This window comes from Suncus etruscus, chromosome 14 (genome assembly GCF_024139225.1).
Source record: "Suncus etruscus isolate mSunEtr1 chromosome 14, mSunEtr1.pri.cur, whole genome shotgun sequence".
NCBI lineage: Eukaryota > Metazoa > Chordata > Mammalia > Eulipotyphla > Soricidae > Suncus > Suncus etruscus.
Window position 1 is genome coordinate 86198476 of NC_064861.1, and position 69308 is coordinate 86267783.

The 69308-nt window shown below is 49.4% G+C and overlaps 4 protein-coding genes across 4 annotated transcripts; 3 read left to right on the top strand and 1 right to left on the bottom strand.

Annotated features, from left to right (window-relative positions):
• Positions 1–2084: 2084 nt before the first annotated feature.
• On the top strand, positions 2085–5754 carry ERICH4 (glutamate rich 4). Its single transcript, XM_049787234.1, has 2 exons — positions 2085–2274; positions 5515–5754. Exons 1-2 carry the CDS (start codon positions 2098–2100, stop codon positions 5734–5736), a joined length of 399 nt encoding a protein of 132 aa, XP_049643191.1. The 5' UTR covers positions 2085–2097; the 3' UTR covers positions 5737–5754.
• Positions 5755–10168: 4414 nt separating this feature from the next.
• Positions 10169–23017, bottom strand: LYPD4 (LY6/PLAUR domain containing 4). The gene is made up of 6 exons (XM_049787502.1): positions 22912–23017; positions 21884–22210; positions 21430–21634; positions 11958–12050; positions 11447–11507; positions 10169–10315 (listed from the first exon to the last, which is right to left on the bottom strand). The coding sequence occupies exons 1-6, from the start codon at positions 23015–23017 to the stop codon at positions 10169–10171; spliced, it is 939 nt and encodes a 312-aa protein (XP_049643459.1).
• Positions 23018–28387: 5370 nt separating this feature from the next.
• DMRTC2 (DMRT like family C2) lies at positions 28388–32839 on the top strand. Its single transcript, XM_049787202.1, has 8 exons — positions 28388–28611; positions 28690–28847; positions 29083–29159; positions 29429–29609; positions 30025–30151; positions 31836–31896; positions 32044–32218; positions 32727–32839. Exons 1-8 carry the CDS (start codon positions 28388–28390, stop codon positions 32837–32839), a joined length of 1116 nt encoding a protein of 371 aa, XP_049643159.1.
• A 26750-nt stretch (positions 32840–59589) lies between these two features.
• On the top strand, positions 59590–65096 carry RPS19 (ribosomal protein S19). The gene is made up of 6 exons (XM_049787222.1): positions 59590–59639; positions 60065–60135; positions 60384–60484; positions 64093–64276; positions 64616–64670; positions 65026–65096. The coding sequence occupies exons 2-6, from the start codon at positions 60065–60067 to the stop codon at positions 65050–65052; spliced, it is 438 nt and encodes a 145-aa protein (XP_049643179.1). The 5' UTR covers positions 59590–59639; the 3' UTR covers positions 65053–65096.
• The last annotated feature ends 4212 nt before the right edge of the window (positions 65097–69308 follow it).

The window sequence follows — 69308 nt, forward strand, 5'->3', positions numbered from 1 at the left end:
CTTCACTAGAAGTTATCTCTGAGCCCAGAACCAGGGGTAGAGATCAGATTCCTCAGTACTACTGGAGTGGGTAGGGAGTGGGGGGAGGGAGGGAGAGAGTGAGTGAGAGAGAGAGAGAGAGAAAGAGAGAGAGAGAGAAGAGAGAGAAAGAGGAGTGAGAGGAGAGAGAGAGGAGAGAAGAGAGAGAGAGAAAGAGAGAGAGAGAGAGAGAGAGAGAGAGAGAGAGAGAGAGAGGAGAGAGGAGAGAGAGAGACTGATGTGGGCAGAGATTTCACTGTGTTCATTCCCAAAGGAATCCCATAATCTGGATTCTATTTTCTGCAGTTGGTGTCAAAGTTCAGAGTGTGGTGGGCTAAATATTCTCACTGGGGTCAATGACAGACACGAATCTACAGTCCCAGCAGGCAGCACTATGCACATAGTTGAGCAGTATGATTTGTGTGATTGCACAGGAACAAAATTCCCAAGTGACGGACACCTGTCCCCTTTGTTAAGCAACACAGGACAGTAGACTGTCCCCCTGAGAAAAGGGGGATATTCATATCCTGATTCTGGAAATCTATGAATATATTACTTTTGCTTTATGACTATGTCATTTCTTAATATTTTTGTTTTAGGGGAACACCTGACAGTTTAGGGCTGACTCCTGGCTCTGCACTCAGAAATTACTCCTGAAGGGGTTGGGAGACCCTATGGGATGTTGGAAATCGAACCCGGGTTGGCTACATGCAAGGTAAATGCCCTACATACTGTGCTATCTTTCCGAACCATGAATATGTTAGTTTAGTTTGGGGGCCACTCCCAGCTTATTCCTGACTGTGTTGGAAGATCACTCCTGGAGGTGCTCGAGGGACCATCTGCAGTGTTGGGGATCATGAGCATGTAAAGCAAACACCTTACCCACTGTACTATTTCCCCACCCCAAGTTAAGGATCTTGAGGTGCAGGAGGTTATCTTGGATCACCTGTATCCCAAGGGATCTGCCAGATGGAGGCTGGAGTTGATGTGATGATGGTGCTGGCCTGGGGTAGTGACACACGACGAAGCCATGAGCCCAGAATGCCAGTGCCTTCTAGAAGTTAGACTGTCCTGGAAGGGAAGTTTCCCCTCTGAGTGCCTGGGAGGAGCCCAGCCCAGTGCACTCCCACAGACTTTAACCTCTGGAGCTCTAAGACTTGACTTCGCCTGGCCGGAGAGATAGCATGGAGGTAAGGTGTTTGCCTTGCATGCAGAAGGATGGTGGTTTTAATCCCAGCATCCCATATGGTCCCCCGAGCCTGCCAGGAGCAATTTCTGAGCATAGAGCCAGGAGTAACCCCTGAGCGCTGCCAGGTGTGACCCAAAAACCAAACTAATAATAATAATAATAATAATAATAATAATATTTGGAACTTGGGACCAGGGTCAGAGACTTAGGGAGCATTGGGAACTATGGGATTGGAACACTCTGGACCTGAAAGAGGAGGTGCATCAAGGAGGGCCCACAGTGCCCCCAGCCTGTGGCTGACCCCCCAGAGCACCAAAAGGGATGATATGTATAGTCAGTTGAGGGTGGCCAGCAAAGTCATGATCACCAGATACTCATGATGGCTCAGGCACCTTTGGTGATGCAGGATTCAAGGGGTGGAAGAAGGCAGCATAGGAGGAGCAAGGGAAGGACTCAGAAAAGGGCTGGAGATAAGACCATATAGATAGGAACTGGGGAATTAGGCTCTGCCATGGGGAATGGAAGCTGTGGGTGGACTTGTAAATAAAATCTTTTTCTTTTGGGGGGAATTAGATCTGGCAGTGTCCAGGGCTTTCTGCTGGCTCTGCACTCAGAGACCACTCCTGGTGGTGCGTAAGGAACCATATGTGGTGCTGGGGATTGAATCCAGATCAGCGCAGTATGCAAGGCTGTGCTATTGCTCTGCGCCTGAACAAAGTCTTAAAAAGGAGAAGAAACTGACTCATGCCAGACAGCTGGTTCCTTTCGCACAATGGACTTTGGGATGCCATCCTGACCCCCACCCTTCCACTGCCCTTTACCCACTGTGGCTTGCAGGATTCACTCACTCTGGACCTTGCCACTTCCTGATCCTGCAGCCACTTGGAGACATGGAGCTGTGGCAGCAGCTGCAGCAGGCAGAAATGGTCCCCCCAGAGCTCGGCCAACCACCCAGGGCCCTGCTGGGGGTTCCTTCACCAGCTGAGATGGCTAGCTCCACCCTCTCATCTCCCGGGGAAGATGCCTTGGGTGCCAGCAAGAGTCTGCAATGGATCTGGGAGGAGCTGGTGAGTGTGGGGGGGGGGGGAGAGGCACTATTAGGAAAGGTCATACAGGGAGACACTGCAACAGAGACAGGGATGAAACCTAGGGACAGAGATTGACACGAACAGGGCCATTGGGGAGAGAGGGAAGGAGGGAGGGAGGGAGAGAGAGAGAGAGAGAGAGAGAGAGAGAGAGAGAGAGAGAGAGAGAGAGAGAGAGCAGAGAGAGAACAGAGAGAACAGAGAGAGAGAGAGAGAGAGAGAGAGAGAGAGAGAGAGAGAGAGAGCAGAGGCCATGTAATTGATGCCTGAGACGGGAGGGGGCACACATGGAGTTGCAGGAAGCTGGGACTAACCAAGGGAGGAAAGAAGGTACATAGGGATGGGGAAGAGCTCCAAGGTCTGGAATTGCATGTGGGAACCTGGGTTTAACCCCTGGCTCTGCATGGTTCTCTGAATGGTTCTCTGCATGTTTTGTTGGGTTTGATCCCCCCAATTAGTTGCACAAAGGAAAGGTCATTATAGGCAGAAAGAAGGCAAGATAAAGGGGGAAGGCAGGGACTCAAACTGGGGTGTCTCCTTAGCCTGTAATCCTTCCCTCTCCCTTATAAATATGACCTTAGTCATTGGGGGAGACAGAAAAGATGACTCTTTATTGGTGCTGACCAGAAATTTCCATGCTGACTAGCTGGGTACCTCACTCCAGTGGGAAGTTGATACCATAGAGCTTGCCATGCAGTCAGAGTAGCTAGGAGATATTGGTGGGCATAGCACAAGTGCCTTAACTTTGGATCTGTCAAAAAGGATAAGTTAAAAATATTTATTTTGGGGCCCGGAGAGATAGCACAGCGATGTTTGCCTTGCAAGCAGCCGATCCAGGACCAAAGGTGGTTGGTTCGAATCCCGGTGTCCCATATGGTCCCCCATGCCTGCCAGGAGCTATTTCTGAGCAGACATCCAGGAGTAACCCCTGAGCACCACCGGGTGTGGCCCAAAAACCAAAACCAAAACCAAACCAAAACAAAACAAAACAAAAATATTTATTTTGGGGGACCGGAGAGATAGCATGGAGGTAGGGCGTTTGCCTTGCATACAGAAGGATGATGGTTCCAATCCTGGCATCCCATATGGTTTCCCGAGCCTGCCAGGAGCAATTTCTGAACATAAAGCCAGGAGTAACCCCTGAGCACAGTTGGGTGTGACCCAAAATCCAAAAAAAAAAAAAAAAAAAAAAAAAAAAAATAAATCTAAAAAAAATATTTCTGTGGGCCCGGGGAGATAGCACAGAGGTGTTTGCCTTGCAACAGCCGATCCAGGACCTAAGGTGGTTGGTTCAAATCCCGGTGTCCCATATGGTCCCCCGTGCCTGCCAGGAGCTATTTCTGAGCAGACAGCCAGGAGTAACCCCTGAGCACCGCCGGGTGTAGCCCAAAAACCAAAATATATATATATATATATATATATATATATATATATATATATATATATATATATATATATATATATATATATATATGTTGGGGCTGGAGCAATAGCACAGTGGGTAGGGCATTTGCCTTGAGCACAGTTGACATCCCATATGGTCCCCTGAGCCTGCTAGGAATAATTTCTTTTTTTTTTTTTTTTTTGGTTTTTGGGCCACACCCGGTAATGCACAGGGGTTACTCCTGGCTATGTGCTCAGAAGTTGCTCCTGGCTTGGGGGACCATATGGGACGCCGGGGGATCGAACCGCAGTCCGTCCAAGGCTAGCGCAGGCAAGGCAGGCACCTTACCTTTACCGCCACCGCCCGGACCCGGAATAATTTCTAAGTGCAGAGCCAGCAGTAACCTGACAGCTGCCAGGTGTGGCCCCCAAAACAAAAACAAACTTTTTATTTTTTATTTTCGGACCACATCTGATGAACCTTAGGGGTTATTCCTGACTCTTTGTTTTTGCTTTTTTCATTTTGGGTCACACCCAGCAGTGCTCAGGAGTTACTCCTGGCTCTGTGCTCAGAAATCGCCCCCGGCAGGCTCAGGGGACCATATGGGATGCCGGGATTCGAACCACCGTCCTTCTGCATGCAAGGCAAACACCTTACCGCTGTGCTATTTCTCCAGCCCCCTATTCCTGACTCTTCATTCAAGAATTACTCCTTGGGCCGGAGTGATAATACAAAGGGTAGGGTGTTTGCTTTATGCCACACTGCTGATGACCCAAGTTCAACCACCAGCATTCCATATGGTCCCCTGAGCCTGCCAGGAGTGATTTCTGAGTGCAGAGCCAAAAGTGACCTCTGAGTGCCACCAGGTGTGGCCCAAAAAACAAACGAAAAATAATTATTCCTGATAGTGCTTGAGAAACCATATGGATAGGGGTTAAACACAAAAACAGTTGTGGTAAGGCAAGAGCCTGATTACTCACTGTACTATCTCTGACCCTATTTTATTATTATTATTATTATTATTATTATTATTATTATTATTATTATTATTTTAATGATTTCAAGTGTGGGGCCAGAGTATAGATCAATGAGTTGGACCCCATGCTTTGCCTATAGGAGGATCAGATTTGCTCCCTGGCACCACCTAGGAGTCACCCTCCCCTCCAAAATACGATTTCATAAATAAAGATATTAAAAAATATATAATTCCAAGAAGTGGCCATCTATTTTTATTTTTGATCATACTCAGCTGTGCTCAGGACTTACTCCTGGTTCTGCACTCAGGAAGCACTCCCGTGGAGTTCAGGGGACAATCGGGGATACCAGGGATTGAACTTGAGTCAGTTGTTGTAAGCAAGTAACGTACTATCTTTCTGACCCCGAACTGGATTCTACGCAGGGGGTGGGTTGGAGTGGCACATCTAGTAGCACTCAATGCTCCCCCTGGTGCATTGTTTAGGGTTTATTCGTGGAAGCGTTCAGGAGACTAGCCAAGTGCCAGGGATGGAACCCAGGTCTCCCGCAGGTAAAGCACTCTCTCAGACCCTTTGAGATACCTTCTTGATCCAAGAAACATTTTTGTTTGTTTGTTTGTTTGGTGCTGTTAAGTGTCAAACTCAGCAGCTCATGCATGCAAGTGAGAGGCTCTTGTACCTCCCCGACCCCAAACTGGATTTAACAAGTGCACAGATGGGTCTAATAGAAGGCTTGGGAACTGAACTTAAATTCAAGCCTTGAGCTGGGACCTGCTTCCACATGACATTTTAATTGGGCGGAGGGAGATGATGATCCTTGACCTCTGAAGTGGGGTGCCCTTGACTCTTCCTTCCCGCTGGCAGGGGAATCTCCGCAAGGTGGATGCCCAGCTGCTGAAAGAGCTGTGCCACCTGGGGCTGGAGTTGAAGATGCTGAGAGAGGAACTCGCTTATTTGGAAGAGGAGGAGGAGACCATTGAGGAGGAAGAAGAGGAGGAAGAGCCAGAGAAGCAGGAGGAAGTACCACAGAATGTCTCCTTCTTTGTGCCAGGCTATCGGCTCCCTGACTTTGAGATGACTATCTGAGGCCCTGCTTCCAGTGGACACGGGAATGAGATGCAAATATATGAGTACGCATGCAGGAGGGATTTGCTGGTCAAATCCACTTGCAAACTCAGGAGAATCAGCACAAGTTCCCTGAACAAGTGGGGATGGTGATGCGGCTGAGCCTGTGGGGCGATTGCCCATGAACTGTGGATACAGTCCAGGGGTGATGTGGGTCTCCACAGACATGGATGAGACGCTTGAGGTGGTTTTAATTGAGATCAAAGTCACCAGTATGGGAGTCTTAAGGCACCCTGGTTAATAAGCACTTAGAACAAGTGCAAGATGGGGCTGGAGCTATAGGACAGCAGGGAAGGCGTTTACCTTGCATGTGGCCAACCCAAATTTAATCCTCAATCTTCGGCATCCAGTATGACCCCCAAATACCACCAGGCGTGATCTTTTTTTTTTTTTTGGCCACACCCAGCAGTGCTCAGGGGTTACTCCTGGCTGTCTGCTCAGAAATAGCTCCTGGGGGCCAGGAAGGTGGCGCTAGAGGTATGGTGTCTGCCTTGCAAGCGCTAGCATAGGACGGACCGCAGTTCGATCCCCCAGTGTCCCATATGGTTCCCCCAAGCCAGGGGCGATTTCTGAGCACATAGCCAGGAGTAACCCCTGATCATCAAACGGATGTGGCCCAAAAACCAAAAATAAATAAATAAATAAATAAATAAATAAATAAATAAATAAATAGCTCCTGGCAGGCATGGGGGACCATATGGGACACTGGGATTCAAACCAACCACCTTTGGTCCTGGATCAGCTGCTTGCAAGGCAAACGCCGCTGTGCTATCTCTCCAACAGGTGTGATCCTTGAGCACAGAGCCAGTAATGTCTTGTGAATGTGTGGTTCTGTTATATTATCTGCAGGAACATTACCTGAAATAACTGGAACTTGGTAAATCATGGTGTTATAATAAATATTTTTTTAAAAAAAGAATGCAGATGAGCCAACTGTGCTATCTCTCCAGGCCCACGCGGCATCTCTTATGTGTCTTTGCTTTTGTTCCCAGTGAGTTTGAGGTAAATTTATTTGCTGTGTAGCCTGAGGAGGACTCACTCAGAAGGGCATAGAAATGTTTTCTCTGAACCCAATATGGATATACAAAAACAAGAACTTCAGGAGTTGTATGATAATTCTAGGCTTAATTGCAGATCATCCCCAATAGTGCTCCATATGCATATTTAAATATAATGTTGTTTTGTTTGCTTTAGGGTCACACCCAAAATTGCTCTGGGGTTACTTTCTTAAAAAAAATTTTTTTTTGTTTTTGTTTTTGAGTCACTACACCCACTGGCGCTCAGGATTACTCTTGGCTCTGTGCTCAGAAATTGCTCCTGGCAGACACAGGGGACCATATGGGATGTTGGAATTCGAACCATCATCCATCCTGGATTGGCTGCATGCAAGGCAAATGCCCTACTGCTGTGCTATCTCTCCAGCCCTTGGGTTACTCCTTGCTCTGCATTCAGGAATTACTCCTGGTGGTTATTGGGGAACCATATGGGATACCAGGGATCAAACATGGGTTTGGTGTATGCAAAGCAAGCACTTTACCTGCTACACTATCTCTCTACCCCCTAAATGTGATTGTTTTATTTATTTTTTGGTTTTGGGGAAATCACCCCTGGCTTGGGGGACCATATGGGATGCCAGGGGATCGAACCGAGGTCCGTCCTAGGTTAGTGTGTGCAAGGAAAATGCCCTACCACCTGAGCCACTGCTCCAGCCCCAATGTGATGGTTTTAAATGACAATCTTAAAAGGCACACATGGAACCAAAGAAATCACTCAAAGGGCTGATTTGTGGGCAAGAATTCCTCATTGGCACTCCCAGCTCCTAAGCAGTACTGACCCCAAAACAAAACAAAAGAGGCCCATAGAAATCCTCTTGTCTTTCTCACACATGGCCCTCTACAGATGTTTATGGCCCACAATTTCCTGGTCAACTACTTTTAGGAGTGACTGACATCCCCCACCTAAGCTCCTTGGGATGCCCGCAGAAGAAATTTAAGAGCCCAGAAATCTATAGGAAAGCAGTCCCTGAAGCTCCATCACAGACCACTGTCCAGGAACCAAGAGAGGTTTCTGGTTCCTCTACCTCCTCCAGGGGTGGTCAGGAGGGTGAGAAAACAGATTCATGGGTTCTCTGGGGAGTCCTGGCTTTGAGAAGAGTCGAGAGGCTTCTTTTCGAGTGTGATGAGAAAGGAGGGGAACAAGGGGGAGAATGGAGGTAGAAGGGGAGGGGCCCAGTCATGGCACAGCAGCTAGTGAAAGAGCTAAGGAAATTCTCAGAGCCTCTCTGGTTGTTTTGGCTCTGCACTCAGGAACCATCACTCTTGGCAGTCAGTGCTCAGGGAACCATATGAGATGCTGAGATCTAACCGAGCTCGACCTACCTGCTGTGCTCTCTCTCTCTGTCTCTCTGTCTCTCTCCTCTCTTCTCTCTCCTCTCTCTCTCCTCTCCTCTCTTTCTCCTCTCTCTTCTCTTTCTCTCTCTCTCCTCTCTCTCTCTCTCTCTCTCTCTCTCTCTCTCTCTCTCTCTCTCTCTCTCTCTCTCTCTCTCCCTCCCTCCCTCCCTGCAATACCAGGTGTAGTCCTGGTGACTCCTGAGTAGTCACCAGGGACTCTTATGGTCCCTGGGGATTGTGACACTGAGCATTACTTCTGGATCTGTGTACAGGGTGGGACTCAGGGGACCATATGGGCCCTGAAAGTAGTTGACAGGGATTGAATCTGAGTTGGTTCAATCAGTGGGCCAACCTGAGTTGACCACATGCAAGGCAAACATCTCTCCACTGTCCTATCTCCAGCCCTTGGATTTTATCTTTTTTTTTTTTTTTTCCTGGTTCAGGGAAAACATTTAGAAGCTCCTTAGGGGACCATCAGCGGGGTCATGACTGGCAACCTTATCAGGGTTGGAGCTGGGCAGCTGGGACCAGGATCCTCGATGCTGATCCTTCAATCGGAAACAGGAAGTCACCTGTCCAAGGCTACTCCTACCAGGGCCTTGTGAGCACCTGTGCAGAGGACAAGGGCCTCGAGGTCAACTTCAGCCTCTAGGGGGCGACATTAGAACATGCAGACCCAGCATAGTGACAGTGGCCTGATCTTTCCCTCTGGAGCCTTAAGATCCTCTGGGACACCTACACCAAGGCCTGCCTTCCTACCATTCCTTCCAGAACTTCTAGGACATCCTCCCCCATGTCCCTGCTGGAACAGCCCATAGTGAAGGAGGAGTGACATGGGGAGTTACAAGCAGAAAACAAAAGTCCCACAGGATGGTCAGCAAGCACAAGAACAGTCTCTGAGTCCCAGGAGGTACAAAAGTTGGTTTTTCTGGAAGCATTGAGAACCATAGAGCCAGGCCCTGTGACTTCAGTGCTGCTCCAGCCCCCAGGACATGCAGGAAAAGTCCTCACAGAGAATCAGACTTAGATACACACCTACAGGTCTGTACCTGCACAAGACCATCGAGAATCCTACAGGTGGAAGGAGTAGCCTTATGGTTACTCAGCTCCCCTGTGCAACTAAGAGCAGCTCTGACCCCTTCCTGCTTGGGGGGACCCACCTCCTAAGCATGTGGGGCCCAGGAGGACAAGTGACACCATATTAATTGTTTACACAGGGAAACAATCATTTGAACTGGGTCTAGGTCTAGGTCTCTGTGAGGTCCTAATAGAGCCCAAGTCTGGGGCTGCCTCCTGGGAATACAGTCTCCTCAACACTGCATGGAAAGTGGATACCAAGACCAAGCTGAACAAATACTCTGAGAATCTGGTGGCTGCTCACTCTCGGGGGTGGGTGGGGAGGGGATCCCCTCCTAGAGGCCAGAACCCCAGTTTTCAGAGTCTCAAGAACCCTGATGCAGGACAGGCTACCCCCATGTCCTGGTCACCTGATGGGGTTCCTGTGACCTGCAGCTGTGGCAGCATTTTCAGCCTCCCCAGGGCACTGGCACCTTATAAAGTGCCAGAGGAAGCTCCTGGGCATCAAAGGTTTTAGCCCCAGGAGATTAATTTCTGAGGGACCCACGGCTCCTGTTTATGAGGTAAGTCAGAGAGAGGGACAGCAGCGAGGGAAGACCAGAGCACCCCATCTGGAGCTCTGAGGGAGCCGTGGGCAAAATTGTCTGTCTTACCTCAAATAAGGGCAAAAGTGTTTGTATGCATATGTGGTTTTGTACACGTATGTGTGTGCTGCATGCGCAATTGCAGCTAAAGTAGTCCTTAGCTTTGCACAAGATACAAAGTTTAGATAGGACAGAGGGAAGGGGAGGAGCTCAGCTCAAGAAGAGGAAGCTCAGGAGCTCATATTGTCTGTCAAGACAGTCAGAGGGGCTTGGGAGCTTTCTTGGGGTTCCAGCTTTTTCTCAGCTGGAGAGACCCAGCAGTAGCGGCACATGGAGTCCCACTCAGTCCCTGACCACAGAGAGGCCATTCCCTGGTGGGAGCTCCTGTTCACAGGTAAAGGGCTCCTGGAGGTGGGGGATGAAGAACAGAGACTGGCTGGGGTCTCCTGAGGGACAGGGCTCTAGAGGGGATACAATGATCGCCTGGCACTAGGGGGTGGGGTGGGGAAGCACAGTGGAGCAGGGTGAGATTGTGGGAGTCAGGACAGTGGAAAGATGCCTGCTTTACATGCACCCAGCTCAGGTTAGATCCCCAAAACTCTACAGGGTCAATGAATCCCTTAAAGGGTCATTTCTGAAGACAGAGTCAGGAGTATAGCTGAGTACTCTAGCTTATAGCTGGAATAGTCCAAAGCAAACAAAGACATGGGGGTATTCTGGGGAGACAGCTCAAAGGGTTAGAGTTCAGGTTTTGCATCTCAAAAGCTTGATTTAATCCATAGAACCTGATGGTCCCCCAAGAAAGGCCAAGAAGGACTACCAAGATCAGATCCAGGAGTAAACCCTAAACAGCAATATATATTGCTCCAAAAGAAACAGAAGATTGGGGTGTGGGCTCAGATAAAATAGTGTCATCATATGGACATATTATATTGTGAGGAAGAAAATCTCAGTTCCTGTGTTTATTGAAAATTAGATAGCTTTTATTCACAAGACATAAAACTAGGGCACTGAATATGCCCTAAACAATCTTAGGACACAAAAACACATAAAACCACGTTGTAAAAATCTGGATGACTCAATTCTCAGCATGGGGCTGGCAGTTAATCCAGAACAGTGGGGACAAAATGTCACACAGGCCCTGTTCTCATGGGCTCACGACCTAGGGACCAAAAGACAAATCACAAAGCATCTGGAAGTTAATGGCAAACAAGTGTCAAGAGGGACTAAAGGGGGGGGGGCAGAGTGATAGCATATGCCTTGCATGTGGTCAACCTGGAACGGACACAAGTTCAATTCCCAGCATTCCATATGGCCCCCCGAGCCTTCCAGGATTTCTGAGCATAGAGCCAAGAGTAACCCCTGAGTACTGCCAGGTGTGCCCCCCAAAAAACAAACAAAAACATGTAAAGGGGGGGACTCAGGACAGGACAAGTGGGAGGACCGTGGCGTACCCTGCAGCCAATTCTGGTGGGTCACGAGCACCATCAGGAGGGGCCATGAGCAAACTCAGGAGAATTCCTTAGAATCCCATAGAAAACCAAAGCCAAACCCCCAAAATAAAGACTTCACAGTGAAGGGGAAGTTGAGAGCAGGTCAGGAAGCATCGCCCAAGTGCACCTGAGTAGAGTAAAATGTGCAGGCAGGGAGGAAGGGAGGCAGCACACTAGGGAAGAAGGGGCTAGAGACAAGGGCAGGGGCTGAGGTGAGGGTGATCCTGCTGCTATTCCTGACCTGTGGACACAAACACACACAGACACAGACACACACAGACACACACACACAGAGATACACACAGACACACACACACCACCACCACTACCACCACTACCACCAAATCTAAGGTACTTAGATTTGATCTGTGTCCAGGAGACATATTTCTCCCCAAGTAAGAGATTTAATACAAATTTCTCTCTCTCTCTCTCTCTCTCTCTCTCTCTCTCTCTCTCTCTCTCTGTCTCTCTCTGTCTCTCTCTGTCTCTCTCTCTGTCTCTCTCCCTGTCTCTGTCTCTGTCTCTCTTCCTGTCTCTGTCTCTCTCTCTCTCTCTCTCTCTTTCTCTCTCTCTCCTCTCTCTCCTCTCCCCTCTCCCCACCCCCTCTCCAGTCTCACTTTTAACCCTCTGGAACTCACCTACTACTGCCCAGATCAAGGTTGAATCGGTGCCACCTGATGCTGCTGAAGGGAACCGTGTCCTTCTCCTGGTCCATAATATGCCCCAGAATTCTACAACACGCAACTGGTACAAAAATGAAACTAAACACCGCAACATAATTATAACACTGCTAGCAAATCCAGAAACCATAATCCCTGGACCTGCATATAGTGGCCGAGAGACCCTTTACACCAATGGATCACTGCTGATCCAGAATCTTACCAAGGGGGACACAGGGATCTATATAATTCGCATCCTCACAGAGAATTTTAAGACTTTCTATGGAACTGGACAACTCCATGTGCACCGTGAGTGATCCTGCTCTAACTTCGGGTTCTGGGGGGAGTTATTCCATTCACACAGGGGATTCTGTCTGAACAGAGCTGTCTCCCTAACCCCCATGAAGCTTTTCTCTTTGAGCATTTGCACAGAACACACAGGAGAAGGAAAAGATCTGGGTCCTTTCCCAGAGTCAGACCCTGCAGGCTCCTTTCTCAGAAGGGCTGGTCTGGGGATTCACATAGGAGCCGCCTGATTAAGGTCAGTGATTCCAGAGGGAGCAGGAGAAAAGATGCTCCTGGGGCCTCCCAGGGAACATCAACAGCAGAGGCTGCTCCTGGGAACAGCTTCAATTTCCCTGAATCTCTCTTTCTTCACAATCACTGCCTGGTTCCACTGAGGGAAATTGAGGCACAGGACAAATAGTCACTGAGTCAGCCATCACAGTTGAAAATGTTCCAATCAATCAGTGCAGACCTCTTCAGTCACTATCCAGTCCTTCAGACCAGGGGTCTGATGATGTCTCTAAAACCCCAACACCAACTGAGTATTAACATCCTTTGGAGAGACTCAATGGACTAGAGCCCGAGCTCTGCATGAAGGAGCTCTGGGCTCAGGTCCCAATCCTGGTTCCCCAAACAGTGTCTCTTCCTGATGCTGAACCGACTCAGCCCTGCCTGCTGCTGGCATCCCTGTGTTATTTATGTTCAAACAACTGGTTCCAGGTTGAAGCCCAGGCTTCTGAAGGGCTGTGGGATGGGCCCCACCCCTACATCTAGGAAACTGTCAGTGGGACCCCAGGAATAATGCACAGAGCCCGGACAATACAGGTGTGAGCAGGTGAAGGGACCCACACATTCCTGGAAAGCACTGTGAGGTAGATCAGGCCTCACTGGAGAGAGAACAGGAGAGGTCCTGAGTCTGGGGTCTGCCAATGTCTTCCCCCGATCATGTTCTGGTACATTTATTTATTTATTTATTTATTTATTTATTTAGGTTTTTGGACCACACCTAGCAGTGTTAGTGGTTACTCCTGCCTCTGCACTTAGAAATTGCTCCTGGCAGGCTCAGGGGACCATATGGGATGCTGGGATTAAAACCACCATCTTTCTGCATGCAAGGCAAATATGCTCTACCTCCATGCTATCTCTCCAGCCCTCCTGGTACTTTCTTAAACCTAAGTCTGGGCTTCCCCTTGGACAGAGCACTGCCCTGTAGGTCCTAGAGTTCGATTCTCATCTCTTTCTCTTGATACCACACACCCCTTTACTGTCTAAGAGCTGAGAAGGCAGAGAGGATGACATGCTAAGTTTCATGACAGACAGTTCAGAAGGGATCGAGGGCACCATAAGGGCTTTGTTTTCTGTTCCACTCACCCAAAACCCACATCACTGCTCCAGCCCCTTGGAGCAGGAGGACTCTGTGGTATTGGGTGTGAACCTAAGAAAAAGAGAACCAGGAGGCAGCTCATAGGAAGGGAGTGGGAGGCCCAGTCAATACAGGCAGATCTTGTGTCACTTCCTTCCTGCCAGAGTGGCCTGACCCTTTTGACTCCCACAGTCCCCCCTGGAAAGCACTTGAATGTTCCCTTCTCTCCCCTGTCTCCCTCTTGCAGAAGGAAGTGCCACAGACATCCCAGTGGGAACCTTTCTAGGCATTGTCATCGGGGTCCTGATTGGGGTAAAGCTGACAGCGGCCCTCTGCTACTTCCTATTCTTCAGAAGGTCTGAAAGGTCAGAAACTATTTTCCACCTGCTTGTGCTGTTGTGGGCTCCCCTAGACCTGAAGGAAGGACACTCTTTCCTTGGGTTCTATCTATGGCCTTGAAGGCCTTTTCCTTCCATCTTCCACCTTCCACAAGGATGCTCTCTCCTTCCCCAGATCTTCTCCCAGCTGCGGTCTGAGGGGCCCTTCAAAGCCTCACTGATCCCTGAGCCCATTTCAAGCCGGCCTCTCAGTGCTGTTCCAGTTACTCAGTCAACTGCACCCCCAGTGCCACGGCAGCCCCTCAGGTTCTGGATTCAAAGCCCCTCCCTGGGTAGAGATTGCTCAGAGAGTGAGCACAGCCTGGACACAGGCTTCCTCCAGAACTTCAGGGACCCCTGACCACTGATGGTGTAGCCTGAGGAGACCAAAACCTACAAAAACACCCAAAAAATCTCTGTATACCCCATGAAGTCTTGGACTAACTCATGATCTGAGCCCACAGAAAGTAGAACTGGGATGGTTGGAGTAGAGTCAGCTATCACCCAAGTAGCAGATGTGAGATCCACAGGCCCTGACATGTGTCCTGGGAGAAAGGGGGGCCCATGACGTGGGTCTGGAGGTGCTGAGGCCTCATGTCCAGACATGTTAGGAGGGAGAAACCCTGTGACCACACCATGTTCCCCAGGAGTTCTGCATGTGGGGGTCCCAGGGATCCCACGGGGCACCACCCATCTTCCCTCTGACTGCCACCTCATTCAGAGCCCAAAGGAGAGACTGGTCCTGGCTCCCCTCCTCTGTCCTTGCCCAGGGCTATTCCTCTTCAGGTCCTGTGGGCACCTCCAGCTTGGTGTCCCACTCCACCAACACTGGGTAAATAGGGCCACAAGGTCTAGGAAGTGGGACCCTGTCTGTCCTCTGAAGGACACAAGGAGTGACTCCTGCCTACACCTGCAGCTGACCTTTCTAGGAACCCAGGACAGATTACCCCAGAGAGCACCAGTCCCCTGTGGGCTTCCCCAATGAGTATCCTATCCTTCCAGGAGTCAGGAGGGAGGTCCTGACCCACAGCCCCTTCTGTCACTCATCCAGTCTCACATCTGGCCTTGGGGCACATAAGGGTCCTAATGAAACTCAGCACAGGGGACTGCATGTATTATGTCAGCCCTGACATTGAAGTTCAGTTAGGAATTATCCTCTCCCTCTTCCTCTTCAGTGGCTAAAGGGTATCCCATAATGTCATCCTGTGTCCTTAATACTCCTGAGCTGACCCAGACCTTTGGGGTCCTACATGTTGTTGCTTACTCCTATCCCATGTGCCTTAAGCAGCTCTGCCTCCCACTTCAGCACAAGTGTATGCAAGGCACAGGAAGATCTGACACTCCATGACAAGGACAGGAAAGGTCTCAAAAGACTGAGACAGGACCCTCTTCCCTGCCCAAAGCCCACTCTGGTCCCATTCAATTTGAAGACCAGCCAGGTGAAGGTATCCAAGGGCCAGAAAGGGTCCCTTTAATGCTCTAACAGGAAACAGGCAGGCATTCAATTCATCCTAGAGTCAGCTCTGCAGGAGTCACAGGGCCCCCCAGAACACTGCCCTCACTCTATCTCCTGATATCCTTCTCTCACCAACCCAGGCCCCCCTGCCTGGCGTTAGCCCTGCAATCTCAGGCTATGAGGCTGATCTCTCAGACCGGAAAGCCCAGGTCACCCCATAGCTCACCCTGGTGGTGCTTCCAGGTTTTAGAATAGCAGAAAAAGGGGTGCTGCATGGGGAAGGGTCAGGAGGGAGGCCCACCCCACGTAGGCAGGTCATACCCATACCTAAGTTTATGCTAGGAACAGTAGGCCAGGACATCCCAGGAAGTGCCCTGATACAGGACAGAACTCAGGCCTCTTCTTTCTTTTCCAGGAGTTACTGACCCAAGTCAAGTTTGTACTGCTGAGTCACCCCAAGGCTGATGTGGCTTCTTAATATCCTCAGGAAATCACCCCTAATAATCCCAGTGAACCAACATGAACCTGAGCCCAAGGACCAGCTCTGAGCCCCTCAAAGTTTGGGGATTCCACCTGAGGATCAGTATCCCCTGGATTTCTGGAAGCCCAAACAGACTCCCCTGAGCCCTGAATGGACTAGAAGAAATGAACCAGCACTCTATCCCCAACCAGAAGGTGCTCTCAGGACAGTGTCTAGGCTTTGATCCTTTGAGTCGTGAGAAGGTCTGAAAACAGAGATATGGCCACATATTGTGTCCTGCCCAGGACTCTGAACTCTCTACCCTGAGCACTACCAGGTGTGTTCTCAAACCCCCAAAAAATTACAATTAAAAAATGAAATGGTGGGGCCGGAGAGATAGCATGGAGGTAAGGCGTTTGCCTTTCATGCAGGAGGTCATCGGTTCGAATCCCGGCGTCCCATATGGTCCCCCGTGCCTGCCAGGAGCAATTTCTGAGCCTGGAGCCAGGAATAACCCCTGAGCACTGCCGGGTGTGACCCAAAAACCACAAAAAAAAAAAAAAAAAAAAAAAAAAAAAAATGAAATGGTGGGACTGTAGATTGTTGTATTTTAGAAAACATTAGGGGGTGGGATGAAGAGATAGTACAGTGAGCGGGGAGCTTGCCTTGCACACAGTCAACGTACATTTAATCCCCAATGTGCCATATGTTCCACAGACCCACCAAAGTTTCCTGAGTGCAGAGCCAGGAGTAACTATGAGCACCACCAAGAGTGGCCTCAGAACAAATCAGAAAAAAAAAAAATTCTGGAATTTAACCATTTAAGAAGCTGAATATAGAGAGAGCAAAGTATGTAGCTCAGCAGTAGTACATTTGACCCAGGTTATAAAAAAGAACCTAGAGGAGGTCAAGGATTTTTTTTTCCATTTTCTCCATTTTTCTGTACCTATGTAAACATTGGTGATTGCCACTATCACACCTTTACTATATTTTTTTACTCTTATCCTTTAAGGAAAAAAAATATGAACTTAAAAACAAATTACTGGGGCCGGGCGGTGGCGCTGAAGGTAAGGTACCTTGCCTTGCCTGCGCTAGCCTTGGACGGACTGCGGTTCGATCCCCCGGTGTCCCATATGGTCCCCCAAGCCAGGAGCAACTTCTGAGCACATAGCCAGGAGTAACCCCTGAGTGTTACCGGGTGTGGCCCAAAAAAACCCAAAAAAATAAAAAAAATAAAAACAAATTACTGTAGTAGAATACCTGTCTCGAATACAGGCAGGGGATGGGAAGGGGGAAGGGGGTAATGTTGCACTGGTGAAGGGGGATGTTCTGGTTATGACTGTAACCCAAATATGATCATGTTACTTAAATTAAAAATATATTAAAAAAAAAGAACCTAGAGGAGGTAGAAAGAAGGATGAGGAATAGAAGAAGGAAGAGAAGAAGGAGGAGGAGGAGAAGGAAGAAGAGGAGAAAGAGGAGGAAAAGCTGTGGCAGTTGGGGAGAACCCTGTACAAAACAGACAAAACCACAGCAACCCCACTTCTGAGTATCTATTCAAAGAATACAAAAAATAAACACAAGAAATTACATCTATCACATTGCATTGTTCATTGCTATTAATAGCTAATATATGGATGCTTTTAAAGTGGGGATCGAACCGCAGTCTGTCCTGGGTCAGCTTCATGCAAAGAAAACACCCTACCTGGCCTGGAGAGATAGCACAGCGGCATAGCACAGCGGCGTTTGCCTTGCAAGCAGCCAATCCAGGACCAAAGGTGGTTGGTTCGAATCCCGGTGTCCCATATGGTCCCCGGTGCCTGCCAGGAGCTATTTCTGAACAGACAGCCAGGAGTAACCCCTGAGCAACTCCGGGTGTGGCCCAAAAACCAAAAAGAAAAAAAAGAAAACACCCTACCACTGCATCATCACTCTGGCCCCCCCATTATTGTTCTTGCTGGTGGTTCTCAGGGCTGATTCCTGGCTCTACTCAAGGATCACTCCTAGGGCTCAGGAGACCATATGGGGTTCCAGGGATCAAACTTGATTTGCTCGCATATAAGGCAGGTGTCCTTCCTGCTAGACCAGTGCTCTAGCCCCACTTAGTCCCTTTTCTGATTCTTAAAGATTTAGACCCTGATTCTGAGACCTGGAACCCAAAGTCAAATTTGGTGGGGCAGGGAGGGGAGCAAAAAGGAGAAAGTGAAGGAGGAAGATTAATGGGCCACATCTGGTACTGCTCAGAGGCTACTATTCCTAATGAGTTATTTGGGAGTCATTCCCAGTGGTGGCAAGGATGGACTTCAAGCTCCTGAATGTTAAGCCTGTGCACAGGAATCCTCTGCACTAATTACTGGCCCAAGTGTTTTTGTTTGTTTGTTTATTTTGAAGTTATACTTGACTCTGCACAGGGCTAACTCCTGGCTCTGCACTCAGAAATCGCTCCTGGAAGTGCTCTAGGGACCAGATGAGATAGCAGGGATTGAACCTAGGTTGGCCACATGCAGGCAAATACACTCCCCACTGCACTATCACTCTGGCTCCAAGTGTTTTTTCTTAAATTGGAGATGGGCTCATCTGGGCCAAAACAAAGATTTTTGGAAGGGGTGGGTACTCCTAAGTAGTGCCGAAGGGGCCTTGGGAGCCACTCCTGCAGTTCTTTTTTTTTTTTTGGTTTTTGGGCCACACCTGGAGTTGCTCAGGGATTACTCCTGGCTGTCTGCTCAGAAATAGCTCCTGGCAGGCACGGGGGACCATATGGGTCCTGTAGTTCTTTTGTTTTGTTTGTTTTGTTTTGTTTGGGGGCCACACACAGTGTCGCTCAGGGGTTACTTCTGACTCTGGCTCAGAAATTGCTCCTGGGGCCTGGAGTGATGGTGCAGTGGTAGGGCATTTGCCTTGCATGCGACTGACCCAGGATGGATCGTGGTTCTATCCTTCCACATCCCATATGGTCCCCCAAGCCAGGAGCAAATTGTGGGCTCATAGCCAGGAGTAATCCTGAGCATCACCAGGTGTGACCCAAAATCAGAAAGAAAATTTTTTTTTTTTTTTTTTGGTTTTTGGGCCACACCCAGTAACGCTCAGGGGTTACTCCTGGCTATGTGCTCAGAAGTCGCTCCTGGCTTGGGGGACCATATGGGACACCGGGGGATCGAACCGCGGTCTGTCCAAGGCTACCGCAGGCAAGGCAGGCACCTTACCTTTAGCGCCACCGCCCGGCCCCCAGAAAGAAAATTTAAGCCAAGGAGCCTAAGCAATAGTACAGCAGGGCAAGCATTCGCCTTGCACATGGTACATTTGGGTTCAATCCCTGGCATCCTATGTTTTCCTAATGCATAATTATTCCTGAGTGCAGAGCCAGGAGTGACCCCAAAAAACAAACCAAAAAAGCAGTGACTGGACAGGAGAGATAGCACAGTGGTAGGGTGTTTGCCTTATAAGTGGCCGACCCAGGACAAGCAGTGTGGTTCGAATCCCGGCATCTCATGCCTGCCAGGAGTGATTTCTGAGCAGGGAGCCAGGAGTAACCCCTGAGAATGCCAGGTGTGGCCCAAAAACAAATAGACAAAAAAAGCAGTGACCTAGGAGATTGTTTCTACAGCTCTCTGGTGTCTCAGTTGCTCCAAGTTATGTACAAATGTGGGCCCTGTGGTTAAACTTTTTTCTTTATCTGTAAAGGGAAATCAATCATGATCATGTATTTAAAGTAAAATGAATAAGGTAGCACACAACCAATGCTTCACCTCTAGTAAAAAAAATACCCTCAGTCCTTCCATTTTATAAAAAAAAAAAGGAAATAATTAAACTGAGATCAATTCAATTAATTTATTTATTTTTTATTTTTTATTTTGGTTTTTGGGCCACACCCGGTAACGCTCAAGGGTTACTCCTGGCTATGTGCTCAGAAGTTGCTCCTGGCTTGGGGGACCATATGGGACACCGGGGGATCGAACCACGGTCCATCCAAGGCTAGCACAGGCAAGGCAGGCACCTTACCTTTAGCGCCACCGCCCAGCCCCTCAATTAATTTATTTATTCAATTAATTTATAAGTGTAAGAAGTGAAGAAACTCCCCTGCTTTATTGCCCAATCCTACACACTCATACATACACTCACCTCTTTTAGAGCTGAAGTTGCAGAATTATTTGCTAACCTTTAAGCCATAGACCATAATGACAGTACCCTTTTGCTAGGAAAGTATAACCAGAGTTGAGGGGGTGAGGGTAGGGGACAGGAATTGGGCACCACAAGCTCTACTCCATCTCCTTTCTTTTTCTTTTTCTTTTTTTTTTTTTTTTTTTTTGTTTTTTGGGCCACACCCGGTAACTCTCAGGGGTTACTCCTGGCTATGCGCTCAGAAGTTGCTCCTGGCTTAGGGGACCATATGGGTCGCTGGGGGATCGAACCGAGGTCTGTCCAAGGCTAGCGCAGGCAAGGCAGGCACCTTACCTCTAGCGCCACTGCCCGGCCCCTACTCCATCTCCTTTCCTCCAAGTTTGCCAACTTACACAAAAGAAACTATTTGGAGGCCAGAGAGATAGAATAGAGGTAGGGCGTTTGCCTTGCATGCAAAAGGATAGTGGTTTGAATCTCGGCATCCCATATGGTTCCCCGAGCCCGCCAGGAGCGATTTCTGAGCGTAGAGACAAGAATAACCCAAGTGCTGCTGGGTGTGACCCAAAAACAAACAAACAATTTTGTAGAGGAAAGCAATTCAGACACCTAAGTTTCTCAATGAAAAGTTCAGCAGGGCCCAGAGTGATAACACAGTGGGTAGGCCATTTGCCTTGCATGTGGCCAATCTAGGTTTGATTCCTGGCATCCCATAGGGACCCCCAGCCTGCCAAGAGTAATTTCTGAACAGAGACAGGAGTAAAGCCCAAGTGTCGCAGGGTGTAGCCTAAAAACAAAAACAAAAACAAAAAAATTTTCTCAGCAGAAGGGTAAAATTTCCTCAGGGAAGGCGAGATTGAATTCTACTTTGGGCAAATAATTTAACCTCCTAGAGCCAGTTCATCTTTGTAAGTGAGGAATAAAACCTCATTGAAGTCCAGTGAAGATGAAACAGGACATTTGCTTGGCATTCAGCCAAACCCTCAGTTTCAATCCCAGCACCCCAGTACCCTGAAAACTCCTAAGTTCTTTCATTTAGAGGAAAGAAAAATAAGGTCCAAAAAAGTTGGACAGACTTGACCAGAATTTGCTGTTAGTGGTTGAACCCAGGCCAGAGCACAGGTCCCTAGAGAAAGAGGCTATGTAGAGAAAGGAATATTTGGGCTCCACACTCTTGCTGAACATGACATGGTCACTTTGCCACAACCCTCCACCACCTGCCCTGTTCACTTCACCACATGTATGGGCCATGCCTTACCTCCTTGCATGCACTGAGACCTTTTCATATCTTCACACCTCTAAAACCCTCATGCACCACAGGACAAAACAGAAAGGTAACTCATTTTTTATTTGATTATGTGAAGGGATCTGGGTATTATCTAGTCCAGCTAAACCTAAAAATAAACAGGAGGCCTATAAGGTTGCCTACGTTGCCCCTGGCAGGCCCCCGACTGGAGGGGGCAGTATCTACAACCTGGGACCTCTTTAAGATGTTGATGACCTCTGACACTTCGATAGTCCCAATAGTCTGAAAATGTGTTAACAGTTTGCTCTGTGTATAGGTACAGCCCATGAGAAGGAAGGTAGAATTCAGAGAACCTGAAAGGAAAATAGGGAGGAGTCAGGAACGTTTAGGGACTCAGGCAGTGCCCCACATCTAGATTCCCCTCACACATCAGGGCACCTACTCTCCCATCAAAGACATGAGCCCCAAAACTTTTTTCCTCCCTCTGAGAAGTCATATGCCTGGACCCATGCAACCCACATCTCTCCCTTAGATCCAACCACTCTCTCCTGGGAAGTCACTGAGGACACTTCTCATAAGTACAACATAAGCTTTCCTCTCACCTGCCTGAAATTTTAAGGTGGAGCTATAACATTTAGTAGCATCATTGGGGCAAGATTCAGAGGAGACGTAATCTGGGATGCATTCCCAACTGTGCCTGCCCACACATGTTGGGCAAACCTCGGAAGAAAAGGTTATAGTCCGAGAAATGTGGGCCTTGAGATTCAGAAAAGGATCCATGTTGGTAAGACTGTTGCAGAGATACATGCGGCAGACGCGGCTGTAGTAGACAATGGAAATTCCAGGATGTGCCACAATATAGGAGGTTTTCTGGGGGTAAGATGGAACTTGGCTGCAACCTTTAAAACCTACTACTCCCCTTTTGGTCCCTGAGAAGCAGAATGTTAGAGAGAGCTTTTATCAGTGTAGTTGGTCTCACAGTGTTCCCATCCTCCACCCTGGCTCTTCCCCATCAACAACTTGGCCGCTTCCCATGTCCACTCCCTCAGTGCTCAGGTGTCAAATCTCGGTATCTCCAAGTGTAGCTCCTAACTCCCCTCCCCACAGAACTCCTCTACTCCTTTCTCCCTTTTGTCCCCCATCCTTTATCTCCCAGATTATCCTACCCCCTCCTGGAATCTGCATGCCTCCATTCTGCTTTGTCCAGCCATATCACCATCAGTTAGGGTCTGCCCCTCTCTTGTCCATGCCCTGATGTTTACAAATATAGAATGGGGAAAATATCTAGACTTATGGAAGAGTCCATGGGTACAGGGAATGAAGCTGTGGGTAAAAGAGTGAGCACAAGGAAATATATCTTAGCCATTTCCTTTCACCTGTCTCCATGAGCACCAGTGTCTCCTCACAGCCCTCATTTGATTTACACTCCATACTCCTTCTTAGAGGCCACCTCCAGTAATGCATGTTAACAACTCTGAAGAGTGAATATGTTGATTCAAAGCATAAAAGAGCTCCAGCCCCTAGAGAGAGAATACTATTCATTTGTCTTCTCTGCCCCTGAACTGTACCACCAAGAGCTCAGTCTCCCGAGGAACCCAGCCATCCCCTAGAACAGGGATCCAACCCCAACCCTCTGGGAATCCCAGAGATTCAGACCCACAGGACATACAAGGTACAGTTGAGATGAGCCCTAGGAGGCAGAGCAGCTGCACAGGATGTGAATATTGGGGTCCCATGCCTGTGTCTGGATCCTAGTCCAGCAGTCAGTCTGGACCCAGTTTCTGTCTAGGTTTCAAGCTTGGTTCTTTCAGTCCCTGAATTCTATCACCTGCCTCTGAGTCTCTGTTTTAGGACAGAAAGATGGTCAGTTTTTATGACATAGGTTCCTTGAGACCCTCAGGGACACAGGTCTTCCTATGTCCACAATCCCTCTTCCTTGAATACATTCCAAACCCACCATGTGAGCATCTCTCATCCAGACTCTTGTCCAAATTTTTATAACCCCCTTGGGACACAGTGTAGAGCAGAGGGTAGTAGAAAACTCAAAACAATCGCATTAGACAAGATTTTCCACCAAAAATATTGAGGCCAGAACAATACAGTTAAAGATAAAAAAAAGTTAAAAGATGTTAAAGATAACTGACAGGAGCCAGAGCTATTGTACAGTGGGTAAGGAGCGTGCCTTACATGCAACCAATCAGAGTTCTTTCTCCAGCATCCCATATGGTCCCCTGTACCACCAGGAATACAGAGCACAGAGCCAGGAGTAAACTCTATGCACTGCTGGGTGTGGCCCCAAAAGCACAAAGAAATAATGAACATTTTAGAATAAAGATAACTGACATACTACTAAATAATGTTTGGTTCAAAAGAAAAAATTTAAAACCTTAGATTCTTTAAAATTCTTAAAATTCTTTAAATGGTCTTTACTAGACAGGCGCTTTAACCAGCTAAGCCACGGAGCCGGCACTTTAAATGGTCTTTAAAGAAACCATTTTAGGGGAAGGAAAGATAGTATAGTGGGTAAGACATTTGCCTTCACACAGCTGACCTGAGTTTGATCCCCTGCAACCATATGCCCCTCTATCTCCACCAGGAGTGATCTCTGAACACAGAGCCAGGAATAAGTTCTGAGGACTAGCAGGTGTGGTTTCAAAACAAAACAAAAAAATAAGTGAAAATTTAAAAAAAAATTATTTTGGGTCACACCTGGCAATGCTCAGCAGTTACTCCTGACTTGGGGAACCATATGGGATGCCTGGGATCAAACCTGGGTCAGCCAAGTGCAAGGAAAATGACCTACATGCTGTACTATTTCTCTGGCTACAGATAAGAGAAAAAAAATTTCTTTTGGTTTTGGGTCACACCTGGCAGCTCTCAGGGGTTACTCCTGGCTCTGTGCTTAAAATTCACTCCTGGCAGGTACGGGGGACCATATGGGATGTTGGGATTCGAACCATTGTTCTGGATTGGCTGTGTGCAAGGCGTTTGCCCAACTGTTGTGCTATCTTTCTGGTCCAAAGAGAAAAACTTTAAGTAAAAAGTATATATTTTGGTGGCCAGAGATATAGCATGGAGGTAGGGCTTTTGCCTTGCATGCAGAAGGATGGTGGTTCAAATCCCCGGATACCATATGGTCCTGAGCATGCCAGGAGCGATTTCTGAGCGTAGAGTCAGGAGTAACCCCTGAACACTGCTGGGTGTGACCCCCCCCAAAAAAGTATATATTTTTAAAAAGAGTATAAAGAAGTAGAGGTTGGGTCAGAACATAGTACAGTATTTAGGGACTTGCCTTGCACACAGTCATGCTAAATTCAATCCCTAGCACTAAGCCCTGTAAAAACTATCCCCTGAAGCACAGGAATAAGCTCTGAGCACAACCCAGTGTGGCTTCCTCAAAAATAAGTATAGCAAGAAATGAATGTTAATGAAATACTGCATGTGAATCTGATAAAGAGTTAATGAGTTCTGTAAATCTCATTAAAGAGTATTGTCAATTTCCTTCTTGTATATTATACTTTATATGTCACCGTGGTGGTCTTTTCGAAGAGGTTAGAGAGTCCTTCATAAAGTTTTGACAACTTCTTGTAAGCCAGTAACCATTTCAAAATCAAAAGTTTGGAGTCATAGAAATAGCATAAGGTTTTAGGTGCTTGCTTTGCATACAGACAACCCTGGATCCATCAATCTTGGGTACCACATTGGATCCCCCAAGTACACCAGGAGTTAACTCTGAGCACAGAACCAAGAGTAAGCCCTGAGCATCACAAGATATGACCCAAAAAAGAAAAGAAATAAAGAATTGAGTTTTAACTTCATAGCTGACATTCCACAGCACCCCTCACACCTCCCCCAGTGACCCCAAACAACCTTTCCCACTTTGCCTGATCCTGCTCTTCTCTATAGAAATCCTGCAAGTGTTCGTTTCTGCCACCCTTTCTGTCAAAATGGCAGAAATGGTACAAAGGGGCTAAGACCCCAGAGGAAGAGAAGGGACACAGGTAGGGAAAATAAAGACGGACAAAGAGGGTCCCCACGAAGGGGTTACACCTAGGGAGAACAAGGGCACACCCCAGCCTTGCACGTAAACCACAGGACCCCAATGATCCAGACAAGAGCAGGGACACCACTAGGGAAGATTGGGATGAAATCTTCAGAGAGGGCCACCAAGGAAGTAGTTATGGGGTGTGGAGGGGCTACCCCCCACAGATAAAAAAATCCCTGTGGAAGATTAGAAAACCCAGAGAAGAGCAGTGGTGAAAAGCACAGAAATATAAGGGTGGACTACAAAGATGGAGTGGGAAGTTGGATGGGGGAGAAGATCTTAGAGGAGGGGTGCTGGGAGAAACAGGGACAACATGGAGGTGAGGAGGCTTAGAGAAATGGAAAGAAAGAGACTATCCAATAGCACGGAGTTCCCACTGAGGAGAAATCTGGGGTGAAATTCAGCCAACTGAAGAGGAAAGGGAGGCCTGCCTTGACAGGGAACTTGAGGCGTCTGGGGCAGCCAAGAGAGGAGTGAGAGAGTGGGATGGGGTGAGTGAAATTTGGGTTATAAATACAAGGATCGAAGACAAGGAAGACAAGTGTAGAGTCTCCCTGAGGAGCAGCCCAAGAGGGAAGGCATCTGAGGTAAAAAAAAAATAAAATAAAAATAAAAAAATAAATTAAAAATTAAGAGAGGGGCCCAAGGTGAAGAAGAGCAGAGGTAAAAAAAGAAAGAAAGAAAGAAAGAAAGAAAGAAAGAAAGAAAGAAAGAAAGAAAGAAAGAAAGAAAGAAAGAAAGAAAGAAAGAAAGAAAGAAGGAAGGAAGGAAGGAAGGAAGGAAGGAAGGAAGGAAGGAAGGAAGGAAGGAAGGAAGAAAAAGAAAGAAAGAAAGAAAGAAAGAAAGAAAGAAAGAAAGAAAGAAAGAAAGAAAGAAAGAAAGAAAGAAAGAAAGAGGAAAGAAAAATGGGAAAAATGGAAAAATGAAAAAAAATTGAAAAATAAAAGAGTGGGAACACGGCTCAAAGAGGAGGAAGGGATGCGAGGGTGAGGAAATCACAGGGTAGGGGAAGACTCCATAAAGGGTAAAATGGGCCCTGCTGAGGCAGCTCTGAGAGACTGAGGAGAAAGCAAGGCAGCAAGGCAAAGCGCGGGAAGGCGTTGGGCAAGAGGCGGGAGTTGAGGCCAGAGCCCAAGGGCGCAGCAGGCCAACGTTCTGGGGGCGGGGCCAGAGCGGCCGTTCCTGAGGGGCAGGACCCGGCTGGCTGACAGGAAAAAAAACAAAACACGCTACTCGACGCCCCATTGGCCACTCGACTTCCAAGGGGCCGAACAGTCTGGCGAGGCAAACCACGAGAGTGGAAGGAGGCGCCCGAGACTAACTCGAGGCGCTATTGGCTGATCCGAGAGTCTGGCGCCCGGAAGATGCGAGACAAAAGCCAGGGGTGAGCGGGAGAGCGAGGCTCTGGACGCTCATTGGTCGGCGGCCCTCGGCAACCGAACGTCGCGCCGGGCGCTGATTGGTCCTCGTGAAAGGGGCGGGAAAACGAGCACGAGCCCAGCCGTTCCTCCTCTTGGAACGTCCGCACAAGCTTCTTTTCTTACTCCTGACTGAGTCTATCGGGCTCTCTCTCCGTCGCGGCTGCTCGTGGCTGCGGTAACCAGAGGGGCTGAGGAGTCAAGACCAGCCCTTCTGGTCTCTCTGTCTCTGTCTCTGTCTCTCTCTGTCTCTCTCTCTTCCTCTCTCCTCTCTCTCTCCATTCAAGATAAGTCTTTCTGGTTCTCTCTGTGTCTCTGTCTCTCTCTGACGATTCAAGATCAGCCTTTCTGGTTCTCTCTGTCTCTGTCTCTCTTTCTCTGACGATTCAAGATCAGCCTTTCTAGTTCTCTCTGTGTCTCTGTCTCTCTCTGTCTCTGTGTCTCAGTCTCTCTAATGATTCAAGATCAGCCATTCTGGTTCTCTCTGTCTTTGTCTCTGTCTCTCTGTCTCTGTCTCTCTCTTTCTCTGACGATTCAAGATCAGCCTTTGTGGTTCTCTCTGTGTCTCTGTCTCTGTCTCTCTGTGTCTCTGTCTCTCTCTGACGACTCAAGATCAGCCTTTTTGGTTCTCTCTGTGTCTCTGTCTCTCTCTCTGACGATTCTAGATGAGCCTTTCTGGTTCTCTCTGTCTCTGTCTCTCTTTCTCTGACGATTCAAGATCAGCCTTTCTGGTTCTCTCTGTCTTTGTCTCTGTCTCTGTCTCTCTCTCTTTCTCTGACGATTCAAGATCAGCCTTGTGGTTCTCTCTGTGTGTCTGTCTCTGTCTGCCTGTCTCTGTCTTTCTCCTGGATCCCCTCGACCCCAGGCAACCCCCTCACCCCTGTCCTGCTCCTGTTTTCTCCTCACACCTCTCTCTCCTCTCCCTTCAACTCGCTCCTCCCTGGGACCCTGGAGTTGGGACCATGGCCCCCCTAGTCTAGGGGTGCAGCCTCAGAAAGGGAACGCACCCTAGTAACCTACAGGGAGGAAGGGGTTGTACTGCAGTGAGTTCTGGTGTAGGAATAGGCACCTGGAACTTGGGCTGCAGACACGAATCTGCCCCTGTTTGGATGGCATGGGGGGTGCATGGGAAGAACTCAGGGGGACAGGGCTGGGTATGTGGCAGGGATTTGGCCAAGGCATGGCGAATAATTCCTGAGAGGAATCTCTAAAGACCCAAATCGTCATTGGCCAGTGGAGGGGGCACAAGTATCAGAACAGAAGGGTGTGAGGCAGGAGGATGAGAATTAAAATGGGGGGTGGAGGGCAAACAGGCTGGGTGGGAGTTGGATGTAGGCTGGTCCTTGGTGAAGAGGCTGCCATGGGGTGTCAGGTGGAAGCCCCTCCCTCCCAGAAGGGACCCAAAACTGGGATCTGTGGCTGGGACAGCCCCTAGATGGGAAGAAAATGTGTCTGAGTTGCAAGAACACAGACAAAAATGTGAGCTGGAGAAGGGAACCAGCCAGGGAGAAATGGGGTACAAACTGAGGTCCTGGATGGGCCCTAGAGAGGACCTATCACCACTATGGTCTTCATGGGGACCCCCTCCCCTCACCCCCCCCACTCCAGGCCACACTGACCCCTCCATTCTTGTTCCTAGAGCAATGGAACCCAGTGAAATGCCTGTTGTTCTGCGGTGCCCCTCAGACTCAGGCCCTCTGGAGGAGCCCCAAGTTCCCCAGGGCATGGAGCTTGTACCAAGGAGAGCTGCAAGCCGGTCCCCAACCTGCGCCCGCTGCCGCAATCATGGGGTCACCGCCCACCTCAAGGGCCACAAACGCCTTTGCCTTTTCCAGGCATGCGAGTGTCACAAGTGTGTCCTCATCCTGTGAGTAGGAGCCAGCCCAGGGGTGGGGTGAGGGCTAGGGCTGGAACCACTAACCTGCACCCTACATCCCAATTTCAGGGAGCGCCGAAGAGTCATGGCCGCCCAGGTTGCCCTACGCAGACAACAGGAAGCACAACTGAAGAGGCACCTGGCTCAAGGTTTGATGAGGCGAGGGGCAGGTCCCCCCAAAATCCCCAGCCGAATCAAGAAGGTAGCAGCTCAACCAGGAGTCCCCTGTGAGTATGCACCACCTGGGAAGAGAGCCAGGATTTGAGGGGACTCTAGCGAAGGGGATTCTTCTAGTTTGGGACTCAACTTCCCCAATGGTGACATGTACGCAAGTACCTGGTGGAGTCAATGGGCTCAAGATATAGAAAGAGGGATTTGTGGGGGTGAAGAATCCAGATTCTTGTTGGAAGGGAATGGGGGGGGGTGTCAGAAAAAGGGCTCACCAAAACACTCTCTCCACAGCTGGAAAAGAGAATATAGAGCCCCTGCCTCAGGCCCCCAGTGGGCCAATCCCACTGGCACTGACACCCCCTGGGAAGGTAAGCTGAGCCCTTGAAGAAGGAACTCTCTTAGCTCCAGCCCAAATTCCTTCCTTGGTGCCCACAATGCCTGGGTTTTGAGGTACAGCCCTGACCTGTTGTATTACCCCAGGCAAGTCACTTCTTCACTAAAGGCAAAAATAAGGGAAATGAGACTCTATAACCCTCCAAGTTCTAGTTTTGGGGTTCTACTGCCATCCTCCAACATGAACCATTCCTTTCTCTGCCTGGAACCTGACTTCCCCACCTGCACCCTGTCCTTGCAGGAGAACTCCCAGGGGCCTCTGTTGCTCAGCTGCCCCCCAGAAGCCTTGCCTTTGCCTTGGACTCCAGTGCTTCCAGGTCCTTGGCCTCCTGGACAATGGCTGCCTCCTGGGCTTTCAGTGCCACCCCCAGTAGTGTGCCGTTTTCTGTGCCAAGAACCTGCAGTTCCTCTGCATCCCTTTCCTGGTAAGAGCAACTCAACTTTCATGCAACAGATATATGAATGCCAGTGTAGCACTGTATCAGAAAGAAAAAGGGCAGGCTGAGATCCAGCCCTGACCTGCTATACTAAGTATCATTGCTGTATGCGGTGCTAAGCACTGCCAGGAATAGAAAGAGAGAAGGAAGGTATGGGTAAGAAAGAGGAAGGCCAAGACATGCCATGACTTGTTTGCTTTGAGTTTTTTTTAAGGGGAGAGGGTATCATACCCAGAAATGATTCTGCACTTAGAAATTATTCCTGGTGGTGCTGGGGAAGATAGGAGATTCCAGGAGCCAAATCAGCTGCATACAAGGCAAAATGTGCACCCACTGCACTATCATTCTGTCCACACATTGTGACTTCTGACTTCTCTAAACTGCATTCTCCTGCCTTCTTTAGGATTTGATCCTGGCACCTCCCTCCGGCTGCCCACTCATGGGACCTTCCCAACCTACCCAGGATCTCGCCCCATACTATCGACTACTCTTTGTGGGGAGCCCCAAGGACCTCCTGTCCTGCCCCACACGTAAGTACAGAGTGGACACGTGATCATTGTGTGCCTAATCCTGTGCTGGAGCCCATAGCAGATTTTGAAGAGGAAAGGGCAGACTAATGAGTGAGACAGTGCCCTTCTCACTGCCTATCTGAGAGCCTCTCTGAGCCAGTTTTTTCTTTTTTTTTGGGGGGTGTCACACCCGGCAGTGCTCAGGGGTTACTCCTGGCTCTATGCTCAAAAATCACTCCTGGCAGGCTCAGGGGACCATATGGGGTGCCCGGATTTGAACCACCGTCCTTCTGCATCTCTGGCAAACTCCTTACCACTGTGCTATATCTCTGGCCCCGAGTTTTTTCAATCAATAAATTGGAGACATTCTTCTTATCCCTGGCACTATCCTGAGATAGTAATAATGTATGGAATACACAGCACACACAACCTACAATTGGTGGCTTTTATTTCTACTTTAACAGATTGGTAGAGTTGAATTATCGTTTTTTTAGGGGGGTAGTTGGGCCACACCTGGTGGCTTTCGGGTTACTCCTGGATCCTGTTCAGAAATTGTTCCTGGTGGGGGCAAGAGCAATAGCACAGCAGTAGGGCGTTTGCCTTGCATGCAAGTGACCTGAGATGGAACAGGGTTCGATCCCCATATCCCATATGGTCCCCTGAGCCTGCCAGGAGCGATTTCTGACACAGAGCAGCGCAAAAACCAAAAATAAATAAGTAAATAAATAAATAAATAATAGAGGTTTTAGTTCACTTAAGAAAAAGAAAGAAATCACTCCTGGCAGGCTCAGGGGATCATATGGGATACTGGGGATCAAACCCATGTCATCCCGGGTTGACTTTGTGCAAGGCAAACGCCCTACCGCTGTGCTATCACTTCAGCCCCGGAGTTGAATTATCTTATAAAATGGGTGGGGGGGGGTAATGGGATGAGAGCTTCGGGGACCTAGGAGACAGACTAGAAACTATCAAATGACCCCTTGAGCTCAGCAGGAGTGATCCCTGAGCACAGAAGTAAACCCTGAGCACTGCTGGGTGTGAGCCCCCTCCAAAATTTTTATTTTTCTGATTCTGGCTACTCCTTTGAGTTCCTCAGGGATTAGGAAACAAAGGGAGGGAAGCACAGAGGTAGGGTGCTTGTTTTGCATGCGGCCAACTAAAATTAGATTTACAGCATATGGTCACTCAAGTACCTCCAGGAGTGATTTCTGAGCAGAGTCAGAAGTAACCCTTGAGCACCACTAGACATGCTCCCCCAAAAAGGGGGGAGATAAATTCAATTCTGGTGGGGCAGAAGTTAGATATCTGGTTGTGTTTTTCTTTGTTGTTTTTGGTTTGGGTTCACACCTAGCTTTACTTAGACCTAACTCCTAGCTCTGTGCTCTGGGCTAAAATCCTGGCTAGTGCTCAGGGACTCAGATATTATGATGCCAGGTATGGAGCCTATCTTTCCTGCCCCTCTCGTCAATTTTTAAAAAATTGGCACCTGTAATCTGACCAGTGGTAATCCTCACTGCAGCCCTGAAAAGAAGACACTGGTGAGGGGTGAGGGGCTGGTGGCTCCATTTCCCAAAAAGGGATGATGCCAAGACAGGCAGTGGGGCTTACCTGAGGCACACGGACCAGCAAGATCCTGCTCCCTTTTCTTTGTGTATCCTTTGGTCACATGTTAAATCTACCCAGCACCTTCTTTCCTTGTTTCTAGATGCTCAACTCTGATCCTCCAGCCTTGTGGCACCCCAGACCCTCTTCTGCTGCAGTCACAGGTCCTGGGAATGAAGGGCAAGAACCCTGGGAGGAAGTTAAGCCTGGAAAGTGGGAGGGGAATACCAAAGGAACCAGAGGCTGAAGGGTTACTTAGAGATGGGCAGGAGTTGGGGTTCCAAGTCTGTTTTTCTCCCTCTCCTTTGTAGACCACTGGAAGTTCTCGCTTGACCTGGACTTCTGCTCCCTCAGAGCGGCAGCTGCAGCGGGAGGCAGCTGAGGCTCTTGTGGGACTCAAAGATTCTTCCCAGGCTCCCCGCCTGGCTCCTTCTGTTCCTCCCAACCCTGCCTGGATCTCCCTCCTCCACCCATGTGGTCCCCCAGGTAACTTGTTCCCCGAAGAGGGATAGATTGGGAATTGGGGAGTTCTGTTAGTAAGCAGGAACTAAGGAGATTAGATCCAGGCATGTCCTCTGGCCATTACCAATCTTATTCCAGCCCCATAGACTTGCAATCCAATATCAGACCAGTCAATTTTGTAGAGCCCTTGATATCAAGGATAGTTAGGCCCTGAGAGAAGCAGAAATTACCAACGAGGTTTTGCATAGCAGAGTCTAGACCAACAAGTGTGTGAATAGAGAGCCAGAGACTATTTCTGAGCTAGTTAGACATATTCAGAGATGATGGGTTTTAAAAAGACAAATAGGGTCTTTAGAGAAACAAAGGTGCTTGTGATGGAGGGACTGGAGAAGGCAAAAGGGTTAAGGAGAAGGAAGTGGGTGCTATCATCCAGGTTCAGGAAAATAAAACCTGGATTGTCTGGATAAAGAGGGAGTTGCTGAGAAGGCAAATGGCTGTGGTCTAATCCTGCCCCCTTTCTTCCTTCCTATAGCTCCTACTGGAGGAAGAGGATTCCAGCCTGTTGGTCCCTCTCTTCGACCTAACCCAGCCCCTTCCATGGCTCTGCATATAGGGCGTCTGGGTTCCATCTCCCTCCTCACCTAGAAGCCCAAAGAAGCCTTGTTGGAGGAGGGAAGATAGTCTACAGACACCACATATTTAATATTTTACTTAGGTATTTATGTATGAAATTTAATAAGTACAAGAGCTTTAGGGTTTTTTTTTTTTATAACTTTCAAATATCTTGTTAGCTTTTGGTTCTTTTTGTAACATGGGCATTTCCTTGGCCTATGATGACTGTTCTTTTACCCTTCTTGGGTCCTGGCATGTTCTAAAGACCCCAGGAAAGAGACAACTGTACAGTTCATACTAACTAGCATCTAAAATAGGTTTTTGCATCAGCTCAGCTTGACAATTATTTGCTCTATCTCTATGTGCACTTAAGTCGGTATGCATGGGTAAACAAGAGAGTATTTTCATTGTGTCTAGGTTTCTCTGAGTAAGAAAAAAAATTAAACCTTTGTTTCAAGTCACTGAGATTTGTGAATTATTTGTTATGGTAGCCTGATTTAGTCTAGCTCCAATCGCTTCTCAAAATTTGAGTTAGTTATTCAATAACCACTACAAAATATCAATTTGGAATTCTTATTATAACCATTTAAGAGAATGGTAGGAGATAGTAAGGTATTTCGTTGATCAATAATTAATTGCCTACTTTATGTCAGTTGTCCATAGGAAAATTGGAATATTTGCAGGGTTAAACCAATCATAATAATGAGTAAATATAAGCAGAGAATACCTAGAAATCTGAGAATATTAGAGCCGGAGTGATAGTACAACAGGAAAGGTGTTTGTTTGCCTTGCATGTGGCTAACCCAGGTTTGATTCCTAGCATCTGTTTGGTCCCCCAAGTCTGCCAGGAGTGACCCACTCTTGAGTGCAGAGCAAACTCCCTACCCACTGTGCTATCGCTTTAGCGCCAGCTATTCAGAAATAATAACAGGGGCCGGCGAGGTAGTGCTAGAGGTAAGGTGTCTGCCTTGCAAGCGCTAGTCAAGGAAGGACTGCGGTTCGATCCCCCCACATCCCATATGGTCCCCCCTGAGCCAGGGGCAATTTCTGAGCACTTAGCCAGGAGTAGCCCCTGAGCATCAAACGGGTGTGGCCTGAAAAACCAAAAAAAAAAAAAAATAATAGCAAAGCTGGTGTGACCTCAATCCTTCCCTAAACCCTATATTATTGCTGTCTGTTTAGTGAGGCATTATACAATTCCTTAGAGAGCTTCCTTTATATATAATTTATTAAGATTTAATAATTCTATTGATATTTTAAGATGTGCATCAAAAATGTGTGATGGGGGCTGGAGCAATAGCACAGCGGTAAGGTGTTTGCCTTGCACGTGGCCAGCAAAGGACAGACCTCGGTTCTAATCCCAGCATCTCATATGGTCTGAGCATTGCCAGGTGTAACCCAAAAACAAATAACAAAAAAAAAAAAAAGAAATGTGTGATAAAAGGAATGTAAATTATATACATATGAGCACAGTTAAACATGCATACAAATATATAATCAAACATATATATTGGTGAGATCTGAACTCTTAACAAGATTCTTGGGGTACTTCAGCATAGCCTTGAATCTAAAAAATTAAATACCTATACAAAAATAAATAAATACCGGGGCTGGAGAGATAGCATGGAGGTAAGGCGTTTGTCTTTCATGCAGAAGGTCATCGGTTCGAATCTCGACATCCCATATGGTCCCCTGTGCCTGCCAGGAGCAATTTCTGAGCATGGAGCCGGAGTAACCCCTGAGCACTGCCGGGTGTGACCAAAAGCTTTTGGTCACACCCGGCAGTGTGTTCCACCCCGACCACGAGAGTGATCCCTGAGCACAGAGCCAGGATTAAGCCCTGAGCATTGCTAGTTATGATCCCAAAGAAAAACACATATTTTAAAAAAAATTGGAAGAGGGGCCGGCGAGGTGGCACTAGAGGTAAGGTGTCTGCCTTGCAAGCGCTAGCCAAGGAAGGACCACGGTTCCATCCCCCGGCGTCCCATATGGTCCCCCAAGCCAGGGGCAATTTCTGAGTGCTTAGCCAGGAGTAATCCCTGAGCATCAAACGGGTGTAGCCCGAAAAACCAAAGAAAAAAAAAATTGGAAGAGCTAGAAAAATAGTACAGCACATAAGGTGCTTGTTTTCCATGTGGCCAATCTGGGTTTGATCTCCAGTATTCCTTATGATCCTTTGAGCATTGCCATGAGTGAACCCTGAGCACAGAGCCAAGAGTCAGCCCTGAGCACTTCAGAGTGCCAAAAAATTTAAACTGCTTGACCTTTTCTTTTCCTTCTTTTTTTGAGGGGGTACCCACACCCAGCAGTACTCACGGTTTACTCCTGGCCCTGCACTTACTTACTGCTGGTGTTCAGGAACCATTTGGGATGCCAGGGTTCAAACGCAGGTGGCCTCAAGGTAGCCAAGTGTCCTACCCACTGTACTATCACTCTGGCCCCTTTAGGTCCTTTCAATACCAAAAAAAAAAAGTCACATTTTTGGCAAGAGAGATGATAGTTCAGTAGGCTAGAGAGTACTTTTCATGTACTTTGCATGAGCCCTGGGAGTGGGTTCGATTTCAGTATCCCATGTTCTCTTAAGCACAGCCAGGTGCAACCCATGCCAGTACTATAAGATAATAGTCTTAAAGCAAAACAAAACTCTGTTTCATTTAAATGTATCCTTTTGGCAAACTAGCAAAAAATTTTTTTAATTTATTTGGTTTTTGAGCCATATCCAGAGGTGCTAAGATGTTGTTTTAATATATAAATTACAGAGTCCTAGAGCTGGTGTGGGAATGGTGAGGCTGTTCTCAGCTCGCCTGACTCCTACAGCCTTTAGGGCCTGGCGGGTCTGAAGGTTGCAGGGTGACAATGGAGAAATTCAGAAAGCAGTCAGATGAAGTTCCAGGCATCAGCCCGCTTTATTTCACAGTTCTAACCTGATTGGCTGAAATAGAGCTCACACTCTATTTCCCCTTACCCTGTAAAATAAAACCCGGGGGTTTTATATATCTCTACCCCAGGTTAGAAGATAGGCAAGCCAGGCAGGAAAGAGTCATGAAGCCAGTCTGCTTTTCACCTGGTCATTTCTCAGCCTTAACCGAAAACCAGACTGTTCTTTCTTTATTAAACCCAATACAAAATTCGCCAAGAGTGGGAAGTTCTAGAGATGCCAGGAATCAAACCGGGGTCCCTACAGTGTTGACTGCATGCAAGGTCCCCCTATCAAACCGGGGTCCCTACAGTGTTGACTGCATGCAAGGTCCTACTATCCTATTGCTCAGGCCCAGTAGATTACTATTTTATTTTAATTTTTTGGGCCACACTTGACGTTGCTCAGGGTTCCTCCTGGCTCTGCACTCAGAAGTCACTCCTGGCAGGCTCGACAAATCATATGGGATGCCAAGGATCAAATTCAGGTCCTTACCAGGTTGGCCATGTGCAAGGCAAGCGCATTACTACTGTGCTATTATTCCAGCCCCCTCAGTTATACAATTTCTTTTTTTTTCTTTTTTTTTTCTTTTTTTTTTTTTTTTGGTTTTTGGGCCACACCCGGTGACGCTCAGGGGTTACTCCTGGCTATGTGCTCAGAAATCGCCCCTGGCTTGGGAGGACCATATGGGACGCCAGGGGATCGAACCGAGGTCCGTCCTATGCTAGCGCTTGCAAGGCAGACACTTTACCTCTAGCGCCACCTTCCTGGCCCCAGTTATACGATTTCTAACACCTTCAACACTGCATTTTTACCACCAATAACCCAGTTTCCCTCTATCCTCATACCACCTGCTCTATGGCAAACATTCCTCCCTTCTTTCTTTTAGACACAAACACAAGACTTTTTTTGTTTTGTTTTGTTTTTGGGCCACACCCGGTAACGCTCAGGGGTTACTCCTGGCTATGTGCTCAGAAGTTGCTCCTGGCTTGGGGGACCATATGGGACACCGGGGGATCGAACCGAGGTCCGTCCAAGGCTAGCACAGGCAAGGCAGGCACCTTACCTTTAGCACCACCGCCCGGCCCCAAGTCTTTTTTTTTTATCCTCCATCATTCACTGACAAATATTTAGTAACCTGTTGAACCATCATATTTGTTAGTTTTGGGGCCACTCTTGGCAGAGTTTAGGGTGTACTCCTTGCTCTGCTGGATTATTGCTGGCTGTGCTTGAGGGAACCCTGTGAGAGGCCAGGGAACAAAACCAGTTGTACATGGGCTAAGCAAGTACCCGAACTGCTGCAGGGATGTGAAGCCTGTTCCAGAGGCATAGTACCACAAATGTGTGCCATCCAACTAAGCTCCTTCCTATCATGTCTCTCTTTGCCCAGCAGTTTCTATCTAGGGTTTTTCTGTCTCCCAATCTCCCAGGTCTTTCAGAAAACATGAGGTCTCATGTAACCAGGTACTACACTCCTAATTCCACAAGAAAAAAACTGAGCTCCTGCACTAATTCACACTATAACATGGGTCCCACAGCAACCCCCAAATATTGTGCACTGGACAGATTTTCCTGCTCAATGGTGATAGGTGGCCTCTAGGTCCCCTATATCCCCAAACATCCTTTCTCTGGGATATTTTCCCTTCCCTGTGGCTCAGCTCCCTTCTGTGCCTCTGTCTCTACCCTCTTCTGTCCAGCTCTGACAAAGAGGGGTGTGGTCAGGCTGTTCCTACTTCCCTCTCCTCCTTTCTGTGGAGCTGCCCCTGATGTCTCCCTGGGATGCCTTGAGCCCCAGGAGGATGTTTGGATGATGTGCTGAAAGGTAACAGAAAACAGTGACCTGGCAGAGGTATGCTAAACCCCATCCCCATCCCCATTCACGACACAGCCCAGCCGTCTCTGGCCCTTGCCCTCCATTCAGCAGTCCTACTCTGGCTGAGATCTGCTGGGGCACTAGCTTCATGTGACATTGGAATCTCAGGGGTTCTTTTTGTTTGTTTGTTGTTGGGTTTTGTTGTTGTTTTGTTGGGGAGTTTTTTGGTTGTTTGCTTTTTGTTTGTTTGTTTGTTTTTGGTTATTGGGCCACACCTGGTGGCGCTCAGGGGTTACTCCTGGCTCTCTGCTCAGAAATTGCTTCTGGCAGGCATGGGGTACCATATGGGATGCTGGGATTCAAACCACCTTTGGTCCTGGTTTGGCTGCTTGCAAGGCAAACACCCTACCGCTGTACTATCTCTCCGGAAGGAAAGCTCAGGTTTAATATGCCCCTTGCTCATGGATGAGTCATAGCAAATGCAGGAGGAGGTGAAAATGAACCATGCAGGAGGCTTCTGCAGTGCTGCTAAATGTCCATTTTATTTTTGTTTGGGTGTGGCAATATTGTTGGAGAAGCACTGAAGCAAAAATAACACACACTTACATATTCACACTCACAGGAAATGAGCACTCTGGGTAGACACCCATATGGAACATTATATAAGGGATGAAGTCAAGGACTAACCTTTGGCCCTGGGGCCCTGTAGAATTCAAAAAGACCATCTTCCATTTTTTGGAAATGTCCACTGCAGTCAAACTGGCCAATGAGTTCATGACTAGCAGCAGGAAGGCAGGCCGGTTCAGCTTGCAGCTCCCAAAGCCAGAGAGGCAGAACAGCCCACAGTCTGAGGTTCAGGGCAGTGGCAATGGGGCTGTTGGCATGATTGTGATTTCACAGGGCTGATCTAGAGAAGGGCTGGACACTTCTGCTGTTGGATATTTCCAATTCTCTGTTGCTGAGAGTATTTGGGTGTAGCCTGGAGACGAGACTCTAAGTAACAGGCAGTTCCTGTGTAGCGCCAAGTTGTTTTCTGGGCTGGCAAGGAAGGGTTGTCCATAGGCCACCCAGGAAGAAGATCCCACAGGTTGAAGGCCCACCCCAAATCTAGGGCATTTTTGCATTCGCAATAGGTGTGTCCACACAGTGCACTGGGGAATCATTGGTGTCTGGCTGCAGGTCTAGGACATGGGAAGGTAAGTGTGTCCAAGGGACACAGTCAGTCTCTCCTGGAAGCCCAACACAACCCAGCTGCAAGAGGCCCGAGCATGGCAAACAGTGGATCTCTGGAGTCAGGATGACCAGCTGCTCAAAGGAGTTGCCCAGGGCAGAGGCTTAGTTTGGCCTTGCTTGGGAGTCTTTTTTTTTTTTTCCCCCATCAATAAGAAATTCATTTTAGGGCCGGGAATGTGGCGCTAGAGGTAAGGTGTCTGCCTTGCAAACGCTAGCATAGGAGCGGTTCGATCCCCCGGCGTCCCATATGGTCCCCTCAAGCCAGGGGCAATTTCTGAGCGCATAGCCAGGAGTAACCCCTGAGCGTCAAACGAGTGTGGCCCAAAAACCAAAAAAAAAAAAAAAAATTCATTTTAAAACAATCCAAATGCTGGCATTGTCCAGAAAAATTTAACAAGTTTATTTATAATTGTTATAAAGTTGAATTGCTGAAACTTGTTCACTGGAACATTTTGACTTCCCATTAATGCTTTATACCCTTGCATTTATATTAAAACTTACAAATGGAAATGGAAAAGCTGCATACTTAATTTCTGTCCCCTATTTTTCCATTTGTAATAATATATTTAAGTACCTTAGACCACATGGGAAGAAATTTAATGTTCAGAACTACCAATAAAGGAAAAGGGAAAAAATTTGAAGAATTTAACGTTTCTCATCTTAGTGTATTCTTTTCGTTTTGTTTTGATTTACACACACTCCCATCTTAGTATATTCTTATGCATGGTCTTCATGTATGGCAAATATTCCTCCCTTTCTTTTAGACACGACCACAAGTCTTTACCCTCAATAATTCTCTGACAAAAATTTAGTAACCTGTTGAACCCTTCCCTTTTTTGTTTGTCTTTGGGCCACTCTTTGGGGGGGAGGGGTTTCAGGGTATATTCCTGTCTCTGCTCCAAGGATCATTCTTGTTTTGTTTTGTTTTTTTGTTTTTGGGCCACACCCATTTGACGCTCAGGGGTTACTCCTGGCTATGCGCTCAGAGGTCGCTCCTGGCTTGGGGGACCATATGGGACGCCGGGGGATAGAACCGCGGTCCGTCCTAGGCTAGCGCAGGCAAGGCAGGCACCTTACCTTTAGCGCCACCGCCCGGCCCCCCAAGGATCATTCTTGACTGTGCTTCAAGAACCCTATAGGAGATCGGTGATTAAACCCAGGTTGGCCAAATGCAAAGCAAACACCCTGCGTTCTGCTTTCATGGGCTGGATAATGACACCAATGTGTGCCAGCCAAATAAGCTCCTTCCTATCGTCTCTCTTTTTGCCCAGCAGTTTCTGTCTAGGGTTTTGCTCTGTGTCCCAATCTCCCAGGTCTTTCAGAAAACACGAGGGTCTCAGGCAACCAGGTCCTACATTTCTAACTTCATCAGAAGAAAAACAGAGGCCCTGAACTGATGTAAAATGGGCGGAGTCCTTAGAGGCTCTCATCATCGGTTTGAGAGACGAAGGGGAAAAAGAAGGTGAAACACCCCAGCAGTACAAAAAGAAGTATCAAATAAAATATCCAGTGAGCACTCCAACAATAAAGAAAAGCACCGCGTTAAAGTCATGGTCTTGAGATAAAAAAACATGGCAGAGCACCTGGGGTGCTTGGTCCTTCCGGCTTTCGGGCCGGCCTGTGGGTCTGGCACTCGGGGTCTGAGGCCTCTGTCTTAGTTTTTCTCTGTCCCCTGATCTCTCAAGTCTTTCAGAAACACAGGGGGCTCAGTTTCTATATTCCTACCTCCACAAGAAGAAAAACTGAGGTCTCAGTGCACTCTGCTACATGGGTCCCACTGCAACCTCAAATATAGTCGACTGGAGCATATTTGCCTGCTAGATGCTTCTGGGTGGCCCCCATGCCCAACAAGCTTTCCTTCTTTGTGGTATTTTCCCTTCTCCATAGCTCAGCGCCCTCTGAGGATATTGGTGGTGGAAATGTGCACTGGTAGAGGGATGAGGGTTGGAAATTGTAGGACTGAAACTCAATCATGAAAAACTCTGTTTCTGTGTCTTATTAGGATTCAATTTTTCAAAATATAAATTAAAACACTTTTTTATTAAAACATTTTAAGGGCCCGGAGAGATAGCACAGCGGCGTTTGCCTTGCAAGCAGCCGATCCAGGACCAAAGGTGGTTGGTTCGAATCCCGGTGTCCCATATGGTCCCCCGTGCCTGCCAGGAGCTATTTCTGAGCAGACAGCCAGGAGTAACCCCTGAGCACCGCCGGGTGTGACCCCCCCCCAAAACAAAACAAAACAAAACATTTTAAAAAAATTTTATAAATTAAAAAAATTGAATATAATTTTAAAAAATATAAATTAAGACACTGCTCAGAAATTGCTCCTGGCGGGGGCCGGAGAGATATTATGGAGTTAGGGCACTTGCCTTGCATGCAGAAGAACGGTGGTTCGAATCCCTGCATCCCATATGATCCCCTGAGCCTACCAGGAGCGATTTCTGAGCTTAGAGCCAAGAGGAACCCCTGAGCGCTGCCGGGTGTGACCGCTGTGCTATCGCTCTGGCCCCCCAAGACCTCATTTGAGGATTTCTGATTCAAAATGTGGGAAGGACAAAAAAAAGTCTAGCTAGTAATCCTGGGCTATGGCCTGCAGTCCCTCTCTGTGGCCACAGGGGAGCGCAGTTGAGTCTGGGCAAGTTAGCAGGGTCCAGGGGCTTGGGGAACTGGAGAGGCTACTCAGAAAAGTGACAAGAAACTGAGCCTGATTTGGGGTTCACTCTGGTCTGATAGGATTCAAAATTGTCATGGAGTGTGGACCCAAGCCTGTGGCCCTGAGGGGCTGAGACCTCAGCTCTGAGGGATGTGCAGGGACAAGATTTCCACCCAGCACAGCTATTCTTGGGACCTGAGCTCAGACCCTGGGTAGCTGGGGGTCAGTGCAGATCCAGGGCACTGGATCATTGGCACTATTCACACATGGTGGGCTCTTCAAGAGTTAGGGAATGTGTCAGTCAGTGCTGCCTGTTTGTTTTTTTGTTGTTTTTTTGTTTTGTTTTGGTTTGGTTTGGTTTGGTTTTTCGGGCCACACCCGTTTGATGCTCAGGGGTTACTCCTGGCTAAGCGCTCAGAAATTGCCCCTGGCTTGGGGGGACCATATGGGACGCCGGGGAGATGAACGGTGGTCCTTCCTTGGCTAGCACTTGCAAGGCAGACACCTTACCTCTAGCGCCACCTCGCCGGTCCCAGTGCTGCCTGTTCTGGAAGGGGTCATTCAGTCTGAGAAAATGGCATCTTAGTTTATTAGTCTTCTGTTGTAATCCTGCTTCAGATCTGTCTTTATGGGGTTAGATATATTTGGTGTCTGGGTTGATATTCCACCCCGTGGGTTTATTTGTTTGTTTGTTTGTTTTGGTTTTGGGGCCACACCCAGTGCCGCTCAGGGGTTACTCCTGGCTATGCGCTCAGAAATCGCTCTTGGCTTGGGGGACCACATGGGACGCCAGGGGATCGAACCTAGGTCTGTCCTAGGCCAGAGTGGGCAAGGCAGCCTTACAGTTTGTGCTACCAATCCGGCCCTCGTGGATTTAATTTTACATGTGTGAGCTCCATTCAGCCAACCAGGTTAGAGGGAAGTAGGGAGTGAGCTCTAAATCAGCCCATCAGGCTAAGGAGGAGTAGGGTGTGAGCTTTATAGGAACCAACAGGTTAGGGGAGAGTAGAGTGTGAGCTCCCAGTCTTTAGAAGATTAAACTAGAGTGGTGCTCTAGGGAAAACAGGGTTTAAAAGATTAGGGGGGCCCGGAGAGATAGCACAGTGCGTTTGCCTTGCAAGCAGTCGATCCAGGACCAAAGGTGGTTGGTTCGAATCCCGGTGTCCCATATGGTCCCCCGTGCCTGCCAGGAGCTATTTCTGAGCAGACAGCCAGGAGTAACCCCTGAGCACTGCAGGGTGTGGCCCAAAAACCAAAAACCAAAAACCAAAAAAGATTAGGGAAAGCAGGGTGTGTGCTCTGTGTATTTAAACAGGATGTGTGCTCAATGTGTTTACTAGCAGGACTGAGGTGGGAGTTTGTGTTTAATCTGGTATTCAGGTTTAATGTGTTTTTGTGTTGCTGCCACAGAAAGCCACTGACTTTCACTTCTTTTTGCCAGCTTACCATATCCTCCAAACATTTGTTGATACATTTTATGGCATGCCCATTTCTTTTTTTAAACTAGAGTAGTTAACAGTTCTTGAATTTCAGTATTATTGAAAATGTGGTGTTAAATTACTGTTTCATTTTGTTTTGTTTTGTTTTTGGGTCACACCCATCAGCACTCAAGGGTTACTCCTGGCTCTACGCTCAGAAATCGCTCCTGGCAGGCTCGGGGGACCATATGGGATGCCGGGATTCGAACCACCATCTTTCTGAATGCAAGGCAAACACCCCACCTCCGTGCTATCTCTCCAGCCCCGTTAAATTACTTCTTAAAGAGTTTCCTCTTGGAACTGGAGCCATAGTACAGTCTATAGGGCATTTGTATTGCATAAATCTGACCAGGTTCGATTCCTGGCATCCCATATGGTCCTGCAAGCAGACAGTAGTGATTTATGAGCACAGAACCTGGAGTAACCCCTGGGCGCCACCAAGTTGGTCCAAAATAAAGAAATTCACTCCTAGGGCCGGAGAGATAGCATGGAGGTAAGGTGTTTGCCTTGTATGCAGAAGGTCAGTGGTTCAAATCCCGGCATCCCATATGGTCCCCTGAGCCTGCCAGGAGCAATTTCTGAGCATAGAGTCAGGAGGAAACCCTGAGCGCTGCCGGGTGTGACCCCCCCCTCCTAAAAAAAGAAATTCACTCCTCATCTGAAGCAATTGTTTAATTGAGGCTGGTGTGGGACACATGTTGTGGGCAGGGTTGTGGGGTTCAGGGTGGGTCCCAGCTAGGGGTATGGGTGGGCAGAACGGTGGCCATAAAAGAGCCTGGGACAAGGCCAGTGTGTGGAAGCAACAGAGCAGAAGCAGGATGTCTGGACACTGTTTTTCTGCCTCGTTGGGCTCTCAAACTACAGCTGAGCATGGAGGTAAGCTGAGCTAGGCAGGGCAGTGAGGGACCTGCGTGTCCTGGAGTGTCCCGATGGATGCAGAGGCCTGTGAGAGAATATCTGCTTTAGGGATAGAGCACCAATGGGGTGGGGGGAATTGACACAATTTGGGGATATGGGATCCTGCATGGAAGAGTGAAGCCTCATCCCCCCATTCTTCCTAGGTAACTTGATCTTACCTGCAAGACCCCGCCTATTTCCTGGGAGGGGTCTTGGAAAGGGTAGATAAGGCTTTGACCAGAGGGGATTAGGCCCTTTTGGTCTTTTGCCAGCATGGAGGTCAAAGGGAAGATGGCTGAAAGGAGTTAAGATGCAGGGCTAGGGGCCGGAGAGATAGCATGGAGGTAAGGCGTTTGCCTTTCATGCAGGAGGTCATCAGTTCGAATCCCGGAGTCCCATATGGTCCCCCGTGCCTGCCAGGAGCAATTTCTGAGCATGGAGCCAGGAATAACCCCTGAGCACTGCCGGGTGTGACCCAAAAACCACACACACACACACAAAAAAAAGATGCAGGGCTAGCTAAGAATGGCTGAATGCTTAAAAGGTTATAATATAGGTCACACATGTGGTGGATAGGGCATGAATAAAGTTGATGCTTCCTGATGCCTGTCTCTGGATGAGTCTGATTCTGCCGTTCACCTAAACCTGGGACCCGCCAGCTGAATGGGGATTGCGGAGCCACGTGGCCTGGAATGGCAGAGAAAGATCCCTCCATCCATCCACCTCTATCCAGCTCCATCGTTAATTATTTAATTCTACAGAAGAGCCCAGGGGATTGGAACACAAGTGATGGTTATGGCCTGGTGAGCGCTGAATCCAGGTAGTCTTGCCAGACTTCCAGGCCAGTGGACCTGGAATGGCTGCAGTGGTTGAGCTTGCCCATCTCAGACTCTGGCTAGTGACTGCATGGGAGCAATCAGAGCCAAAGCCACAGACAACCAAAACAGGCAATGTTCCCCTCCTCCTGCTGTGAGCCTGGTCCAGAGCCTGCAGGGTGAGGGGAGGAGCTGGGTGCAACCCACCAACAGTTTGATGTGCTTTCTCCCTGAGCAGCTGAGCCCAGAAAGCAGCCTCACACACATGGTAGCCAGGAAAAGTGACAGCAGCTGTTGGCGTCCTTTGAGGATAATTCCTATTCGGACTACAGGCAGTGCCACGAGCTGGCCAGCAGGTTCCAGCTACAGAGAGTACAGGTGCTGGTAGGTATTGTCACCCCTCCCCACAGCCCAGGAACAGAATTGCTAAGCCCCTGGCCTATCCCCCAGCCTTCCTGAGTCCCCACTGCCCACAGTCCCTGAATGAGTACTGCTAAACCCGGGTCTCTCCCAAGCTCTTCCAAGGCCCAGCGACCTGGAACTGGTGGGCAATGGGGAGGAAAAAGGGATGAGAAGGGGCCCTGCAGGAACTATCTGATGTGCCCAAGTCTATACTTGCTGTGGCCAAGCGGCAGGGTTGGTTGTGGAGTGGGGTTTGGTAGTGAATCGGGGTTCCTGAGCAAATGGTGGGAGGTTGGAGCTGGGTTCCTGGTGCACATGGTAAGGGACATAGGAGCGAGCACAAAAGCCTCCACTTTCTGATTGTGCAGCAATGGTGAAACCTCATTTGGAACTTCGGACAGCTGTGGGGCCACTAGCTGAGCGCTGGGCAACCACCAAAGCAGTGTGGACTCCACTCTGGCCTTCCTCCCTTGCTGACATCTGGTCTGCTGGTTCTGAAACCACATTGTGCAAAATGAACACCAGGCATGCACACAAATGGACACCAGGCTACACAACAGACATAAAATGTACGCTAAGGAGATATCCTCCGAACCCTTTGGTGACCTCAGATAGTCCCTCAGGGCCCTTCCCCATCCCTCTTTCCTCCCCTCTGCCCTCAAATTCCACAGGGATCGCTGGAGCTTGGGAGGGCTGGAGGAAAGACCTGGGGCTTAGCTGTGCCCGTTCAAGGTTTATATGAAGGGGAGAAGATACCCACCAGCACCTATACCCTCTGAAGCTGGAGCTTGCTGGCCAGAACCTGTCTTTGCCTGTGTCAGGATAGGAACGCCAAGAGCTGCTGCCACTGCTCTTGACTTTAGTGCTTGCAAGGCCGCTTTCTGGACTCACCTACACATCAAACTATACCTGGGTTGCACCCAAACGCTCCTCACCCCGAAACCCCTCAAGCTCTGGATCTTGCTCACAGCAGGAGAAAGGGAACAAAGCCTGCTCTTGGCTGTCTGTGGCCTCTGTTCCTGTCTGAACTGTGTCAGTGTGGCAGCAAGCTCAAAACTAAGATGGGCCAAATCGACTCCAGCTGCTATCCTAGAGACGCTGGCCTGGAGATCGGGCAGGGCTACACCTGAACTCGAAGCCAACCAGGCCACCACATTCAGTTGTGTTCGAGATCCCCTTGGTTCTGCAAACCTAGTTCTATAGGGTCTCTTGTCCCCAAATTCTCTCAATTCCAGCTCCCACGGAGGCTGTATCCTCTAAATCAGATACTCCCCCACAGGCCTCTTAGACCTTTGGGTACCTCCCGACATGCAGTGGTCCCTCATTGCCCTGCCCAGCTCACCTGTAGGCTCAGCAGCAGCCAGAGGGCCTAATGAGGCAAGAGAACAGTATCCAGACTTCATTCTGCTTCTCTGTAGCTTCCAGACACGGGCCTGGGCCCTGGCTGGTTTACTGGCCACAGGGATAAGAAGGGGCCCTGCAGGGCCCTGAAGACACCAATGGCTCCCAGCTGCCATCTCGGCGTCCTTTTTGTGCCTGCTGTCCGCACAGGTGTGGTTCCAGAACCAGTGGACCAGAGGTCGTGAAGGAGGAAGGCCCATAGTGGAGTCAACGCCACCTTAGTGTGTGCCTGGCACTCAGCATCCAGAGCTCATGGCCCCACAGCTGCATCCGGAGTCCCAGATGAGGTTTCATGGCTGCTGCACAGTCAAGAGGTGGAGGCCCCTGTGCTCTCTCCTACATCCCTTACCATTTGCACAAGGAAACCCGCTCCTGCCTTCCTCGTATGCTCCAGGAACCCTGCTCCCACGACCATCCCTGCCGCCTCCAAGTGGCCAGAGAGCGTGGACTTGGGCACACTCTCCTGCCTGCCTAGTGCTTGCTTGCTCGGTGCCATGCTTCCAGTTACCACGGATCGCCAAGGTCCCCGGCTCCGGTCCCGCTATCCCTGCCCGCCTTGCGCCCAGCTTTCTACCTTCCCCCCTAGGAGAGCTAATTTTGGCCCCTGGACCCCGGCCAGAGCCCAGTTGTGCCCACTCAAGGAGTATGACGTAGGGGCTTGCGTATCCAGACCAGCTGGCTTCTATGACGCTGTGCCCCCAAGTCCTCAAGAGACCCCATTGCCAAAGGGCTGGCTCCAGGAAATGTGGGAGTCCCGAGAGCCTAGCCTGACCTCGACAGACCCGGTTCTCCAGCGGATCCCACTGTCTACAACTGGAAGCTCCGTAGGAGATGCCTGCTCCCTAGACGACTCTCGGGGGACTCCGGACAGATCCGCTCCTTGCAGCCCCCAGGTTGGCCGCCCCGCAACCTAGCATCTTCTGCTCTCCTGGTACCTGAGCGGGCTCAAGACTCCCCAGCCAGGGCCGCCTCAGCCTTTGCCCTGGCAGCCCCTGGGCAACCGGGACTCCTCAGATCTGTTGCTTGGCATTCAAGTCCCCCTGCAGCTGGGTCCCCTGGGCTTCCAGGAGAGATCTGACAGTGTACATCGCAGAAGCCGCCTGCGTGGTTCATTCTCCCCTCCTTCTACACTTGCCATGAATCATCCTGGAACAAGGGGGCATATTAATCACGGGGCTCCATTGTCAGGGCCCAGGAACTTTCAGCTAGGCAATAACAAGCCCCAGAAGTGAAGGACAGCTGAATAGAGCTGAATAGACTTTTGCAAGCCAGGGGCCATGACAGGAAGGGGCTTTTGAACACCTGTACCCGGTCACTTTTCCCTGGTGCCTGCAGTCACATCCTCCAAACCACATCCCAAGTCAGATTTCAGGGGCAACCCAGGAAGATAGCAGAGCAGGGCCACAGAAAGGATCGTTCAGAGGCTGGTGCAGATGAACCACACCACTGCACATCAGAGCTGTACGAGAAGCTGGGTAGAGGGAGGCAAGAGGGACATCTTCCACAGGGAAAGGAGAATCCACCACAGAATAAAAGCTTGGGGAGCTTGGGGGACCAATAGGCCAAACATTACCATCTAGCAGAAAAAAAACAGCTCCAGTTTACAATATTTGGAGGTTACAGTAGGATGTATGTTGCATTTTTCATCAGTTCAGAACCTCGGTTTTGCAAGTCAGCCCCTGAAGAGGTTGACTGATGGAGGGATGGAGGATGAGGTCTTTCCCCTCCAGCTCAGAGTACGCGTCTGCCACTCTGTCTAGCCAACGGTTCTGAGGTGAAACAGCGGGTAAATAGCTCGCAGATAGTCAGGCTTGTGGAAATATTAGCTTTATTCCGTGGACAAGACTGAAGTCCAAGGTCTCAGCCTCAGTTCCAGCCAACCACCCCTTGCCTTTCACAGACCCTTGTTTTTATCCCCCAGAATCAGGTACCACCCAACGGTGGGATCAGATACCACCCAATGGTGGAAGCAGAATCAGGTACCACCCTAGGGTGGGGGCAGAATGCCAGGTCACACCCTAGGGTAGGGCACAATCACCGATCAGGGTAAGGTCAGTAACATAATAATCCCAAAAATATTTACATACACAACAATTCCCTTGTTTGTCTTTAGTAAACAATATTGTCTACAATTATTAAAGGAAAAACTAGTCAATAATAAAAGAGCGGCTGTTTGCATAAGTGCATCACAGGAAAATGTAAAGAAAAATTTCTAACCTAAACACAGGGTGTCTAAAACCAGAAACATGTATCAAGGAATCAACTACAAGCTCCTGAGAAGATAAATCTAAGACGTACATAGATCCTTCGAAGAGACGCCAGAAAGGTTGTGTAGCAGGCGAGAAGAAGCACCTTTTCTTTATTTGTTGTTGTTGTTGTTGGTTTTGGTATTTGGTTTTTGGGTCACACCTGGCAGTGCTCAGGAGTTACTCCTGGCTCCACGCTCAGAAATTGCTCCTGGCAGATACCGGCATTCAAACCAATGACCTTCTGCATGTGAGGCAAATGCCTTATCTTCATGCTATCTCTCCGAACCCATTTTCATTCAAGTCCAGGTAGACCAAAAAGCCCAACTTTGAGGTCATTGAATTAGGCCCTTATTTTGGAGGAAGAAGCATATACCCCCTGCACAGGGGGGGGGGGTGTCACTGCAATGATGATCAATAAACTTCTGAACTTAATCCAAGTTCTTAATCCAGGTTGAAGTCCATATGATGTCCAAAATTGATATACCAATAAGGTTGATTATTTATAGATGGGAGCTTAAGTCACAAACCAAAACAAAATGTGTAAATAAACAACTTGAGGGCCCATCCAAAATGGATGGAACCTCCTATAAACCTAGTATTTTGCCTATGATGCGCCCACGTAAAAAGCCCTGAGACCAGACAAAAATATCATTTAGGAAAGGCCAAACATTACCATCTAGCAGAAAAAAAAAAAAAAACAGCACCAGTTTACAATATTTGGAGGTTACAGTAAGATGTATGTTGCATTTTTCATCAGTTCAGAACCTCGGTTTTTCTTCCGATGAAGTTAGGAATGTTGGACCTGGTTGCATGAGACCCTCCTGTTTTCTGAGGGTCTCAACCAACCTAGGAAAGACTCTGGTTCAATCCTTGGATCCCATATGGTTCCCCTGAGCCTGTCAGGAGTGTTTTATGAGCACAGGACCAGGAGTAACCCCAGAGCACCTCCTGATGTTCCTCCCCCCCCCCAGAGACAGACAGACAGACAGACAGACAGAAGAAAATGACTACCCCAGAACCAGGCTGGGGCGGGGAGAGGGAAGAAGGTATCAGGAAGGGTAAGAGGGAAACTGGGACATTGGTGGAAGGAAATGGGCACTGGTGAAGGTTGTATATTGTATGATTGTAAATCAGTCTTAAACAACTTTATCTGTAGGAAACAGACACGAACAACCTTGTAACAATTGTATTTAAATAAAAATTTGATTGTTATAAAAAAGAAATTGTATGACTGAAACTCAATCATAAATAACTCTGTAACTCAAATTCAATTTTTAAAATTATAATTTAAAACATTGTGGTTTATGAAATGGTGTTCTGTGTGTTCCACAATCCCCAGAGAAGGAGAGAGATCCCCATGTCCCAAGTCCTGGTAGAACAAGAGATGTAGGTCCAGCAGCAATTTCGACGCAGGAAACAATCCACACACAGTTGTGAAGGAATAGCAGACCAGAAACTCACACCATAAGCTGTTCACCCACAAGCCATTTGCTCCACCACATGGAACAATGAACTAAGATGGCAGCTCCTCTTCCAGGCCTCCAGAGCTGCTTTTATTGGAAAAAAAAGCCCACCCCCAAGGAGAGGGGGAAAAGCCATATAAGGAGACCATGAGAAACACCTTTTTAACATGTAAACCAATGGAACCAATTGAGATATTTAGAAGGCAATATGAGGATCAATCCAAAGGCTTCTACCAACATCTCCCTCTACTGAATTCTTTTTTTTTTTTTTTTTTTTTGGTTTTTGGGTCACACCCGGCAGTGCTCAGGGGTTACTCCTGGATGTCTGCTCAGAAATCGCTCCTGGCAGGCACGGGGGACCATATGGGACACCAGGATTCGAACCAACCACCTTTGGTCCTGGATCGGCTGCTTGCAAGGCAAACACCGCTGTGCTATCTCTCCGGGCCCTCCTCTACTGAATTCTATATAAAAAAAAAATTAAAATTAAATGGGAGAATAAGTAATAGCATAAAATGAAATAAATCCTAAGAAACCCTGAAAAGGCAATGGGAAAAAATACAACTAAATAAATAGCAGTAATTTGCATAGGTGCAGCAAAAAGCAAAATAGAAATAACAAAAACCCTTTGGCCTCAAAACAACCCCCAACGATTTTTCTTTAAAATTCCCAAAAAGTTAAAAAAAAAAATTCCCAAAAAGTTTTTCTCTGAAGTATAGATGATGTAACCAGGATTCAGAGATCAAGGATCTGGTAGATTATGCAAATCTTATGAAGCAATGGAGATCACAAGGAAACTTCCGGGTAAAGATCTTAGGAGGCGATGTAAGGAAGTCTGCCTTGCAGGCAAGATGAAGTTGATTTCCATGCAAACCAACAAGTCCTATAACCTAGTTCTAACAAAATCAAGCTAAAAATGCTATATAAAAAACAATTTCTATAAGTGAATCAAACAATGAGAGGAACTGCAAATACTTGAGAAAATAGGAAGTAAAAGCATATACAAATCTAAGAAAAACACCTATCAAAAATATACACTAAGAGGTGAGTATCTCCTCTTGTTGGAATGAACATTTTTGACATAGTGTGTTCTTAAGTATTATAATGTTTCTCATGTAGTTTTTACTAGGAATAGTGATTTCTTAGTAATAGGTTTGATTGCAATAGAATTAACCACACTATTGGCTTCCGTTTTAGTTTGCTTTTAGAAATGTAGTTATAGGCTGCAATTACAAGGTAAGGAAGACTAGGCCCGAAGAGACAGCTGATTCCTGGAACCAGGCTAACCTTAATTGATTCCTGAAACCAGGCTGTAAACCATAAGGGCATTCCAGTGCAAGGACATCTTGCATTCCAGTACAGGGACACCTTGGAAGGACAGGGGAGGGAAGTGGAACCAGATTGACCATCCTGCATTTCAGCATGGGGCATCTTGGTCACTACAAGAGGGAGGGACTGAGTGATGGCAGATGACCCTTGAAGATTAGGGAGGAATAATTGCACACAGTCATTAAAAGAATAACACATAGTTGGCACAATAGGTATAGAATAAGGGTAAAATCTAGTTTAATGCTATTCTCGCTTCTGTCCCTGGCTTGCTTGAAGTATGATATAATAAACAAGGCTCCCTTCCCCTAATCGCTCTGATCACTATGTTGTCAAGGGAACGGGTCCTCCACCCTGTAGATTAGGAGACCACCTGGAAGGTCCAACCCATATCTCTACATGCCATTGGTCTAGGGCAGGGGTCTCAAACTCAATTTACCTGGGGGCCGCAGGAGGCAAAGTCGGTGTGAGGCAGGGCCACATAAGAAATTTCGCTTACTGAATATTCTCAAAAATCGCATTAGTAAGAAAAAAATCGCAAAAAATCGCATTAATCATTAGCATACCCTGAACGGAACTGCTCGGGGTATGCGAATGTTTAATGCGAGTTTTCTCTTACTAATGCGATTTTTATTGTGATTATTCGGTAAGCAAATAATCGCGAATACTGCGATATTTGAATGCCGGCCGCGGGCCACAAAATGTACGGAGGGCCGCAAACGGCCCGCGAACCACGAGTTTGAGACCCCTGGTCTAGGGGTTGGGGGTAGATGATGTCATGAAGGGGCTGAACAAAGCATTGTACCTTTTTCTGTAAAAAATTATTGGATGATTTAAACTCTATGAAACCTCCAGAAGGCACCAGGACCTCATTTGAGGGTTGTTTTTTTGTTTTGTTTTGTTTCGTTTGTTTTTGATCACACCAGAAGCGGTCAGGGATTACTCCTGGCTCTACGCTCAGAAGTCGGTCCAGGCAGGCTTGGGGGACCATATGGGATGCCGGGATTCTAAACATCGTCCTTCTGCATGCAAGGCAAACTCCCTACCTCCATGCTATCTCTCTGACCCCTCATTTGAGGGTTTCTGCGTAGGCATGTGTGGAAAAGAGAATGGAAAGTCTAGCCAGTGATCAGAGCACTGTCTGGATCTCTCGGCCACCAGGGGAAGACATGTGTCTGAGCATTGACCTTCAGGATGCTGGGTAGCCTGAAGCATGGCCCTGAGCAAACTGGGCACACTGTGGGGGTGGGTGGGGTGTGTGTGTGTGTGTGCCAAGTTCATGCTTGCAGTGGCCACTCGGAGAGTCAGGAATGGTGTTGGAGGGAGAGGGTACCCAGGTACAACACGTATGCGGGATAGGGGTTCCCAGCACAAACGGGATAGACAGGAAACGGGTTACGGTGCACATGGGGTAGGCGCCATGGGGTATCGGGGCACAAAAGAGGTAAGCAGGAGCGGGTTCCCTGTGCACATGATAAGGGAAGTAGGAGCGAGCACAGGCTCCAAGACCTCTTGACTGCACAGCAGCAGCACGGACACCTCTTCTGGGACCAGAACGCAGCTGCGGGGCCACTAGCTCTTGGTGCTGAGTGCTGAGCACCCAGCAAGGCGACGTGGACTCCACTCTGGGATTTACTCCCTCGCGAAAGTCTGGTCTGCTGGCTCTGGAACCATAGCTGTGCAGACACCAGGTACAACAAGGACGCTGAGGCGGTGTGCTGCAAACCCTTTGGTATCCTCAGGTTGTCCCTGTAGGGCCCCTTCCCATCCCTCTTTCATCCATTCAGCTTGCCAATTCCATGGGGGCGCTCTGGGACTAGGGAGGGCTGTGGGATAGGCCTGAGGTTCAGCGGAGCTCATTCAGGGGCTGTGGAGAGGGAGGACGATACCTACCAGCATCTGCACCCTCTGCAGCTGCAGTCTGCTGACCAGCTCCTGGCACTGCCTGTAGTCGGGACAGGGATTCTCCTCAAGGCACCCAACCGGTGCTGCCGCTGCTCCTGGCTGTAGTGCTTACGAGGCCACTTTCTGGTCTCATCTACTCAGGGACAAAGCACATCAAACTGTCCCTGGGTTGCACCCAGCCCCTCCCTCATCCCACATGCCCTCAAACTCTCGACCAGGCTCCCTCACAGCAGGAGGAGGGGAACAAAGCCTGCTCCTGGCTGTGGCCTCTGCTCCTGTCTGGATTGTGAAGTGCGGTAGGAAGCTCAAGTCTGAGATGGGCCAGATCCACTCCTGGAGCCATCCCAGGTCACTGGCCTGGAGGTTGGGCAGGGCTACACCTGGACTCGGAGCCCACCAGGCCACAACCCTTACTTTGTGCCCCAATTCTGCCTGAGCTCTGCAGATCGGCCCCACAGCTAAGCATCTCCTGCTCTCCTGGCGCCAGGCTCCACATCTGGAGGCGCTGCAATAGCGCCCCCTGGTGCCCCAGCTAGGCCCGACTCAGTCTTTGCCCTGGCAGCACCTGGTCAACCTGGACTCCCCAGATCTGTTGCTTGGCATGCATGTGCCCCCAGCCTCGGGCTTCCAGGAGTGACACGCTCGCCTTCCTATGTCATGGACCTGCAGCCGGACACAAGGGCGCCTGGTTCACTGTCTAGACGCTCCCGCGGGGACGCAGAATTGCACCGGATTTGGGGTGGGCCTTTAACCTGCGGTTTTGTTTTGCTTTTTGTTGTTGTTGTTGTTGTTGTTGTTGTTTTTCTGGACGGCCTGCAGGTCACATCTCCTTGCCAGCATAGATAGTTTGCAGTGTACAGGACCTGCCCACTGCTGAAAGTCTCCGGTCCAGGCGACTCCTGAAGACTCTCAGGAACAGAGAATTGGACATCTCCAAGGGCAGAAGTGTCCAGCCCTTCTCTTGATCAGCCCTGCGAACTCACAATCGTACCCCATCGCCACTGCCCTGAACCTCAGACTGTGGGCTGTTCTGCCTCTGTTGCTTTGGGAGCTGCAGGCTGAACTGCAGGCCTGTCTTTCTGCTCCTCTTCTTGTGCTCACTTGCTGATTTGGCCATGGTGGACACTGGCAAAGATGGAAGATGGTCTCTGTGAATCCTACTGGGTCCTCGGGCCACAGTTCAGCTCTTTTTTTTTTTTTTTTTTTTTTTTTTTGGGTCACACCTAGCAGTGCTCAGGGGTTACTCCTGGCTGTCTGCTCAGAAATCGCTCCTGGCAGGCACGGGGGACCATATGGGACACCGGGATTCGAACCAACCACCTTTGGTCCTTGATCAGCTGCTTGCAAGGCAAACGCCGCTGTGCTATCTCTCCGGGCCCCACAGTTCAGCTCTTGACTCCATCCCTGACATAAAGTTCCATCTTGGTGTCTACCAGAGTGCTTGTTCCCCGTAACCATGTGACTGTATGTGAGTATGTGAGTGTGTGTGTGTGTGTGTGTGTGTGTATGTGTGTGGGCGACCGTACACCCACATATTCAATGGATTTTTCACCGCTGCCTGATTCAAGCCATAAGTTTGCATAGCCCTGAGCCAAAAGAACCCTGCAAATGAATTTAGCTCACCACAGAGAATCTGTCTTAACTAGATTCCTTAAATCTTTCCATGGAACCTGTTTTTTGTAACTGCTCTCATACAACGCAATTATAGATAGGTTTTTGTAAGGTTTAAACTGTAAGATCTATTAAGGATTTGCTTCCCCTCCCCCCATCCTGCCAGGTTTCTCCTTATCCTTCCCGCCATCAAAATGTGTCTGCTCCCATTGGTTAAAATCGTTGTACCTGTACAAATCTGATTGGTTTAAATTTCAATCCTATGTTTTTGCTCCTCCCACTGAAGCAGGGCATAAAAACTCTGCTTGCTCCATCAATAAAGCCTCTTGACAGGAACTCTGCTTGAGCGTTTTATTAACTTCTACGGCTTAATTTTCTAGGTGTTCACAAAAGAGCTTAAACACTTGTGAATTATTTGTATTCGCCTTCTACCTTCTGTCCTGGTTGAGAGAAAGCTGCTAGCCGGAGATCTCTCCCATTAAAGGGCAGAAGCGAAGACGAGTGCATATGTGTTGTCTTTTGCCTCAGTGCTTCTCTAACAATGTTGTCACACCCAAAAATGAATAAAATGGGCACTTCTGAGTACCACAGAAGTCTCCTGAGTGGTTCATTCTCCCCCTCCTTCTGCATTTGTCATGACTCATCCAGGAACAAGGGGGCACATTAAACATGAGGTTCCAGTGTCCCCATGAAGCAAATCCTCCAGTAGTTCTCAGGCAGGCCACAACAGCACCAGAGGAAAATGAGAGCTGAATGGAGGTCAAAGGCTAGAGACAGGCTGTGACACAAGGGTGGGTTGTACACTGAAGATTCACATTCTCTAGAAGACTGGTTGAGGTTTGATTCCCACCGAGCTCCCAGACAGGAAAGGCAGTTCCCAAATCCCTGTCAGATTAGGACAGGGGGAACAGTTCTAGTTGTAGAGATCCACAGGAAATAATTCACACAGTGAAGAAGTACAAGAATGGGTTCTTGGGCCGCTGAGGTGGCGCTAGAGGTAAGGTGTCTGGCCTTGCAAGCGCTAGCCAAGGAAGGACGGCAGTTTGATCCCCTGGCGTCCCATATGGTTCCCCCAAGCCAGGGGCGATTTCTGAGTGCTTAGCCAGGAGTAACCCCTGAGCATCCAACAGGTGTGCCCCCCCCCCAAAAAAAAAGAATGGGTTCAGGAAATACAGTGCTCAAGCAAGGAATTCAAACCACCAAAAGCTTTCTGGTCCTAAGATGGAGCACAGCTCAGTGAAAGAAGACCCAAGAAATGAGCCCCAGCCTTCCTCAGACCCTTGCTTTTATTGAAAAAATCAGGTACCACCATAGGGAGGGAGCAGAATACCAAGTAAGGAATAATCCAACATACTATCATCAGGTCACATCCTAGGGTGGAGTACAATTATTGATTAGGGTAAGATCAGTAACCCAACAATATACCCCTGCCAGGTCACTGTTTTCTGTTGTCCGCCAGCACAACCTTCTCCTGGGCTCAAGGCATCCCAGGGAGACATCAGGAGCAGGAGAAGAGGAAAGCAGGGGCAGACTGAACACACCCGTTTGTCAAAGCTGGACAGAGGATGGGAGCAGATGGAGGCACAGAAGGGAGCTGAACCACAGAGAAGGGAAAATATCCCAGAGAAGGAAGTTTGGGAGTGTGGGGGGTCTCGAGGCCACCCATGACCATATACCAGGGAAATCTGTCCAGTGGAAGATACATTTGAGAGCGTTGGTAGAGGTCTTTTAATTGGTCCTCATATTGCCTTCTAATTAGATGTTTCCTGTGGGCATCCCCTCCCCCAACTTCTTATTTATCCCACCCGAATGATCAGAACTGCCCACACCTGCAATGGGCATGTAGAGGAGGTTGACTTGGGGGAAAAGGGATAAGAAGGAGAGTTAAGAGTTAGCAAAGGAGTCAGCATCAGCAAAGAACCATCAGCAAAAAAGCAGAAGCAGTACCATCAGCAAAAGAAGTCAGTCAGCAAGGAAGCCTGAAGAAGCAGCTGAAAGGGAGACAGAAGCAGAGAGAACCAGAGAAGGAGCAGAGAAGTGGCTGCTTGGAAAAGGCTAGCATAGAAGCCATGTGAGGAAATGTATATGTTAAGTTTGGACCGTGAAGTAAAGCTGGCTGACTCCTGGAACATCATCTGACTACTATGTGAATTTTTCTGCCATCACCCTACAACCTTCAGACCCACCAGGCTGTAGGGGCTATAGGGGGCGAACGGAACTAAGAAAGGCCTCACCATCCCCTCACCAACTCCAGGACTCTTTTTTTTTTGGGAGGGGGACACACCAGTGACACCAGAGATTACTCCTGACTATGCACTCAGAAATCACTCCTGGCTTGGGGGACCATATAGGATGTGGGGGGGGGGGGATTGAATCAAGGTCTGTCCTAAGCTAGCACATGCAAGGCAGACACCTTATGGCTTGTGCCACCACTCCAGCACCTCTAGTACTCTTTAATTTATTTTAAAACAACACTAGGTGGGCCCGGAGAGATAGCACAGTGGCATTTGCCTTGCAAGCAGCCGATCCAGGACCAAAGGTGGTTGGTTCGAATACCGGTGTCCCATATGGTCCCCCGTGCCTGCCAGGAGCTATTTCTGAGCAGACATCCAGGAGTAACCCCTGAGCAACGCCGGGTGTGGCCCAAAACCAAAAAAAAAAAAAAAAAAAAAAACAAAAAACCACAACACTAAGGAATTACTCCTGGCTCTACGCTCATGGATCACTTCTGGCAGGGTTTAAGGGACCATATAGGCAGCTATAAGCAAGACAAGGGCCCTACTTACTGTACTCTCCAGGCCCAAAACTAACAATGTTTTTGGTTTGTCTTTTTGAGATCACATGCAGCTGTGCTCAGGACTTACTCCTGGCTCTAAATCCAGGGTACCATATGGGTTGTCATGGATGAACCCAGGTTGGCCGCATGCAAGTTCAGCACGCTACCCATTATACTATCTCCCTAACCCTCCCACCAGGAGAGTTTCTTTAACTTTCCCTTTTACTTTCCAAAACACCTCCCTAGTTCCAAAAGATAAAAATAAATAACATTAAATTTAAGAGATGAGATCCTGAGCCCATCAGGAGTGATTTCCCATCAGGAGTGAATATCTTTTTGTATGCCTGCACTGTGGCAGTCACAATTACACATATAATACGACATTTGTTTTTGTTGTCTTGTTTTTAGACCACATTGGCTGTGCTCGGGGATCAACACCTTGTGATGCTTGGGGAACCATATGCAGTGCCTGCTATCAAATCTGGGGTTGGCTGCATACAAGTGTAGCGCTTTACCCTCACACTATCAGCCCCAAGTTAACTTTACTTTTCCTTTGTTTTGGTGGTTGGAGCCGAGAGGACCAAAGAGATAGTACAATGGGTAAGCTGCTTGCTTGCCTTGCAAGCAGCTGACCTTGGTTCCATCCTGGCAACCCTGAGGCCGGGCAGGTACGATTTCTGAGTGCAGAGATAAGAATAACTCCTGGGCCCGGAGAGATAGCACAGCTGCGTTTGCCTTGCAAGCAGCCGATCCAGGACCAAAGGTGGTTGGTTTGAATCCCGGTGTCCCAAATGGTCCCCCGTGCCTCCCAGGAGCTATTTCTAAGCAGATAGCCAGGAGTAACCCCTGAGCAACGCCGGGTGTGACCCAAAAAAAAAAAAAAAAAGAATAACTCCTAAACACACAAAAAAAGGTGCGTGTGTGTGACCCCAAGCCCCAAAATAAATAAACTCCCCAACTGGGGAGGGACTTATAGGGCTAAGTACAAATAACATGTTTTGTTTGGTTGGTTTTGGGGTCACACCTGGAGGTGCTCAGGGCTTACTTACTCCAGACTTAGGGATCACCTGTGGAGTGGAGAACTCTGGGACCCATCTGGAAAGCCTTGTGATGAAACTCAGGTCTGAGTGAGCAAAGTAAGAGTCCTATCATCTCTCAGGTCCCCTCACTAAATTTTGAAAAAAATTGCATTGGTTGGGATTGGGATTGAGCCACACCCAGCAGTACCTGGGGATTTACTCCTGGCTCTGTGACCCTCTTCCCCCTCTCTCCGCCCTTCCCTCCCTTCCCCATTTTCTTTCCCATATCAAGGCCCCGGTGAAGCAATTTCCGCCCTTATAAGGGTGGGGCTTCCGGCTTGCCCTGCTCTCGCGAGTCCTGGCAGCCACAGACGAGAAGACGGTGGCCACATTTCTTCCTTACAGTTCCGTGCGGTTCTCCGAGACACTTCCGCCCTTACTACGCCCACTTCCGGCCTCAAAGCCCTTTTGGCCCCGGAAAGGGCAGGTCGCCCGAGAATGACGTTAAAACGACGCGCTGTCACTTCGGCACACCCAACTTCCGCCATCACTCCCTCTCCTGCGCCACTGTCCCAGCCTCCTAAGGAAAACCAACCCAGACAACTCAATCTCGAGCTCAATTAATATTGAGCGGCGGGAAGAGAAGGCGTGAAGAGGAAAAGGTCTTCCAATTCCAAGCCCCTTCCCGCCCTCACAAAGGTGGCACCGCCCACTTCCGCTGACTTGACGCTCCACTTGCCCTCACGAGGGCGTGGCCTCCTTTTACGCACACTCTCGCGACCTCTCCGAGCTCTCGCGAGACTTGGCGCCCGACTTGTGCGCCCGGGAAACCCCGTTGCTCCCTTTCCCCTGGCTGGCAGCGCGGAGGCCGCACGGTAAGCTTGGAGCTCCGGCTCGAGCTGGGCGCGGGGATGTTGGGGTTCGCTTCCCAAGCCCGCCCCGCGGGTTTGGGGTCCCGGAGCGGCCGCGCATGGCCGTAACGCCCCCCTGGACCGGCGGCCACGTGCGAGCGGCAGGCCCGGACATGCCTGGTCAGAGTGCTCCGGGGATCGAGCTGGGCCTAGTGGGGGGCAACGGCGAGGGCGGAGAAGGGGGGTTCGGGGACAAGTGGGGTCCCCACTCGTGGGGTCGAGCTGGGATCGCTCGACCGTGGAGCTCGGGGCTTGTGCGGGTGGAGTTGCGCTGGGGGGTGACCCAGGAGGTGACGGGAGATCGGTGTTTTTGGGGGTGCTGGGGGGAGCCCCAGCCCCCGCCCATCAGCTCCCCGGCCGCATGCTCAAGTGCTCGCTTTCGCTTGCAGATGCCTGGAGTTACTGTAAAAGACGTGAACCAGCAGGAGTTCGTCAGAGCTCTGGCAGCTTTTCTCAAAAAGTGAGTGCGGGGCCTGGGGTTCCTCGTGCAAGTTTTGGGGGAGCGCCTAGCGTGGCCCCCCAAAAGCACTTGCAATACCTTGGGGGAGGCTGGGTGGGGGTGAGGGGCAATGATGCGGGGTGGAGCCTCCCTGCTAGGTGAGGCCCGGCCTTGGGTTTGTGCTGGAACAGTCAATTCCTGCTTTGCGGTGGGCTTTTAGGGGGGCTGCCCACATTCTCCCCTTTCTTTACACACTATTCTGGTGGCAGGTCCGGGAAGCTGAAGGTTCCTGAATGGGTAGACACCGTCAAGCTGGCCAAGCATAAGGAGCTGGCGCCCTACGATGAGAATTGGTTCTACACGCGAGCTGGTGAGGAATTGGGGTTTGGCCGGGGAGGGGGGGCCCCTAGGCCTCTACCTCTTGAGTTCTTCCCCTTACTTCCAATGTGGCCTTTGGACCTTTGGCTCTGTCCCCCTGTGGGAGTCTCTAATTTGGTTCTTGTCTGTGTCTGCACACATCAAAGGGCATTTCAAGCCCCCAAGCCTTCCTCCATCCAACCTCTGGGCAGACTAGTGTTTGCATTTTTGCATTCGGCCAAAAGTGGTTTACTTCTGTCCTAACTCTGCCCTGGGCCTGTGTCGGGGTTTCCAGTTTGTAGCTGTGTGGGATTGGATGAACTGGATGCTGCTGTACTGTAAAAGCACTGTTCTCTACTTTGTCTGGCCTAGATGGTAGGTGGTGGTTTTCTGCCTTTGTACATCTTCTGGTGTAGAAGGGGCTCAGAAATGTTAATTCCGACCATTGTCGCTGACTACCTTACTTTAGACTGTCATTTCTTTGGGGGGGGGTTGGGAAAGCAGCTGTGCTCATCACTATATCACCAACCCAAGGGGGTTTGGGTCATACCGGCAGTGCTCAGGGGTTACGCCTGGCTCTGCTCAGAAATCATTCCTGGCAGGCACAGGGACCATACGGGATGCCAGGGTTCAAACCACCTCCTATCCTAGATTGGCTGTGTGCAAGGCAAAACACTGCTATCTCTCCGGCCCCAAGACAGTTATTTCTTTTTTTTTTTTTTTTTTTTTTTTTTTTTTTTTTTTTGGTTTTTGGGCCACACCCGGTGACGCTCAGGGGTTACTCCTGGCTATGCGCTCAGAAGTTGCTCCTGGCTTGGGGGACCATATGGGACGCCGGGGGATCGAACCGCGGTCCGTCCTAGGCTAGCGCAGGTAAGGCAGTCACCTTACCTTTAGCGCCACCGCCCGGCCCGACAGTTATTTCTTATGGGTTAAAAATCTTGCTAAGTCACTTGCTCTAAATCCTAATGGCTGAAGTTTTCTAGAAAATGCCCCATAGGGCCCACCCTTCTCATTTTGTCCATGCTTATCCATGATAATAGGTAGGGGACCCCCTCACACCCTGGTGGCACTTAGGAGTTACTCCTGCAGGCAGAGGTTGGATGCCAGGATTCAAACCACCGGCTATTCTGAGTCCTGGATCAGCTATCTGCAAGGCAAATAACCTATCACTGTGCTATCTCTCCGACCCCAACCCTGTGGTTTTTATTTAGGACCCCTGGCTTCAGGTGGAAGGCAGGGTTTGGAATAAGCCATCGCTCCTTTTTTGTTTTGTTTTGTTTTTCCGGCCACACCCGTTTGATGCTCAGGGGTTACTCCTGGCTAAGCGCTCAGAAATTGCCCCTGGTTTGGGGGGACCATATGGGACGCCGGGGAATTGAACCGCGGTCCTTCCTTGGCTAGCACTTGCGAGGCAGACACCTTATCTCTAGCGCCACCTCACCGGCCCCAATAAGCCATCACTCCTAAAGGGCCTACTAGCAGGCAGGCATTTCGTGCCATGATAGACCCTGGCACTCAAGTCTATAGCAGATGCCTGAGTTTCATGCTGCCACCTGGGGAATAAAGTCAAGCCATAGCATCCCTGGCCCACGCTCTGCTTTCAGGAAGAAAATGGGGCTGGTTAGAGCCTGACCGTCAGACACAAACCCCAGCTCTGCAGGTCTCTGGCTGTCCCTAGGCTGCATTTTGTGCTCTCGAGCTGGATGAGGAACCAGTGCCACCTGACCTCCAGGACCCAAGGGGCCATGCCTCGGTGGGCATATGGTGGGGGAGTTCTCATCTGCATAGTTGTTCTGGCCATATCCTATTTGCTCTGCTGTCCTTCACTTGGGTATGCAAAGACACCCCCCCCCTTTTGGGGAGGCCAAACCTGACAGGCTCAGGGAACCATATGGAGTGCCAAGGGTGGAACACAGGTCAGCTAAATGCAAAGCAAATACCCTACCTACTGTGCTGTCACTTTTATTTTTCTTCAACTCCAGTGGCCTTGGGGTTTATGAGTCTTAAGATCAGTCTCTAGTGCCCAGGTTGCAGTTGAGATTGACATCCTCAAACTTCTAACTTATGCTCTAGTCTAGAATGTTCCCATCTAATGTGGTTGGTGCATCCTTCTGGATCCTGGCAGGAAAGGCAGGAGCATGGGTTTTTACCTTTGGTCGCTAGTCCCAGTTCCATCCAGGGCACTAGTGAAGTGACCCCTGAGCATAGCCAGGAATAGCCGAACTCTTTTAACTGTTACCAATACACACACAACCAAATAAAAGTGATTGAAGTCTGGGGAAGGAGGTTGGGTAGAACCCATCTATTAGGGAAGATTGCGGGCCAGTGGAACAAGGCCACACCCAGTGCTCAGGGGTTACTCATGGCTCTGCTCAGAAATGGCTCCTGACAGACTCAGGGACCATGGGAGGTGCCGGGGAATTGAACCCTGGGAGTCAGCCACATGCAAGGCAAATATTCTACCGCTATCGCTCAGGCCCCAGAAAGCCTTTTGACGACCTGGGTTGTGAACCCATGGGGAGGGGCAGGCAGAGCTGGCTGCTAGTACCAACTGGATTCCGCCCAGGTTGTGGTAGTGGAGGTGACTGGAGTGAGGTCAGGGCTAGAGCAATGATGCAATGGGGACGGTGGCTTATGTTAAACCCCCCATACCCCCATGGTTCTCTGCACCATCATTCAAGAGTGATTCCTGGCTGCAGGAGTAAATTACCAGGTGTGGCTCAAAAGTTGGCCTGGCTGGGTGTCCTGAGCAGTCAAGGATTGTAGTGCAGGAGGGGGACCCTGGGGACCCTGTGAATTTGATTGTAAGACTATCATCAGGGGTTGTAGTCTTGGGGTTCAGAGCCCATCCACCCAGCTTCCCTGCCTTTCCCTATGCTGAGGTGGGGTGGTGCTCTAGGGATCCACCATCAGCCACTTTAACCCCTGTAACTAACTCTAGACACGAGGGAGGTATTGAAAAGTTTATTTACTTGAAGAGGGGTGATAAGCTAAGGGTTTTGGGGAAAGATTTGCTGTTGGTGGCGGGGAGAGGTGCCCAAGGTCTCGCCTGTAGACCACACCTGGGTCCACTTTTTCCTCTATCCTTGTCTTGCTTAGATTTTGCTCTGAGGGAAGGGCTGGGAAAATGGCCTTGAAAGGGGTCTTCTGGAGGGAATTTCCTTGATAAGTGGACTCCTGCGAGTGTGAGCGCAGGTAACATAATGGGGTTGTTTGCAGGATGTTGCTTGGTGTTCCCGATGCTTGGGCTTGAGCTAGGGCCTCTTATGCTACATGTGTATCCCAAACTACAATCTTCTTCCCCACCACCCTGAACAGCATCCAGAGTGGTTTTCAAGTGCGGGGTCAGCAGGCCTGAGGAGGGGAGGGACTGTGGCCTTGGGCCCCAGAAGCAAGCCTGTGGCTAGATGCTGGTGAAGCACGACACACCTCTGGGGGGTCTGGCCAGCTGGCTGTAAGCTCAGATGGGATCTATCAGGTTGGGTGCCCAGCCCCATCCATAGAGGGTGGGGGGGACCCGCCAGGAGATGGTCTGAGCCCAGGGCAGGGCCCTGCACTAGGGTATTCTCTGCTAGAACTGCGTGTAGAGCAGCTCCTCAAGTCCCCCTTTTACCCCAGCCTCCACAGCGCGGCACCTGTACCTTCGGGGTGGTGCAGGGGTCGGCTCCATGACCAAGATCTACGGTGGGCGACAGCGGAACGGCGTCATGCCCAGCCACTTCAGCAGAGGCTCCAAGAGCGTGGCACGGCGGGTGCTGCAGGCTCTGGAGGGGCTGAAGATGGTGGAGAAGGACCAAGATGGGTAAGGGGGGATCTGCAGGTGGGGGTTGTCGGGGGTCTGGCAGTGCTCTGCTCAGGTACGCTCCAACACCTCTCCAGCAGCCCAGCCCAAGCTCCGGGGAAGGTAATTTAGCTACTGTCCGCTTTCATTAGCCTGCTCGTTAACTTTTCCCAATTGATTTTTCGGGGCTTTTGATCTCGATCTTGTGCTTGCACAAGCGACACCCCGTCAGCTCCCGGGGGGCTCCCACCCCTGCCCCCAGCTTGTTAGAATGTGACAGGCTAGAACCTCTGTGGCACTTGGGTGGTTGGCACGGGTCCCGGGCTGCTTGTGCACTCACTGGCTGTGGTTCCTCCATAGCGGCCGCAAGCTGACACCTCAGGGACAGAGAGACCTGGACAGAATCGCCGGACAGGTGAGATTGCAGGGTGGGGAAGGACAGCCAGGCTCTGAGGTGCAGCTCCTTGACCCCCCAGGTGCATTGATACGTCATGCTTTTGAACTTTGTGGGGGTGAGGTGGGCTGGCTTCCCCCCTGTATGAACCTGGTTCTTGCTTCCTCAGAAGCTAGGGGCTTTGACTCATTTAGTCAAGAGTCACCCAGAGTGACTGGAAGTGGGGGATCCTCCAGCTCCAGTTTATACCTCATTCCTGGAGCACCATTTAGGTGGCTGGATAGGATAGGCAGTGCCCAGGGTTGCCTGAACTAAAAGCAACAGCTAAAGTGACCAGGTGGAACCCACCATAAATCCCACTCCTCTGTTTCCACAGGTGGCTGCTGCCAACAAGAAGCATTAGAGCTGAAAGCTGCTGGATATACTAATAAAGCGCCTCATTCGTAACCCTGGTCTGGGCCTCGTGACTGCCTCGCCTCTCCACACTCCTCTTCCAATGGCTTTGAGGATAGGCTGCACTGCCTTTCCTGTGAGGGGGGATCTGTGTGCATACTTATCCCCTAGAAGGCAGGATTGGTTTTGGGTCACACCTAGCAGCACTCCTGGCCCTACGCTCAGAAATTGGCCCCGGCAGGCTCAGGCTCGGGGAACCATATAGGATGCAGGGATTCGAACCACTGTCCTTTTGCATGCAAGGCAAACACCTTACCTCCATGCTATCTCTCAGGCCCAGGCAGCACCTTTAGGCACTATTGGTCTGTCCCTGTTCTTTGGACCCTGGACACGCTGGGCCTTGGCTGTGAATACAGGGCCCTGGGGGCCGGAGCCAGGTACAATGGATGAGGCACTTGCCTTGTACTCATTTGTTGGATTCAGTCCTCTAGCTCCTATTTGGTCCCCTGAGCCAACAAGAATATATCACCTGGTGTGGTCCCAAAAGACATGCACACACAGCTGGGGTCCTGGACCTCTGTGCTCAAGGTGATAACAGGTTGTTGCTTGGTATCAGAAAATGATGGTGGGGCCCGGAGAGATAGCACAGCGGCATTTGCCTTGCAAGCAGCCGATCCAGGACCAAAGGTGGTTGGTTCGAATCCTGGTGTCCCATATGGTCCCCCGTGCCTGCCAGGAGCTATTTCTGAGCAGACAGCCAGGAGTAACCCCTGAGCACCGCCGGGTGTGGCCCAAAAACCAAAAAAAAAAAGAAAAGAAAAGAAAAAATGATGGTGGCCTGGAGAGATAGCACAGTGGTAGGGTGTTTGCCTTGCATGCAGCCAACCCAAGACAGACAGTGGTTCAAACCCTGGCATCCCATATGGTCCCCTATGCCTGCCAGGATCGATTTTTGAGCACAGAGCCAGGAATAACCCCTGAGTGCTACCAGGTGTGACCCAAAAACCAAAAAAGAAATGATGGCTTGAGGGGCTGGGGCTATAGCACAGTGGTCAAGCATCCGCCTGTGGCCTGGCACATGGCAGACCCAGATCCTGAGCCAGCCAGAAGCAATTTCTAAGTGCAAAGCCAGGAGTAACCCCTGAGCACTGACAGGTGTGGTCCAAAAACCAAAAAGAGTGACTTGGTCCCTCTGGTACCAGAAACAATCAGCTTGTTGATAAACACTGAGCCCAGCAGGCCTGTGATGGATATACCACCATCAGTCCTCGACCTTGCGCAGTGCCACTTGTGTTCAGATTCCATCTCATCCCCAGATTTGGCACCGCGCCCTGCCACTTTCGGTCCCAGGAATGGGCCAAGGCCAAGATGTACTGCATCAAGTACTGGGAGTGCTGAGCCTCCCAAAGGCACAATGTCCTTAAGTGCTTTCTGAGTGCACATTCCAGAGAGGGGCACAGAAATCACCCTAGAGATGGATCATTTGCTAGGCGGCCTAGCCCATAGCTGGACTCCAAGATAACAGGGAGGGCTGTGCCCCACTTGGGGCTGATTAAGGTTAAGGGGTACAGTCAACGGCAGGTGGCTCTACACTCCCCTGTCTTGCCTCTAGAGGGCGATCAAGGGCCATGTGAGTTCCTCAAGGATGAGGCAGGTGGGCTTGAGCTGGCTGAGCACAGGATCTTTGGGTTTCTGGAATTGGGAGAGGAGTACCCCCTAGATCCAGAGGAATGAACTGAGTCCTAGGGCTGCTATGTCAGCTGTCCAAAATGTTGCTATGCCAGTCGGGAGAGTCTTGTCAGCTTACTTAAGACTCAGCATTTGGAGACCCGGTTGCCGGGTGCATCAAACAGTATGACTTGATGAGGTGGGGTTCAAGCCTGCAACAGGAAGGGGAAGAGATGGCCCAGAGGCTACAGCTTAGTTCTCTTGCAGGTTTTCCAGATTGAATCTGGCAACAGTAGGCCCCAAAACCTCAGTTTCCCCTCTAATCTATTTTGGAGTTCCTCCCCTGAGTAAGTTTCCGCTTGTTCCAGGCTGGTAGATCTGAGTTTGACTTACAAACCAGCCATGTATCCTGCTCACATGTTTACGCTGCCACGGTTGGTGGTGACTCAGCTGCACCTGGGCAGATTCTGCATCTCCCTCTACAGGGAGAGCCCATGCATCCCCTCGTTATGAATCTTCTCAACCTCCTTCCCATCTTCCTCTCATTGGCGAGGAACTTGGGCACAGACCCGACATCCACACAGGCAATGAAACCCAGCAAAAGATGGCGTTGCTCTCAGCCTCACCTGTTTATGCAAAGATGAAGGTGGTGGACCTGGAACAGGACTGAAGGGGCCTTTCTGCCTGTCTTGATCCCCTGACCCTACTGGGTGTGGCCCCAAAATAAATCGATGTGGGTAAGGGTAGAGGCAACAAGACCTTGCCCTGCAGCGACTACAGGGCTGAGAACCCAGTTCAGATCTAACTACCATAAGATCAGTCACCGCACAAAGCAGGTCAGGGGTCACTCCTGAAAGCTGCCCATAGCAGGAAGACTAGCATGAAAACGTCTGTGGGGGCCAGAGAGATAGCACAGCGGTAAGGCATTGGACGCAGAAGGACAGTGGTTCCAATCCTGGCATCCTATATGGTCCCCAGAGCCTGCCAGGAGTGACCCAAAAATCAAAAAAAAAAAAAAAAAAACTGTGAAGTTTTTTTTTTTTTTTTTTTTTGGGGGGGGCATACTGGGTGACTTTCAGGGATTACTCCTGGCTTGGAGGGAGAACCATTTGGAATATGGGGGAATCAGCCATGGCCACAGCAAGGCAAATGCCCTACCGCTGTGCTATCACTCCGGCCCATCTGTCATCTGACTTGGATGAGACCAGATTTGATCACTGATACCAACCCCGTGGGCCTTTGAGCATTGCCTGGAGTAGTCCTAGTAGCCCCCAGCACCACTGTGCCCCAAAACTGAACTGTCTATACTGTTGGGTTGAGTATCACCAAGTGTGGCCCTACCCCCAAAGCCTCAGGTCCCCCACTCCTTGAGCCCTCTCTGGAGTAATTTCTTTTTTGGTGTGGGGGCTCACATCCGGCAGCACTCAGGGGTTACTCCTGGCTCTCCGCTCAGAAATCACTCCTGGAAGGCTCAGGGGACCATATGGGATGCTGGGATTCGAACCACCGACCTGCATGAAAGGCAAATGCCTTACCTCCTTGCTATCTCTCTGGCCCGTGGAGTGATTTCTGAGCCCTCTCTGGGGCTACCCCCAGGTTCTATCTGGAGTGTTCTAAACCACGCCCCAACAAATAATATATCCACTGTGGTGGGTGGTGACTGGGGCAATGGCTCAGTGGTAGAGAACATGCCTCATGAAGTCCTAAATTCAATCATTGCACACAAAAAGGGCCGGAGACAGCAGCAATCTTAGCGCAGCTGACCTAGGTTCAAACCCACATTGGGTTTCCAGAGTTCTGCTAGGAGTGAACTCTGAGCACTGCTGGGTGGTGTCCCAAAATAACGAAAGTAGGGCCAGAGAGTTGCATGCAGCCCACCCTGGCTTGAGTCTTGGGCACCACATATCCACCACCAGGGGCCCAAACTCAAACATGCTGAAGATGGCTTGTGACCAAAGTTCCTGCCTTGCTTTTTTATGAGGACGGAGGCCACACCCAGCAGCACTCGGGTTACTCCTGGCTCTATACTCAGAAATTGCTCCTGGCAGTCTTAGGACCATATGGGATGCTGGAGGTCAAACCCAGGCCTGTCTTGGGTTATGTGCATTGAAGACAAATGCCTAGCACTGTGCTATCACTCTGGCCCCTCCCTGCCTGCCTTTGTGAGTTTGAGGCCGCCAGTCGGATCTCTGCAGGCACCCACATATACCCAGCAAGGCCCCAGTTCAACTCTGGCATCTCTGATGATTCCCAGCATCCCAAGCAGTTTCCGGCCACACCTAGACATGACCAAACACTGCAACTTAAAGACACATGGTCCCCCACAATTTAAAGATGCATGGCCCCTCAGTAACACATGTGCCCCCCATCACTGAAGAAGTGTGCCATCTCCAGCAAGCAATACAGCCAAACATGCATGCCACTTCCCCGCACCCCTCAACACTGCAACAGCAGAAGGAAGGGGGGCAGTGCTGCGACGGAAGTCACTGTCTCATGACCAAACGCTGTAATTTAAAGATGTGTGGCCCCCTAGTAACACACGTGGCCCCCCATAACTGAAGTTTACCATCTCCCGGCAAGCACCACAACCAAATATGC

Bases quoted from the DNA above. Each gene is read 5' to 3' on its own strand.
- ERICH4 (XM_049787234.1), top strand. From the start codon at position 2,098: ATGGAGCTGTGGCAGCAGCTGCAGCAGGCAGAAATGGTCCCCCCAGAG. The intron at 2,275-5,514 runs GTGAGTGTGGGG...TCCCGCTGGCAG, and splicing joins AATGGATCTGGGAGGAGCTG to GGGAATCTCCGCAAGGTGGA.
- DMRTC2 (XM_049787202.1), top strand. From the start codon at position 28,388: ATGGAACCCAGTGAAATGCCTGTTGTTCTGCGGTGCCCCTCAGACTCA. The intron at 28,612-28,689 runs GTGAGTAGGAGC...TCCCAATTTCAG, and splicing joins CACAAGTGTGTCCTCATCCT to GGAGCGCCGAAGAGTCATGG. The intron at 29,160-29,428 runs GTAAGCTGAGCC...TCCTTGCAGGAG, and splicing joins CACTGACACCCCCTGGGAAG to AACTCCCAGGGGCCTCTGTT.
- RPS19 (XM_049787222.1), top strand. From the start codon at position 60,065: ATGCCTGGAGTTACTGTAAAAGACGTGAACCAGCAGGAGTTCGTCAGA. The intron at 60,136-60,383 runs GTGAGTGCGGGG...TTCTGGTGGCAG, and splicing joins CTGGCAGCTTTTCTCAAAAA to GTCCGGGAAGCTGAAGGTTC. The intron at 60,485-64,092 runs GTGAGGAATTGG...CTTTTACCCCAG, and splicing joins TTGGTTCTACACGCGAGCTG to CCTCCACAGCGCGGCACCTG.
- LYPD4 (XM_049787502.1), bottom strand. From the start codon at position 23,017: ATGGGACCCCAATATTCACATCCTGTGCAGCTGCTCTGCCTCCTAGGG. The intron at 22,211-22,911 runs GTTGGGGTTGGA...TCTGCTTCTCAG, and splicing joins ATCTCTGGGATTCCCAGAGG to GGACCAAAAGGGGAGTAGTA. The intron at 12,051-21,429 runs GTTTAGCTGGAC...TGCGTGTTGTAG, and splicing joins GGCCTCCTGTTTATTTTTAG to AATTCTGGGGCATATTATGG.